Below are 72089 nucleotides of genomic sequence, written 5' to 3' on the forward strand. Positions count from 1 at the left end.
CAGTTGATATGCTACTATAAGAGGGATAAGATGTCACCTGAGTTTGGCCCTTGACCTGGCCAGTTTGGTAACTCGCGTTCTGGGTGTCCATCTTCACTTTCTGCTTGGAACTTGAACACGTAGAAAGAGTAATTCAGGCTCTAAAATTCAACTTGGGTGGATGATGCAACAAACAAATGTGAGGCTAAATTTATAGTACTTTCAAACCGATCGACTACTTGACACGCTTTAGTTTTCTCATAATATGTTCGTAACATGTGTCATTATATGATTGAAGTTTGGCATTTTAAATTGGCCTTAGGACCAGGTGCTTCTTTTTATGACACTTGGTTCAATTCCAAGTTGGTTACGATTTTAGAGGGATATGGACTTTGTCTTTCACAGTTTATTTTGGATCAGAGGAAAACACATATCATTGTGTATGTGTATGGCATTGAATCAATCTAATATTTTTTTAAATAAAAAACAATAGAGGCATGAAAATTTAATTCAGTCTTCCTTCTATAATGCCACGTCCTATTCGTCCTCCCCCATTTCTTTTGGAAAATGTCCAGTGCACATTGCTATTATTATTATTATTTGAATAAAACTATATTGTATATTAATTTATTAGACTATTTTTTTTATGGGAATATTTATTAGACTATTGAATCAAAGTATTCCAGGTACATTATTAACCAGTAAAGCCATTACATTACACCATTGAAGTTTTCGGCTTCAGTTGCTAGCCTCTGGGCTGGTCGGTTTGTTCGAGTATAGCCATGAGTCAATGCTATGTGTCTTATTGAAGATCCCAAAAGTCTAAATTCAGGATGGATGAATTATTATTATTGTTATTATTTTTAATTTTAGTATGGATGAATATGTGCAAAGGATTCCTTTAACTTGTTTGTTGCCATTTGGGCGAGTTGGCCTGGGGAGGGCAAGGGTTTGATTTATAGAGGTAGCATATTTAGTATGCAAGTATTTTTAACTATCTTAAAAAAGAAAAAAGCAAAAAGCAAAAAAGCAAAAAAAAAAAAAAAAAAAAAAAAAAAAAAAAAAAAAAAAAAAAAAAAAAAAAAAATCCTTGATTGGATCACCATTTAGTGCTCTTTTTTTGGGTATATCTTTTGATGCAATTTAAAGAGATATAAAAATAAATAAATAAGTAAAAGAGAAAAGAATAATCAAGAAGTATTTCAACCTTAAGTAGTCATTCTGCAATATCAAAAAAGAAAAAAAGTAGTCATTCGGTAGAAGCTGATTGCTCTGCATATAAAATCACTTCTAATAATCATTAACCGTGTAGAAATAAAGAGACAAAGAAAATGGAGAAGGAAACTATTCTGAATGAATTACTGTACATTTTTCAGTATTTTCAGTACATAGGATGCCATACAATACATGGGTGTACATATATAAAGTGATTATGGTTAATCTAGAAGGACCCCTTGACTAGACTAAAATTAAGGACAATTAATACTGCGTCATGGTAGTCACAATCAAGGCTAATCAGGATACTAGCAAGTACACTAATAAAATTATTATGATACATGAGATATATTAACATCGCCTCTCAAACTCAAGGTAATGTAGAGAAGCTATTTTGAGTTTGAAGAACAGCTCACAAAAACTTAAGGGGACAAAATGAAGTTGTAGTCGATCTTAATGTAATTTATACGCTCATGGAAGACATTTGGGCAATTTGATAAAAACAAATCACAGTTGTAAGAATTTCAATTAGCTTACAAAAAATAAATTCATTCTTCAAACCATCAACTTGTCTAGGATGCTACAACATCTTATGTTCCTTTGAAATGATGGAACCAACAATTCATTCATGAATGCTTTGTTGTTGGAAAGAAACAAGTAAAATACGTTATTAGAGCTGAAAGCTACAATCGGAAAACAACTCTTCCTTGAAGCCAACAAAGAAGGTTATACCAACCTAAATATGGACTTGTTAATTTGCTCTATTAATTACATGAATGAAACACGGATGAAAATCAACTAGTTTTTAATCAATCGAATGGAAAACAAGTGCTTTAAAAACTACTATCAAGTCCTGTAACATACAAGTTTTGGAACCAAAAAGGAAAAAAAAAAAAAAAATTGCAAACAAACAAAGATGCAAAGAAAATGGAGTTGTTCACTGGGAATGCCATTACCCTTATGGAAATGGAGAATTAAATGAAACATGCAATATGTGTTCTATCGACTTAGAGTCACTCACAGTGGAAGGGTAGGGCCATGGCCCCCTTGGGGTTTTAAAAATTTCCCTCTCCCTTTTATGTTCTTATATTTAAAATAAAAATTCTTAATTTCTCATACAAAATTTTACTAACTGCCCCTTAGATTTTTAAGAAAAATATAAATAATAATGAATCATTTTATTATTATTCTTGGGATAAAGTTTGGCTACGATTTCCTTTTAAAAAGTTAATATTGCTACATATTTTAAAAATCTAACCGTTGAATGATATGTTTTTTAGGTTTTAACACACATGTCAAATTTTGTGTCAATCGGATTTTATTTACTATATGATCCATAAACTTATTTTTAATGCATAATTTTAGACTACAAAAACTTGCAATTAAAAAAATTGATTGATGACATAACTATTGATATTTAATTTTCTAAAAAATTTTCAAGCATAAAAGAGATAAGATGAAAATGTAATTCAATTAATGGTGGATTTATCAAAATTCACATCCAATAAAAAAATATTGAGTAAAGTTGTAGCCTTAAACTACAATCAAGTTTATAACCAAACTTTGTCCTCTTTCTTGTACTATTAGCTCCTTAAATTAAAGTGTCTCAAGTTATATTTTTCTATAAATATATAAGTTTATATAAAAAACATAATCTGCCAATTTTCGCTTAATACTTTTATTCTATGTATAGCTCATTTAGGATACATATTGTAGGGACATTGGGCCCAGGGGTCCATTATCTATTTGTATATTGGGCTTGTGGCCCAAGCCGAGGACTAAGAGTCGTCCGATGAGGAAAAATCTTTGACAGAAAAGACTGTTTTAGTAAATGAAGAAGTTGGTTTTGGTCATAATGGCCCAAGAGGATTGTCTGCGGATGAATGCCTTCTCGGCTAATAGAGGCCGAGGTCAAGACGAGTGATCCATGGTTCAAGGGAACGTTCCAAGAAGTTCGGTTAGTATAGATAGGCACGGTAGAGACATAGGAGAGGGTTAAATCCTAAAATATTTAAGGAGAAAGCTGCTGCCATCGCATTAAATGCACTGCAACTAACTTTCTGGCAGCATTAATGTGGAGGTGATACCTGAACAGTGATTATCAGCCTTGTAGCTACTACATGAAGACTTTTGGGAAGGGCCGATGAGACAAGTATCAACACCAACCATCGGGCATGCACATAGAAGGTGGAGATGAGATGGGGAGACAGTATAAAGGAAGAAGGAGGTAATGAGACAAGGGGGTCGGAGAAATAAGAAAAAAAACATTGTAGCAATCTAGAACTAGACTTGTAACCATATTTAAGAACATTATATAAGAATCAGTCTCCTCTAATATTGCTGAAGATGTTCTTCCTTTAGTTTAAACTTGCACTTTTTCAATCCTTTGTCATCAAGTCTACCTAACTTGTTGTTTGGTTAACTAAAACCCAGTTTTTCTAACTCATTCTTTACAAATTCATTATTTTGGACTTAAGTCCATTCATACTTTGGGCTAGGATTTCAAAGTTGGTCCTTATACATATATATATATATATATATATATATATATATATCCCTAGAATAGATAAGTAAATCTCATTAATAAAAACCTTCTTTAATTTCCAAAAACTAATCTTTTATTTTGAAAGACTTATAATTATTATTATTAAAAATTGTAGTTAGAATTTTTTTTTTTTTTTTTTTTTTTTTTTTTTGGGGAGAAACTAGTTAGAAATTAGAGATATGGATACTAGCTAGTATGTTTTAGATTTTGTATTTGTATAAGAAATGACAATTACGAATTTCCTGGTTAGGAGTTAAACATCCTTATTACGTACATTAGTCATCTACGAAAAATAAAGGTTTTTCTTTAGTTTTTATTAGGCACGTAAAGGGACGTTCTATTATTTAAATATCATAATCGTTAAAACTATTCTATACTCTAACTATGCAAATTTTAAATTCTTTAACAAAATTATTCATCTAAAATAAAATGTTCAAAGAATTTTAATTCTGATAAGTATAATTTCAAAGATATTTCACAATTTATAAATTAATTAGATAAAAAAAATTGAGTTATATAAAAACTAACTTAATGAAAATATTTTTGTTTTATATGAGAAAATAATGTATCTAAATAATGTTATAAAATACAAACAATAATTAACCGGTTATTCTTTAGTTTTTTTTTTTTTTTTTTGGTGGATATATTTAGCTTGGCTTCTTGAAAGGGATTGTCCATAATGGACAATGATTGAAGGAACATGAAAATTCCTGGAGCCAAATTTTTTGTAGAAGCTGAAGAAAATCCAGAAAATAGAAGGCTTAATTTTTATTTATTTATTTTAAAAAAGAAGGCTTTGTTCTGTCACATACAAATAGAAAACTCAAATGACCATAGCTCATTATATGAACGATGTTTCAAAAAAAAAAAAAAAAAAAAAAAAAAAAAACCTTTTTCCGGTGAGGACCTTTTGGTTATTGTGGCTTTAAAGCATGGGCTTTCTCAGCATCCATCACTTTTGCCCATGATATGGTCTCTCCATTTGACTCCTGGACAAAAATATGAGCACAAAAACCAAGCAAGTTCACATTATTTTCTATCTTTTAGGCTGGTAGCCACATCAAGCCTTTGGCATTGTCGCAACTAAACACTAGCCTCCAGATAGGGCGTTAGAGTTAAAGCCTTTGGACCAACTTGTGTGGATGCCCACCAACAAACTCCTGTTAATAACAAAACTCGAATATAAATAAATTAAACAAAGTGTCTAAACCTTACCAACTGAGCCAAACTCTTTTTAACCACCTAAATGGCTAAATCAATATCATCTTTCTTTTTCTTTTTCCTTTTTTGGGTATTGGAGGGTTGGGTAATTATTTGTAGGCTGGGTAATAATTTTCCTTGGGGGGTGGGGTTGGGAAATTCGGTGAGCTGCATTAATAAATCATTGATATATCTTCAGACTTGTGGTCCTTTTCTGTCAAGCAATAAATAGAGTACAGAGGTCAGAGGATTCTAAGAAGGGAAAGCTTTACTAGAGAAATTAAACTTTGGTCACAATATCAATGACTCGAAAATTGGGTGAGTTAGGCAAAGAGCTTTGATCCCATCAAAAAAAAACAAAGAAAAAGAAAAAGAAAAAAGAAGAAGAAGAAGAAGAAGGCAAAGAGCTTTGATGTTCAACTTACTAAAAACTCATGATACTTTCAAATGAGAGATATAAGATTCAAATTATCATTTTTTTAATTAATAAATTATTAAAAATAAATAAATTGTGTGAGGCAAACACCGTAGGCTACAAATAGCGCGTGACTTCACTCATCTGGCCATGGTGTATATGTAACCACCGAAAATTGTGATTCACATTAGTGAGAATATCATCCAATCAGAGACTATTTCAAATCGAGACTATTTGTGATATAATTATTCAATTAGTGGACCAACCATGTTATACCAATGAGAGGATTAGTTTAAAGTAATCGGGAAATATTTGAAAACTTAATTAAGCTAAAATATGAAAATTTACTATTTGTAAATAATAATTATATATTGTTGAAAAATTCTCAAATCATTGATTCAAATTAATTAAGAATGATAATTTTTGAAGAGTAATCTTACATACACAAAAAATTTGATAATACTTTTCACACTGATTGAGTTGACAAGCTCTTACTAGTTATTATTTAAACCCATTATTAACATCACTTTTTTACCTATCACTAACAATTATTTACAAGTGTTAATTTTTTTCCCCCTCTAGAGGCTTTCTCTTTTATGAAATGAATATGATTTCTATACCAGTCTCATATGCACTAAGAGTTTTGTAACTTAGTGACAAAACTTGCTCTTATTTACTAGAAGAAAAATAATTCAAATCATCCCTTCTATTATCATAAAAATCAAATTATGATACACACGCTACTCTCATGCATGTGCCTAAATACTTTCTTATTTTAAATTCCATTAGGTAATACACTTTTTATTAATTTGATTATTTTACCATTTATCTTTTAATTTTATACTAATTTTCCTTTAATAATGTATTACTACTTTTATTTCATTAATTCTTATTCTTAAGACCATCAATTTGAATGAATAAGGTAGTTTTAGAAATAGCAAAAAGTACATACAAATCTATTCCAATTATATAAACAAAAATATATCAAGAAAATCAAAACTACTTATATAGTAACATTTTCTTTCATGTAAAAAACTACCATTAAAATTACAACTTATAACTCAGATAATATATATATACACACACACCTCAAAACTACTTTGGTAAACTCAAAAGAGAATATGAATATTAAGCTGCTAGACCGATATAATTTTTTTAACAAATTATGTGGCGATATAAGATTGTTTATAAGTATTATTTAATTAAGTTACATGACTCATTAAATTGTCATTTGACTAAATCTACATATAGATGGTTCTTCAATTGCCACATGGAGGACTAGAGGCGAATAATTTTAAACATGTTTAGAGCCAATTTTTTTGTCCCCTTTCATTTAGCGCACCACAAAACAAGGGAAAGAGAAAGCATGGGAAAAAATGGTTAAAAGCAAAGAACACTTCTTACTATTTTCAATGGAGACATTCAATGTTCAAGATTCTTACTCTCAACTATTGAATTATTTAAAAAAAAAAAAAAAATCCTAAATCATAGCATTATCTTTAAAGATAAACTTTTTTTTTTAAAGAGAAGTGCTACATTTACAATAAATTTTAAGTGTTAAATTGTTACTAATTCTAATTTAGATAAATCATTAAAATTATTTTTTTATCTATTAATAACAGATTCACACCCAGGGACGGAGCCAGGACTTGGAGTTAGGGAGGGCAATTTTATTGTTAGCTATATGCAATGACTTCGGCTTTTGGCTCTATTGCTTAGTCAGCAAAGGTTTTCTTTTATTATTATTATTTTTATTTTTATGTGTGTGTAGAGTGTGTCTTTTGTTGGTAATGACAAAATTATTTTGTTTAAAGTTTTTTAAAGAACTAAGTTGTTTGTTTTTGGTAAAATCGGTTGATTAGTCTCAATTTTTTTTTTTTTTTTAAGCTTTGCTATTGCCTATTGGTAATTTTTGTTGTTGGGCTAATATTTTGGGCTTGTATATTTTTTTTTAGATTTTAGATCTATAAATTTTTTCATGGACTTTAAAAGGAGGAAAATTCTAGATTTACAAATTTTTTTTACAAATTTTTGTTGTGATTAGTGATTATTAGTAAGTAAAAAAGTGATGTAAGTGGTAGATCTAGATGCAAACTAGTAAAAATTTGCAACCTCAATAGTCTGTAAAAATATTGTAAAAATTTTTGCAATTGCAGCATTTCTCTTTTAATGATCAATAAGGGAGACAAAATATAATTTTATTAAACAAAGTTGCTAAAATTAGTACCTAAATATATAATTATATAATTATATTATTTTAAAAAAAATTAGGGGGCTACTGCCCCTAGTCAACGAATGGCTCCGTCCATGTTCACACCTAAGATTCCTCTTCCTTAAAAAGGTGAAAAGACACGGATGCAGAAGGTGAAGGATTAGATTAGCATGAAGATTCAAGATTCCGTGGAGCCACGTAATGTCACGCTGGATCCACCTTTCAGCCTAGGACCAGGTCGGTTCTAACAAACGTGTCACAAATTTCAACCTTTTGATACTTTATTTTTTATATATATATATATATACACACACACACTTTACAGTTCATACACATAAAGATTCCTTCCTCCACCGAAGCTTTAGAGATTAGTTCTATAATTTTTTTATTTTTTTAATTTCAGAAAAAGGTTCTCCAATTTTTTGGTCAGAAAAAAGAGGAGAGAGAGAGAGAGAAGTGTGAGATTCTTCCACCAAACCAGTAGTGTTGTTTGATAACGATGGCAGCCCGTGTTGTCTCTCCGAGTAAGAAGCTCCTCAAAAGCCTCTGCAATGGCAAGTTCTTCTCTACTAGGCCTCTCAACACTTCGTCCCCTTCTTCTTCGATATCCATCAACCTCACCACAGAAAAACAACCACCCATTGATCTCCACCGACCCACAAACACGGCATCCCTCGATCTCCACGACGTTGAGAAGCTATTCTCATCCGTAACAACCACCAAGCTCCTACGAGCCTCAGCCAACCTCCAAATGGCAGCCATGGGGCCCATGGTGGATTTTGGGATGTGGGTCATGAATTCTAAACTCATGGACATTGAGGGTTTCAAAGAAATCGTGTTGGGTTTTGTGAAGCACACATTTTACGAGCATTTTTGTGCTGGAGAGGATGCTTTGGCCACCGGAGACACGGTGCGGCGGCTACATAATGGTGGTGCTGGGCTTAGAGCCATGCTTGATTACGCTGTGGAATATGCCGGTGACAATCAATCCTGTGATCGGAACTTGGAGGCCTTCCTTCGAACCGTCGAGATAGCCAAGTCTCTTCCACCATCTTCTGTAAGCTAATTACCATTACTTTACTTTTCACGAACAAGTGTACTACCGCACTCTTTTTTACAACTTTGTCACCATTTGTCCAGCGTGGTTGGTGGAATTGTGGACGTACGTTAACTCACTATTTTTTTTCCACTGTTTACAAATCACCACGTTGGCAAGTTGGGACCAAAGTAATAGAAATGGTTGTGACAGTAGACTTACTCTTTCTCTCTTTAATTTTTTTTTTTTTGGTTTACGTTGCATTACAAATTAAACTTCTTTTAATTTATTTTGCTTTATTTTAGTACAAATTATTAGTTTACCATGTAAGATTTATATTATAGAAAAACGCTTAATTTGTTTTGATATTAACTTTTTCTGGCTAAAATATTAGCTCATCTACCTTAAAATGAGTTTGAAAAATTATTTCTTGACTTCCTTTATTTAGTTTTGTGTAAAATAAAATTGTATTCCTGAAAATTTTAGTGAAAAGCACCTCTAAAACAAATGTGTACAACATTATAAATATTTGCAATGAGTGTACATTTAAACTAATAATTTTCCATTCTAATATATACCTTATTTTGTGCCATGAGATTTTCTTCCCCCTATTCTCGTTGTCTTTCTTAAGTATGAAGCCTAGATTGGCTAAGATTGGATTGGTTGACTGTTCATTTGTAGGATTAGAATGCGAGAGAAACAAAAGATGATGGGAATGCATTGTATATATTTTTGTTATAAAATTAATCTTTTGAAAAAGAAAAAGAAACCTGAAGAAAAGATTGTTGAGATTGAAATATCAAAGTGCTTACATTTTTTTTTTTTTTCTCGTTCTTCCTAATTTGTTTGAAATTCATAATTTGGGTAGGTTAATTAAGACAATTTAGTTCGTAAACCTAATATGTTAGAGATGAAATCTAGACATAACACATGGAACGCATCACTATATAGATCCAAATAGCTTGGCATTACCCTTTCTATGTTTCAGTTTATAATAGGAGATATGGGATTTTGACATATATGTCAGGCGTTTATGTGGGACCTCACTTTAGTAATGTCTTATTTTGTTTCATATCAATATTCAATCTTTTTCTTTTAATCACATATATAACTTATTAATTTTAATTAGAAGCTTTTGAATATATATATATATATATATGTGTGTGTGTGTGTGTGTGTGTGTGTTATTTACTTACTAATATATTTAGCTTGGTTCCCTGAAACAAAATCTCTAGCTTTGACTCTTTTTTTTTTTAAAGGAAGATAGTGACGCCACTTACTTCTATGTCTAAGAAAAACTTATCTTTGTTCTGGTTTATCAGTGAGTGCCACCTGTTTTGTATACAACTATAAAGTGTCCTATAATTATGGGGGAGGATGAATTTTTGTGATAAATGACTTAGAATAAATGTAATTGGATGCTATAGAAAGGCTGGTTAGATTTGTGCACTTTCATTACTTTGCATTTTAACTTTCATAATAACATGAATAATTGATAGTCATTTTTTCCTTTCAATAGGTGAATTTTGTCATTGTAAAGCTATCTGCTATTTGTTTCATTACTTTCTTTGTTGCTTTCTGGTGAAACATGCTTTTTACTTTAATAATGACATGAATAATTGATAGTTATTTTTTCCTTTCAATAGGTGAGTTTTGTCATTGTAAAGATATCAGCTATTTGTCCCTTGAAACTTCTTGAAAGGGTTAGTGACTTGTTGAGATGGCAACACAAAAATCCCTCTTTCAATCTGGCATGGAAGATGGATACCCTCCCGATTTTGTCTGATATAAGCCCTACATATCACACCCTCAAAGAGCCAGAACCTTTAACATTAGAAGAAGAACATGACCTACAACTAGGGCACCAAAGACTACTAAAAATATGCCAAAATTGTCTAGTATCCAATGTCCCTTTAACGATTGATGCAGAGCATACATCAGTTCAACCCGCCATTGATTACTTGACATACTCTTCTGCAATTATGTACAACAAAGATGATAACATACTGGTGTATGGGACAATTCAAGCTTACCTGAAAGATGCAAAAGAAAGATTGTTGCGAGCATACCAGGCTGCAGATGAAATGGGAGTCCCAGTGGGGATTAAATTGGTGAGAGGAGCTTATATGTCAAGTGAAAGAAAATTAGCATCTTCCTTAGGCTTTGAATCTCCTATTCACAATAGCATACAAGAAACGCACACATGCTACAACAATTGTGCCTCTTTCATGCTTAATAAGATTGCCAATGGTCCTGGTGCACTTGTTCTTGCAACTCATAATACTGAATCAGGTAAAGAATATGAAACTTTTAATTTTCATGAATGTATGCTATAATGTATTATGGATTTTGAACATTGTATCTAACTCAAGATGTTGATGACAAATAGGGAGAATAGCAGTGGGACAAGCGCATGATTTAGGAATTGGAAAGGTTAACCAAAAGCTAGAATTCGCACAATTATATGGAATGTCAGATGCACTTTCTTTTGGTTTGAGAAATGCAGGATTCCAAGTTAGTAAATATATGCCATTTGGCCCTGTGGAGATAGTAATGTCATACCTTTTAAGGAGGGCTGAAGAGAATAGAGGGCTTTTATCTACTTCAACCCTTGACAGGCAACTCATGAGGTAGATTTTAGTTTTGAAAGTAATTTAAAAATTTCATAACACAAAAGTTGGATATGATTGTGGGTGTTAATGTGGGGTTGATTTTTCTTTGCCTGCAGGAATGAATTGAAAAGGAGACTAAAAGGGGCTATTTTTTAAGGCGTACAAGGTAGCTTTGAACAACACCATGCTCAACTAGGCATCGATAATGTAGAAATGCTAAAAAAAAAAAAAAAATTATCGTTGAGATTTACATATTTTTTACATTAATGAAGTTCGCACTGTAGGAAATCCCTGTTCTATCTGAATGGCAATCCACAAATGCAAATATATAAACCTTATATACTTGTGTCTTGTGATAAAGCAAAGCATCTTAAGCAAACAAGAACACATATTAAAAAAAGGTTGATAGCAAACAAGAATCCTTTTGTTTTCTATCAGCAATGACAAATATTTTTATATGTTTGACCAAAGCAAAATGAATCTGTTACTTTCAGAAATAAGTTTTTTTTTTTTTTTTGGGACTTTCAGAAACAAGTTAATTCTATTTTTTTTTTTTTTTTTTTTTTTTTTTTTTTTGAGAAAGAGTTAATTCTATTTAATTGTAGGTTTTTTCTCTCAAAAGTTTATTTCAATTTTTTCCTAAACTATAGTAGAAATAAATCAGCAAATGCAAATTGTGTTGCCATCAATTACCTTTCCATAAAAGTAAAGTCTCCTGTTGGATGATTAAAGAAACTCTGTATTTCTATGGATTTTAATTTTATAACTCACTCTCCATCCATTATCGCGGGAGTGGTAGTGTTATTAATTTTAATCGCCCTCCCCCTTATTAACCGTTGCAGCCTTTTTTTTTTTTTCTTTTTTTTCCTCACCCTTTTCACGTCTGTTACGTTTATTACTAACTTTTTTTATTTTATTTTTTATTTTTTAATTTTTTAATTTCTAAACTTCATACGATCTACATTTTCTATTCTCTTATTTTTCTTCTAAACCAAATAAGAGAGTTTTTTGTTCCTTTAATTTTCCACCCCAACCAAACACCATAACAGAAAATTAAAATCTCTTTACGATACAATATAGTCATATACAAATCAACAATATAAAACAAAGTTATGAAGAAAATTTTGAAGAAGTTAAAAAAATCAAGTGTCGCGACAAGTTGACAAAAATCTTGAAATAAAAATTATTGTGGAAGATCCAATTGAAGTCAAATATAATAGTCAGTTTATAATCCACAACTTTCACGATCCATTTAATTTGTTGAAGACCACTCCAATACAAACAATTGATTTTCTATGAGTATAAATTTTTTATTTTGTTTTCAATCCTTTGTTAATTGATAGTCAATGAGGGGAAAAAACTATGTTATACTATCTCAAGAATAAAAGTTTTAAAATTAGATCAAGTTATTGAAGTATATGTTAAAGGTATTTTTTTTATTTTTTATTTTTTATTTGGAGAAGAAGCTTTCAATTTTAGACGAAAATTCAAGGTTCATTCAAGTGGGAGGGTTTGGTATAGGATAAAAAGGGATTCTTTTATCATTTAAATTTTTATTTAATTTTCAGAATTTTGGGATTTGATAATTTATTTTCTTGATTTTAGGTGTTTTTAAGTCTTTTCTAATCAAATTAGAGGCCTACTATGGTATTGTATCAATGAGGATTAATTTAGGACCTTCTCAAAAAAAAGTATTCGTTTTGGAATATTTTTTAGTTGTAAAATAAAGTTTTTTGGAAACTTAAAATAGGTTTGCAACTTGTAAAATGAAAATAACAATTTACTATCAATAAAATTGAGGTTTTCTTTAAATCTAGTGAATTCCAAAGTTATTTCTCGTACGTGGATTTGAGGAAAACCTTACAGATTAAAGGGTTTGCATCTAGCTAGAATGGGATCTAGCATTACTACATTTACATTCTGCATCGAACCGAACCAAACCTATTCCCTACCCCTCTTGTTTTTCCTTCCTAATCTAAATGCTCATAATATTTCATCCATCAAACCTACCAACAAAAATTATCTTTACTAGAAAACTAACTCATCCCATACCTTATAGATCAAGACCTTCTCAACTTTGTTGATGGATCTAACCTGTGCCCTCCAATCTCCATCTACGTTTTGTGTGCATAACACTTCGCCCCAAATCCTGCCTTCCTCTCTTGGGCTTGTTAGGATCAACTCCTTTTAAGTATCTTAATCTCTTCCCTATCTGAAGAGATTCTACCTCTTGTTGGTCTCAATTCCTTTTAAAAAATCTTTACTTAAAATACTCAATTTTTCTAATTTCACTTGCAACTCCAAAGTCTTAAAGAGGGAGATCTCTCTGTCACCTAATTTCCACACAAGGCCAAAACACTTTCTGATAAACTCATTGTGGCTGGAAGGCTCCTCTTAAGTCTCAATTCAAGACTTTAACATCTGTGTTTTCAAATGCCTCAAATCTGGATTTTGTGATTTAGTTACCACCTTAGCTACTCGTCTCAACCCAACCCTATTTCCTTTCTTGAGTTACATAGCCTTCTTCTCATCCACAAGTTCCTGCACTTTGATGCATGTTCATAGAACTCACCTTGGGCAAATGTTGCTCAATGTGGAAGTGGAACTTCTTCAAATAGGGGTCAAGTCCCAGTGCTAGTTCAATGCAAGAGGCAAGTAGGCAACCGTGTAAGGCCCCAATGAGAGTACTAATTAAGCCCCAGACATTCACCAATAACTAAAAAGTAATTTTTTATCAAAGAAAAACCATAAAAAGAAAAATCTTTTCATTGGATATGGCAATGACTGTTTATTTTTCTCAGTTTTAAAGTATAAAACTCATTAATCTCATTAGTAAATAAATTTATACTCAAATTTTATTTAGAGATATTAAATATATAATTTTATTAAAATTTTTCATAATTTTTTATTGTTTGGTTGCTTCACTCAATAGATATTCATTGAGTAATATGATGGATTCGTTTTAATTTGTAATTTTGCATCTAAAAAAATAGATTTTAAATGGAAAAAAAAATACTTAAATAAATATTATATTAATATTCCAAATATAAAAATATGCCTATTTAAATTAGTCACCTTAGGCTGTGTTTGTTTTGGCTGAAAATCACTTCTGGAAATGCTTTTCCATATTTAAGGGTGTTTGGTTGCGCATGGAAAATGCATTTTCCAGAAATGGTTTTCAGTTGACCTGTGTTGGGGGTGTAAATTAATTTTCGTTTTTATTTTACCTTCAAATACCATTTTCCGAAAAACAGAGAGAGAGCTGAGTGAGAGGGAGATCGAGGAAGAAGAGAGAGGGATAGAGCATACCCCTTCGGCCAGCCAAGCTCTGGCTAGAGAGATCACACCCAGAGAGAGATCGAACCCAGAGCCCACTTCGCCGGCGAACTCAGAGAGAGATCGAACCTAGAGCCCACTTCGCCGTTCGACTTCGCCGGCGAACCCAGAGAAGGATCGAACCCAGAGCCCAGATCGCAACCCAGAGCCCACTTCGCCGTTCGACTTCACCGGCGAACCCAGAGCCCTTCGACTTCGCACCCTTCGACTTCGCCATTCGACTTCGACTTCGAATCGCACCCAGATCGAAACCTTCGACTTCGCCGGCGAACCCAGAGCCCTTAGACTTTGCCGTTTGACTTCAACTTCGAATCGCAATTGAGAAATCGTTGGGTTTTGATGAATTTGACCGGATTTGATGAATTTTTTTTGGTTGGGTTTTGTTTCGGTGTTTATCAATTGAGAAATGGGATTATATATTTGTTTGGCAACCGAGAAAATGTGAACAACAAGTAGAAAATGTGTTTTCTATGGTATTTTCAAGAACACAACCAAACACCAGAAAATATTTTTCGAAATTTTTTTTGAAATGCAACCAAACACATGAAAACATTTTCCTTTCCGGAAAATAGCATTTCCGGAAAATGGAATATTTTCCTGAAATGCTTTTACACGAACCAAACACAGCCTTAGAACCACAATGCCTTGAGCCGGCTCTGGGTCAAGGTCGCACCTCTAGCAATTGTGGTTGTGGCCACAATGGTGTTGCACCTCTAGCAATTGTGGTTGTGGCCACAATGGCGATTTTTGTTACGGTGGCCTTCTAATACATGGGCCTCACAGGCTCACACAATGACTCTTGTCCTCGCTACTAATCAAATTTGCAATGGTTTTAATCATATGGAAACAAATTGCTATATCATCAGATTCATCACTATACAAAATCAAAATGTTGTCGCTGCTCATCTTGCCTTCCATGCCGCTCCTTGTCAATTCTTTAACTGGTTCTTTGATATTGGTGCCACTCATTCTATCACTCTTGATCTTGCCAATTTAGCCATTCTTGACAAATATTGTGATCCTAATCATTTTTGTATTGGCAATGGTAAAGCCCTCCTCATTTCTCACATTAGTTCCACATCAAAACCCCTTCTTTTTATTTTTATCTTTTCAATGTATGGACTCCATGTTCCATACATTACAAAATCCTTCCTATCTATTCATCAATTTTGTAAAGATAAAGGTTTTTTTTTTTAATAATAATTATTATTAAAATTTCACGCCTTTTTTTATTAGCCTAACCTTATCTATTGTATTTAACCTTTTAGTAATACCCTTTGAACTTGGGTCCAATTAACAGGTGCTCTTAGGACATTTTTTAATAGACAATTTTAAGAAAGTTTTAATACAACTTTCACGAAAAATATAAAAAATTGTCAAAAAAATTATTTACTTTTTCTTTTCTCATAAAAAGTTTATACAAATAGTTCCTAAACCAGTATCCTTAAGGCATTTGTTAACTTTTTTTTTCTTTAAACTTTTGTACTCTATTAGTTCCAAATCTTATCTTGTACTCTCCGTATATAAATATTATACATACAACACTCTATATGTTAAGAGTGGCAATTCATTTCCTATATTATGTTTCAGTTTTCCCCAATAGAAGTTGTTTTGTTGTAGGATTAAGGCTCATAAAGAATCGGGGGTGGGGGCCATTATTCGGGATGCTAATGGTCTGGTTGTGGCAGCTTTGAGCAAGAAAATTAGAGCTCCTTTGAGTCCTTTGGAGGTGGAGGAAAAAGTTTTTGAGATTGGTCTATAGTTTGCCAAGGATGTGGGGTTACAAGAGTTTACATTGGAAGGTGACTCTCTTAATGTCTTTTGTGCCCTTGCTGGTCCTTCTCCACCTCCATCTTCGGTAATGTCTATTATTTATGGGATTCAAGCTTCATGTCATGTTGTTAGAAATGTGTTGTTTTTGCATGTACGTAGGTAGGGGAACAAACCAGTGTTAGTATTGTTGATTTTTCTGTTTGAATAGAAGAGAATCCTTGTTTCGTGATACAAGCTCTTCATCATGATGTAATGTTGTTTTCTATTTATAGAAAGTTTAAAGTTTCCTATCAATATATATATGTGTGTGTGTGTGTGTGTGTGTGTACACACAAAGCTAGCTATGCCACTTGACATAATGTGAATCAATTGATACAATTCAAAATTGAACAGTCTTTGAACTTTTGTTTTTATATATTACTAACTAGTAAGTTACCCGTGCAATGCACGGATAATGTTGTAATGTTTTATGTCAGATTGTTTTGGAGAATGTTGTATATGTATTATAACATAATTGTTATAGAACTTTATTAGTAATAAATTCATCATAAAAAGTAATAATTATAAATTGTACACATATATTTATTATAATTATTCAATTGAAGGAATGAGGAATTTTTTTTTTTTTTGGAGGAATATTATAGAATTAAATTTGATATAAAATGTGTTTTTTTCTCCCCCATATAAAATGCAAGGCCTCCTTCCTTGGTTATAGCCAACTCATATGGGTTAGGATTAGATGAAATAACAATGTTAGAGTTAGGTAGGTGTCGTCGAAAGATTGAAGGTAAATGACATCGTTTTTTGTCTGTATGTATCTGACATGGGATGACATAAAAGGCTATGGGTAAGTATATATAAAGGGGTAGAAGAGCAAGAGGTAAAAATGGTGAATTAAAATGTAAAGACTTTTGTGTGTATTTGTGAGGGATGAAAAATCTTGAATCATTGAACTAAATGAAACAAAAAGTTAATATTTAATTTGTCTTATCTCTGATGTGGCACTTGAGAATATTTTAATTCTCATTGCACAAAAATGTGCCACTTGACAGAACCTCCTGCTTTCTCATATGAGGTCTCTGTTTTTATATAATATTGATGATTGGATATCAGATTAGATGCAGCTTGTAATTAAATGCTATCATCTCGGCCTTAAAAACTTACTACCAATAATTGGGCAGATTTTATTTTTTATTTTTTTTAATTCCATGAACTTCTTTTGTAGCCTGATTTCATTGTTCTTTTATGCATGAAGATAGCAAATAATGATCAAAAGCAAGTTTGCACTTCTTCTGGCACTATTTCATCAAAAGTAAATTTTCCTAGAAGTGATAGTTCTCAACAAAAAGATTCTGGAAAACCAAATTGGAGATGATGGAGCTACCAAACATAAGGCCATACTTTTATTCATAAGAGCAGTGCAGATAGATTTAAAAAGAATAGGCGATAGATAATATCATAAGAAAGGTGGCTCAAGTTCTAACGCTATAATTTAAAATGCTTGATGAATTTCAATATGTTTTCCTCTTCTTTGGGTTTGTGGGAATCTACGTTAACGGAAAATTATGTACAAAGTAGGAGGTTTATCTGAAGAAGGCTTGGGTTTGTGTTGTTGCAGTCTTATTGAGTTGTTTAAATAATGCATAGGGTTCCTATTGAACTCGTCCTGTTATTATGTTGATATATAGGCTGTAGATATATCTAATGTGGTGAACCATCTTAGTAAAGTTGGCTGCTGAAGGCCAGAATTCTAGAAGCATTATAACTCACTTTCGTAGAGATATAATGTTTTGGTCTCTTCTTCACAAATTTTATTAAGAAAAAGCTAAAATATGTGTAGAGTGTGGATTGTATTTTTTAACATTCAAAAGAATGGTGGGAAGCTCCAAAAATGTAGTTAAGCACTCGGATTCACGAGTCTCTGATTACATGCCAAGTTTAATGGAAGAATTGTAATGTTGAACCAAAATTATAAAAAATGTTGAAGCATTGAAATTATTTTACTTTTTTTTTTTTATTTATATATAGTCAAAATTAATTGTACTTTAGAATCTGCCTAACAATAATTGGACACGAAATGCCTACGGCTACATAAAACCAGTAGACTTTTTGCTCATCTGTATTGAATGATCTGCTTTAATTGGATTGCATTGTTTAACAAGTCTATTTTCGATTGCAATAGAGAAGTATTATATTTTGAATTGTAAATATAGATATAATGAAACCTTGTGCATGATCTAATACGAATGCATGGATAAAAACTCAATAAAGGAGTTCCCTTGTTAATTCAAATGACAAATTCAACCAACTCAATGAGAGCAAGATCAAAATAGAGTACAAAGTAGAAGAAATCAAAATTCATAAATTAAAATTTAATAAGCACAAAATTTATTTGGGAGGGCTTGCTAGATGGATGAGGTCCAATATGATTTTCATTTGTTTGCTCCAACTTTATCCTTAACAGCATCACAAGCCCCTTGTGCCTTATCCTTCATCTGCTGGCCAGCCTGCAATATATAGAACTCCACATGTAAGCAATTAACAATGATGTAGGGCAGTATTGCTTGAGATCGAAGTATTTTGTTATGTTTATATGTAATTTTCTAACTTAGTAAAAACTTTGTTGAACCTCTTGGCATGATTCCTTGGCAGATTGAGTAGCATTGCTTGCCTTGTCCTCCAAGTTGCCCGCCTTTTCCTAAACCAAAAAAGAACAACACATTATTGTCAACATTTAAAATGTTAACAAGCATAGTGTTCATGCATGAAACATCCATCCATGGACTCAACTAAACGTTTGAACTTACCCATTTTCCTAAGAAGTTTTGAGGAAAAATTAACAAGTTTTGAAACGAAAACTAAGAGGGTTCAAGGAAACTTACAGGTTTGAAAAGAAAGTCCTCGGACAAATTTTCAATATTTGTAGACGCATAGGGAAGTGAGAGAGAATGACAGGTTCAGTATATGAGCTCTAGGACTGTGTGATTGTTGAAAGTAGGGAAAGGAATTGATTTGAAAAGCTATTTATAGTGGCACAAAAGTTACAAGTGGGAAAATTCCTGCTCGTAAACCTAGGAAAATCCTCTATCTTGAATTTACATCCTGCTGTTGAACGTGGGGGACAAAGGAGCCGCCAAAATTTAATGATAGCACGCTTTGGATGCCGAAGTGTCAGGAGCGTGCCTTGAGCAGGTAAAAAGTCATTTGAGAGCTCAGGAGGGCATAACCATAAACGAGATGGGTTGGGGACATCAAAATCCTCCTTTCCTTCCGAGGAGCCGAAAAACAAGATTTTGAGGGGCTATCGTGGGGGCTATCATGGGGGCCAACTGTTTAGAAGGTAATATTAAAACTGTATGAATTGGGCCTATGGCCCAATCCGAGGATATCAACCAATCCGAGGATGGTTAAATAAGGTTATAATGGGAACGGTATAAGAAGAAGAAATATAGATTGTATGTGATAGTCAAAAATATGTCCGAGGAGATAATTCATCTCGAAAACGGGGATTCGAGATCGGTAAGAATGTCTTATCATCCTAGGCATCCTTTAAGGTTGCATCACAACTAAGAGTTGGGCATTGGATAAGGGATGAGCAAAGGGTGGCAACAAATATCTTCAAAAGCTGCTACCTCCACATTAAATGCCTCTCAACCAACTCTCTGGTTGCATTAATGTGGAGGTGATACCTGAATAGTGATCAAGCAGTCTTATAGCTACTAGTTGATGATTCTGGGAGCTGTTGGATGGGACAAGAAGGAGTTCCTAGAATCCAACTTATACGTGTATGGTAGGGATGATACCAAGATTATAGTATATAGCATGGGAAGGTAGCCTAAAGAGAGGGATCAGAAAAAAATCAAGAAATCCTGATAAAAAATATTGCGAACCCTTGTAACTGTGTTCTTTAAAAAGATATTATAACATAAGCTCCTCAGGCCGTGTCGATGACAGATTTTCTTATTTTACTTGTGTTTAACAATCTTAATTCAGCAACTTTTATTGTCTATCTTTTGGAGTAGAACTAGTTCTTTCACCCATGCTTTATAAATTCATTGTTTGGGCTGATTGGGCTTAAACCCAATCCTACAGTAGGTCCAATCCAAATTCTGCCCTTACGATTAACAATCGCCTATTCTTTTTAAATTTATCTACAGTGCTCTTATGAATAAAAGTATGGCCACATATTTGGTAGCACCATCATCTCCAATGTGGTTTTCCAGAATCTTTTCGTTGAGAACTATCACTTCTACTTCTAGGAAAAGTTACTTTTGATGAAATAGTGCCAGAAGAATTGCAAGCTTGCTTTTGATCATTATTTGCTATCTTCATGCATAAAAGAACAGTGAATTTAGGCTACAAAAGATGTTCATGGACTTAAAAAAATAAAATAAAATCTGCCCAATTATTGGTAGTAAGTTTGAAGGCCAAGATGATAACATTAACTATAAGCTGCATCTAATCTGATATCCAATTATCAATATTATGTAAAAGCAGAGACCTAATGTGAGAAAGCACGAGGTTCTATCAAGTGGCGCATTTTTGTACAAAGAAAATTGAAATATTCTCAAGTGTCACATCAGAGATAAGACAAATAAAATGTTGTAAAGTTGTGGTTTACAACTATGTTTTATGTTGGCTTTATTCAGTGACAAAGAGTGTTGTAATTGAATTAAATTATTTCCTTGTATTTTGTGGGATTCTATTGTATTGGGTTTAGTATTAAGTTGGTGAAGAATCAAGCATGAAATCAAGATCAGTGCAGTTTCGCGACTAGCTCGCAAGAAGTTCCTGAGTAAAGGTTCTCGCGGAAAGGCCACGTGAGAAGTACATGCTAGAAGTTGAAGTGTCAATTGTCGGGCTACATTTTGTGAGCACTTCGCGAGATATGCCATCTCGCGAAGTACTCGCGAAACTCTTTGCTTGAAGGATTTTAAGTGTGACTTTCTTACCCTTTATATATACTATATATACCTTCATTACCCACAAAAGAAAAGAATGCTATATTCAGAGAGAGAAAACCCTAAATAGGTTTCTACAACATAATACACCCACCTTTTAGAGAGAGAGCTACTCATCCTTTAGAGAGAAATTATTGTAGCCTCTTCTCCTTCTCTATTCTATTATCATACCTTGAGAGGAGATTTGTATCCAAACACAACCCACACCTATTCAGAGTGTAGAGAGTGTTTTGGAGCTTGGAAAGTTTTGGGGATTCGCCAAGAGAAGCTGGTGAGGCTTGGTAGATGCAATCGGGCGTAATGCAAGATTCGAAAAATTAGTGAAGACAAAACTCCGAGAAATCCATTGGAAGCAAGAACTTGGAGGGCTCAAGTACATTGGGTAGACTAGGCTTGGAGTGTCTTTTGTTATTCATGTACTCCAACTTATTCACTAGTGGGTCAATTTCAACTTGGAGGGTCACGGAGAGGTTTTTTGCCGAGTTCTTCAGTTTCTTCTTTGATAACACGTCTTGGTGTCATCTTGTGTTTCATCCCTCTTCCCTTACTCTTGTGCTTTATATTTATTGCTTATTGTTCATATTTGTGCACAAGAGTAGTTTCGGTGATTGCGCTTCTTTTACTCTTGTTCTGCACTTAGATAAGTTAGGGTAAAAGCAATTTAGCCGTAATTTTAAAATTGGGGTCTTAACAAGGTCGTGTGTTTTAGCACAAATTTGAGCTTTCAAATATTGACCTTTTGTTTTATTTAGTTCAACGTTTCAAGACTTTTCATCCCTCACACATACACACAAAACTCTTTGCATTTTAATTCACCATTTTTATCTCTTGCACTTCTACCCCTTTATATATACTTACCCATAGCCCTTTATGCCATCCCATGTCAGATACACACAAACCAAAAACAATGTCATTTACCTTCAATCTTACGACGACACCTACCTAGTTCTAACATTGTTGTTTCATCTAATCCTAACTCGTACGAGTTGGCTATAACCAAGGAAGGAGACTTTGCATTTTATATTGGGTGTCAACGGCAATTACGATTTTCATATTAAAGTCAGACTTTGTAGATTTGTGGGTTTTGTAAGTGATGTGATTAACTGTGGGTGTTTGGGATATGTATTTTGTTTTAGAATTAAGGAGAAAGAAAAAGACACATTCTATATCAAATTTAATTCTATAATATTCCTCCAAAATTTTCTTTTCTCATTCCTTCAATTGAATAATTATAATGAATATATGTGTAAAATTTATTATTGTTGCTTTTTATGATGAATTTATTACTAATAAAGTTCTATAACAATTATGCTATAATATATATATATATATATATATATATATATATATAACATTCTTCAAAACAATCTTACATAAAACATTACAACATTATCCGTGCGTTGCACAGATAACTTACTAGTAATATATAGAAGCAAAAATTCAAAGACTATTCAATTTTGAATTGAATCAATTGATTCACATTATGTCAAATGGCATAGCTAGCTTTGTACACACACACACACACACACACAATATATATATATTTGATAAGAAACTTGAAACTCTCATCAATGTTCTGTTTGTTTTAGCATTAACGTTTTTTAGAAAATTTTATATTTTCTAAAGTCCATTTTCTGGAAAAATATCTCATTTTCTAATGTTTGGTAATAGTCTTGAAAATGGACTTGAGAACATTTTATGGTGTTTGGTATTCACAATTTTTATAACACTACTTGTATAATTTAAAACATGTATAATATGTGTATTGTGTAAACCCACCTAATGTAATCAATATAAATAAATAATAAAAAAGCCAAGAATGAATTGGTTTTCAAACTAAAATTTTGGCAACGGATACAATCAAAATTAGCTATCAAATTTTCATGATTTCAAATACTTATCTTGTTCATGTATAGTGATAGGGCAAAAACGTATTGACCCTTGTGCGGAATTAGTTGATTAATTAGCCAAATTTATTAATTAATCAAATTAACATGCAAAGCGCGTGGTAGCACAAACAAATCACCAATAACTAAAGTATGTAGCGGAAATTAAATTGACACGGTGATTTGTTTACGAATGGGGAAAACCACTGAGGCAAAACTCCACCGGGTGAATTTAAGGTCATCACTCCCGAGAATCCACTATTATCAAAACAAGCGGTTACAAGTAAAGGAATCCCAGTACCTTATACCAACCTACAGTTGAACCCTTACCCCAATACCCAATTGGACTTGTTTTGTAGTGACAATCTCTCATTTTAATGCACGACTTCCAGTACGTGACTAACCAATTGTACAGATCCTAGTATGCGACTTCAATCACCAACTAGAGAAGGTTATTGACTGAAAAGTTCTTCAATTCATCACTCGATGAAGATCGAGAAGTTCCTTGGTTACAAAACCCTATGATGCATAAACACAGCAGCTTCTTCATAAGAAAGATAAACTAGGGCAAATTCTATCTCTGGTCACAATTTGCTTGAACAAAATTTTGCTCAACACTCGTGCAACTTATGTCACCTTTGATGACCCTTAAAATAATTCTTTTATATGTCTAGGGTTGTGAGAAAAGAAAGCCCAAACATACAATCACAGATTGGATGAAAAACAGACCAGAAATTCTAAGTTTCATAAACCTCGACAAATACCCTATCTGTCAAGCTGCTTTTGAGCCATGGGCTGGAACAGCTCTTCAAGGCTTAATAGATGCTAGTTGTTGAGCTAGCTATCGAGCTTTAATGAACAACATTTTTCACATTTGAATCTTGGATAGACTTGCATGGCTTTAACACTTAAACTTGAAACCTTATTTCTTGAAGTATTAAACACATCCTAGATCTACCGAAATACAAGTAAAGTGTGTTTTGTCAAAGGATTAGCCAATTACATAAAATAGTGACATATGTTCCTAAATTGTGTAACACATATGTCCTAACATATAGGAATAGTAACGTACATAATATATATATATATATATATATTAACAATACTTCTCATAATTCAAAATAATCATTATACTCGTAAGTTTCATTTTTAATAGTTCAAAATGCCACATAGGCTAGATAGTTTTATTGACAACCTAATCCAGTACAAATAGTTTGATAATTACTAAAAATTGTTATAGAACTATTGACTGATCTGTGAGGAGATAATAATAATAATAAAAAAAACCTTGTTAAAGAATGGTGTTATAGAGGGGAGAAGAAATAGGGAGAAAAAAGAGAAGAGAGGCAGATAGAGAGAGAAATCTGTGGGAAGAGAAGAGGCCAGAGGGAGTGATAGTGAGGGTGTGAGAAGAGAGAAAAAAACAAAGAGAAGAGAGGAAGTGAGAGAGTTTATTGTGAGAAAGGCTGGATGTGCGAAAGAAAATATTATTTCCTGAATCGGAAGAATATAATGTGTATATGAGTTAAATGGTGGCCTAATTAATGAATATCAATGTTTTTCTAATATGTTTCTTGGATGTAATTGTAATTTAAAAGCATTCCTGAACAGTACTACATGTTCTCCAATGAAGTAACTATACAATGGATCCTACTATGATTGATGATTCTAATAGATCTATGAGGTTCTGAGTAATATCCAATTGTTTGATTTCACCATTCTAATTCAATAATACCGTTTCTTGTTTTTTTTTTTTTTTTACTGAATTTGTGGTACATGGATGTGTGGACATCACCTGTATATTTGAGTGGCCCTGTTATCTTCCCATCCTTTGTAAAACTTGCAAGTATAAAATTTTCCCTTAAAAATGTCATGGTTTGTTAAATTGCTGAAAGTTTACAAATAATATGAACTGTTTGCTAGAGAACAACATGTTTTACTACAGAATGTGAAAATAATTTGATGTTATTTGTGAAGACCCCTGGTTTAGAAAAATTTAGCTTCTTTCATATAATAATTATTAAAAATATTATTACATAACCATCTGCTGTCATTGATTATGTATAAGTTTTGTATAACTTCAAGCAATTCACTTACACTATAGAAATCATAAATAAGCAATTTGAATCTTTCTCACTCAGAAATCATGGACAATGAATTTTACATAAGGATTTAAAAAGAAACAAAGGTTCTTACTTAAGTTCATGTTTAATGATGATGAATCTAATAATGTACTTCAAGGTGATACTCATAACAAGCCCATAAAAAATGATAACTTAGATACAATGTGTAGGTATATGACTATTATAAATTAAAATTCTTTATCTTCACCCCCATCCCACTAAAAATAAATAAATAAGAAATAAACCAACACTATTTTTACTATTGAACAAATTTACTTATTTATAATTTAGGAATAAAATTCATGAATTTGCATTACATAATGAAACACTTAACAAAGAGGGGGTCAATAAAATCATTAACCAACACCTGCAACATAGATACTCATAGAAGTTTCATAGATTAAGTATATACAATTACTTATTCTCTCACCTTCCAGGAACCAAAAGGAATAATAGAAGAATTGTTGGGTTGTGTTCCTAGCAACCTTGCGATGCCAAAAGGAAACTAATAACAAAACAAAATTAAAAACAATTTAGCAATAAAGGGACCAAACATAAATAATAAAAAGCTAGATGGAAAAAAGAAGGAAAAGTTTGAGACCTGCTGAGATTTAGAGGTGAGAGATGGCAGAGACTGCGAACAAAGAGAAAGGTACACGTAGAGGGGAAACTGTGTCCTTTATCACCAACATTGAAGGAAAGAAGTTCTGGAGATAAGTTAAGGATTTTTTTTTTTTTTTGGGGGGGGGGGGGGGGATTGGGTTTGTGGGATTTTCTATGTATGGACCCTGCAAAAAAATAAAACTTCAAATTCAAAACAATAAAATTGTAATGCTTTAGGTTAGCGCTAAGATTCAAACCAGGTATGTGTTTGGAAAAAATATGTGTGTATTACCACCAAATTAATGCCTCTAAGATGTTTTAAAATATATCTTAAAAAAATATAGAAATAAATAAATAATTAATCTTATGCATTAATGTTAATTAGAAAAAGATAAACATCAAGAAAGTAACCTCAACTATGTTATTTTAGAGGGAGGTATGCCTTGAACGTGATGGGAGCTATCAAGGGAAATACGTTGGAAGTTAATTGGTCTATTCAAAGGTTCATGGAAGAAATCAAGATAATTCTAGCTGATTTTTTATTTTATTTTTTGGTGGATTTTGTTTTTAGAAAGCTTTTGGACACAACTTTAAAGTGGTCAACTATGATTAGAGGAGAAAAAATGATGAATTCATATGAAAGTAATTGTACATCACTTATAGTCGACTACTTTATCAAATTATGGTAAAAATTGTGGTCTTAGAAGAACCGTTATGTTTTTGTTTCAAACTCATAACTTATTAGCTAGTAGCCATATATGTAGCTTTATGTGAAGCAAATTCCCTTACTAAAAGAATGAGAAGGTATGGACCTTGCTAGCTTTTGTTTGATTCATATTAATGACGTGATTATTCAAGGGGAAAAAACATTAAAAGAATCAACATTTGACCAACACCATCATTTTGAATCCTTTAAGGATATCACTTTATCATGTATAAGAATCGTTAGAGTTATAAAACAATTTCATCAAGAAATACAAGAGTAATATTATATCTGAATTTCCTCTTCTCAAGTATTCATTCATTACATCAAATTATTTATAATATTTATGATACTGATACATATATCTTTCTCTATACTATCAATGTTTCTCTATTTCTTAGTGTCCATTCCATTAAGAGCTCATACTCACACACACACACACACACACACACACACATATGTATAGAGAGAGGGAGAGAGAAAGAGATCGAAGCAACTAAAAGAAGACAAGGCCATAAATTAGATGGCTTAGTTTCAACTCCTAATAAATAGGTCTTATTTACACTAAGGAATTATGGTGGGTTGCTATCAGCTGCCCATGTGAATGAACAAAGTATAGAGAGATGCAAATTGACCTTTTAACAACTATTTATGTTAAAATTGGATTTTCCAATATGTTCATGGAACAAATACCTTAAGACTTGAGAACAAAGAGTTTGTAGAAACAAGATAAATGGATGAAAAGGAATTTATTGTGGTTTTGTATGTATATAGTAATAGGTCAATTTGCAACTCTCCTTTAAGACTACGGATTTGGTAGATTTATTTACCAACTTGCACACAACACCCAAATTAAACTGATTTGGACTTACCTATATGTACTTGGAAAATAAATAGAATAACAAAAGAATTAGAAATAGAATAACAAGAGGTGAGACTAGATGCAAAGATGTTATGGTGAAATGATAAACTAAGAACAGAGAGAGAGAGAGAGAGAGAGAGAGAGAGAGAGAGAGAGAGAATCGTGTCTTTAAAGGGTCTAAGGATTTTAGTGATTTAATAAATAAACAAAATTGTGTGCAATGGGTCTGGCCTCTAGCAGTGGTACATAACTGCTAAAGGGTTTTTTTATTTGTTTGTGTTTTTTATACGTGCATCTGCTTTCTGGTAAGGACAAAATTATGTTGTTTAAAACTTTTTAAAGGGCCGGGTTGTTTGTTTTTGTTGAAATTGGTTGATTGAGCTTAATTGTTTTTAGTTTTACTATTGGTAATTATTGTTGTTGGGCTAATTTTTTTGGGATGGTATATTTTGTTTTAAATTTTAGATCTATAATTTTTTTTTTTTTTTTTAACTTTTAAAAGGAGAATGCAAGATTTACAATTTTTTTTTTTACAAATTTTGCTATTGTGGTAAGTGGTTATTAGTAAGTAAAAAAGTGATGTAAGTAGTAAGCCCAAATACAAACCAATAAGAATTTACTACATTAGAAGTTTTGTAAAATTGTTGTAGAAAAGTTTGTGGCTATAGGAAATAATTCACATCAATTTATAAGACTTTTAATCAATTTCGGTTTTACCTTCCCTTATCTTATCCTCTTTTACTATATATGTGTGTGTTTCTTAAAAAAAAAAAAAAAAATCGGTTTTACCTGCATTAAATTAATACAACGTATATATTTATTAAAGGGCGCAAATCAATTAAGCCCATGGATTGGGCCTGAGCCCATCTGGCCTAAGACCCTATTTGATGAGATTCTACCTCTTGTTGGTCTCAATTCCTTTTAAAAAATCTTTACTTAAAATACTCAAATTTTCTAAATTCACTTGCAACTCCAAAGTCTTAAAGAGGGAGATCTCTCTGTCACCTAATTTCCACATAAGGCCAAAACACTTTCTGATAAACTCATTGTGGCTGGAAGGCTCTTCTTAAGTCTAAATTCAAGGCTTTAACATCTGTGTTTTCAAATGCCTCAAATCTAGATTTTGTGATTTAGTTACCACCTTAGCTACTCGTCTCAACCCAACCCTATTTCCTTTCTTGAGTTACATGGCCTTCTTCTCATCCACAAGTTCCTGCACTTTGATGCGTGTTCATAGAACTCACCTTGGGAAAATGTTGCTCATTGTGGAACTTCTTCAAATAGGGGTCAAGTCGCAGTGCTAGTTCAATGCAAGAGGCAAGTAGGCAACCGTGTAAGGCCCTAATGAGAGTACTAATTAAGCCCCAAACATTCACCAATAACTAAAAAGTAATTTTTTATCAAAGAAAAACCATAAAAAGAAAAATCTTTTCATTGGATGTGGCAATGACTGTTTATTTTTCTCAGTTTTAAAGTATAAAACTCATTAATCTCTCATTAGTAAATAAATTTATACTCAAATTTTATTTAGAGATATTAAATATATAATTTTATTAAAATTTTCAATCATAATTTTTTATTGTTTGGTTGCTTCACTCAATAGACATTCATTGAATAATATGATGGATTTGTTTTAATTTTTAATTTTGCATCTAAAAAAATAGATTTTAAATGGAAAAAAAAATACTCCTTAAATAAATATTATATTAATATTCAAATATAAAAATATGCCTATTTAAGTTAGTCACCTTAGGCCCACAATGCCTTGAACTGGCCCTGGATCAAGGTCGCACCTCTAGCAATTGTCGTTGTGGCCACAATGGCGATTTTTGTTAGAATGGCCTTCTGATACATGTGCCTCACAGGCTCACACAATGACTCTTGTCCTCGCTACTAATCAAATTTGCAATGGTTTTAATCATATGGAAACAACTTGCTATATCATCAAATTCATCACTATACAAAATCAAAATGTCCTTGCTGCTCATCTTGCCTTCCATGCCGCTCCTCGTCAATTCTTTTAACTGGTTCTTTGATATTGGTGCCACTCATTATATCACTCTTGATCTTGCCAATTTAGCCACTCCTGACAAATATTGTGATCCTGATCATTTTTGTATTGGCAATGGTAAAGCCCTCCTCATTTCTCACATTAGTTCCACATCAAAAGCCCTTCTTCTTTTTATTTTTATTTTTATCTTTTCAATGTATGGACTCCATGTTCCATCCATTACAAAATCCTTCCTATCTATTCATCAATTTTGTAAAGATAAAGGTTTTTTTTTTTTCTTTAATAATAATAATTATTAAAATTTCATGCCTTTTTTATTAGCCTAACCTTATCTATTGTATTTAACCTTTTATTACTACCCTTTGAACTTGGGTCCAATTAATAGGTGCTCTTAGGGCATTTTTTAATAGACAATTTTAAGGAAGTTTTAATACCACTTTCACAAAAAATATAAAAAATTGTCAAAAAAATTAGTTACTTTTTCTTTTCTCTTAAAAAGTTTATACAAATAGTTCCTAAACCAGTGCCCTTAAGGCATTTGTTAACTTTTTTTTCTTTGAACTTTTGTACTTTATTAGTTCCAAATCTTATCTTGTACTTTCCGTATATAAATATTATACATACAACACTCTATATGTTAAGAGTGGCAATTCATTTCCTATATAATGTTTCAGTTTTCCCCAATAGAAGTTGTTTTGTTGTAGGATTAAAGCTCATAAAGAATCGGGGGTGGGGCCATTATTCGGGATGGTAATGGTCTGGTTGTGGCAGCTTTGAGCAAGAAAATTAGAGCTCCTTTGGGTCCTTTGGAGGTGGAGGCAAAAGTTTTTGAGATTGGTCTATAGTTTGCCAAGGATGTGGGGTTACAAGAGTTTACATTGGAAGGTGACTCTCTTAATGTCTTTCGTGCCCTTGCTAGTCCTTCTCCACCTCCATCTTCAGTACTGTCTATTATTTATGGGATTCAAGCTTTATGTCATGTTGTTAGAAATGTGTTGTTTTTGCATGTCCGTAGGTAGGGGAACAAACCAGTGTTAGTATTGTTGATTTTTCTGTTTGGATGGAAGAGAATCCTTGTTTTGTGGTACAAGCTCTTCATCATGATGTAATGTTGTTTTCTATTTATAGAAAGTTTCAAGTTTCCTATCAATATATATATATATATATATGTGTGTGTGTGTGTGTGTGTGTGTGGTGCTCTCGTGTTTCATGCACGTAGTGGCAGTTTGAGTCTTGCAGCCTTTGCAAGAGTTATAGTGACCTTCTGTTGGTAAGGTCGGGGTGGGTGGTTTCTTGTTTAAATAGTGGCTCCGTAACGGGGCGGTCAGCGAAATTAGCTTTCTAATGGCAGAGGAACTGGAAGTGGTCCTTCACAGAGGAGGAGGATGAAGGTGTTGAACTAGGAGATAGCAATACTAAAGCTGCAAAAGAGGTAGGAAAAAACTGTCTTATTATGAAGATCATGACCCCTAGAAATATAAGCTTAGACACACTGAGAAGAAACTTGAGGATGCTATGGAAAACGAAAAAGTGGGTCAACTTTTCTAAGTTAGAGGAAGACTTGTTTCTAGTGGAGTTTGGAGATGGGAAAGATAAGAAGAAAATCCTTGACATGTGCCTTTGGAGTTTTGAGAAACAGTTGGTGCTCTTACAAGAGTTTGAAGGTGAGTTAACTCCTAAGGAGATCGAGATTAAATGGTCGCCCTTTTGTATTCAGATTTTCAATCTACCTCTAAAGAGTAGAACCAAGGAAACGGGATGGGTGATTGGATCATCCTTGGGGACTATTATGGAGGTTGACGTTCCTGACTCTGGAGTTAACTGGGGTAAATGTCTTAGGGTGAGAGTCAGGATCGACATCACAAAAAGACTTATCCAGGGAAAAAGAATCACCATCAAAGGTGGTGAGTCAAGGTGGGTTCAGCTTACGTTTGAGAGGCTCCCTAACTTTTGCTACCGGTGCGGTCTGCTTAGCCACTCCCTTAGAGAATGCACGGTATCACCTATTAAAAACCAATTGGGGGAGGAGTGCTTGCAGTATGGGGCTTGGTTGAGAGGTGAACCAATGAGGAGGTTTCCAAAAGAGCCAAACAATCACGGTGGGAGAGCCAACCGTGATTTCAGTGGGGAGGCGACCAGTGCTTGGCTAGAAAAGCCACCTAACCGGTCTGACTTGTCTGGGGAAAAGTTAGGGGATGGAATAGTTCATGGGTCTCAACAGTCCTCTCAGGGTGGCAGTGGCTCGGCAGGAGAAGTACAGACTTTAGGTGAGCCAATAAAGCAACAATTGATTTTACATGAATCGGGTAAGGCTAATGGGTTGGTTGAAAAGGTGGGAAATGCGACTTTCCCTTTGAGTGCAAGTCTTTCAGGCTTTCCTGACACTCGGCTCGTGCTGGTAGACACGATGCAATGGGAAAAGGAGCAAAAGCAAGACCTAAGGAGGGAACTTCCCAAGGTAAACTCCTTTCCCACGTCCCATCTTACCAACTTACCTGCTGTAACTCAGCTATCAGGGGCAGAGGACGAAATTCCACTAGGTTTTGAGAGCCAGCGTAGAATGGGCAACCTTGTGGCAAAGGAACCAAATGCTTTTGTGGGGCATGTGGGTAATCTTGATAGTAATGGGCTAAGATGTCCCCAACACGCATCCTTGGATGCCTTGTCTCTCGTGATACCTAGTGGGCCTTATCATGAGGTAATATGAGCCAACACCTCAGCTGATTATCCTAAGTCCCTTTCACAACATGAGCACCTCCTGACACAAAATAATCTCGTGACCCATGGACCTAAGCTAGCTGACATCTCCAATCACCAGCCGACAAGGCAAGACTCTTTTGCTTCAGCTCCAAAATGGTCACGTATACTGCGATCTTCTTCAGGCAGTAAGGAAGTTTTGCTTGTACATGCAGGACAAAAAAGAGCTTTTGTGGTGGATTCTGATCAGGTTGAAGTCCCAAACACGAAATACATAGTTTCCCAAGATGAAAAGGAAAATTATGAAATTTTGGTGACGTTTGGTTACCAGCCTTGCCAAGGTTTATGAGTATTCTTTGTTGGAATTGTCGCAGGCTTAAGAACCGGAAGACAGTTCAAGAGCTCAGGGATATTATCCGGGCACAAGATCCTACAGTTGTGTTCTTAGCCAAAACATGGCTGGTTGAAGCTAGGCTTGCAGGCATACGCGATTCTTTACAATTCGGTCACTACTATGGTGTTTCAAAAGTGGACCATAGTGGTGGCTTAGCTCTTTTCTGGAAAAAATATTTTGATTTACAGGTTGTTTCCTCCTCTCTCAATCACATAGATATAGTGATTTTTGGAGGTACTGATAAAGCTTGGAGATTTACGGGATTTTATGGAGCTCCAAAAACTCATCGTTGCTCTGATTCATGGAACTTGTTGAGAAACCTTCATAATCAGCTTTCGCTACCGTGGTTGTGTGGGGGAGATTTCAATGAACTCGTGAAGTCACATGAGAAGAAAGGGGGGCGTCCTCGCCTCTATGGTTAGATGCAAAAGTTTAGAGAGGTGTTAGATGAATGCGGCTTGTTGGATTTGGGATTTAGTGGGAAAAAGTTTACATGGTTCAAGAATTACCCCATAGGTGGCATTTGGGAACGCCTTGATAGAGCTGTTAGTACGACTGAATGGGTTGAACGTTTTCCTGCAACAAAGGTTCAATCCTTGGTTTGTGGGTAGTTCGATTATAGCCCTATTGTAATATTTCACAAACCTTAGTGGAGAAGAAGAAGATGCTGAGTAAAGCTGAGGAAGCGGCAATTCAGGGGGGCAACATGGATGTTTTTCTGCAACTAAAATCCGAAGTTAATGGGCTCTTATACATGGAAGAACAAATGTGGCAACAGAGAAGCCATACCCATTGGTTGGTCTCGGGTGATAGCAACATGAAGTACTTCCATAATAGGGCGTCCCAACGCTTCCGTTGTAACTCCATTTCTGAGCACTGCGATCCAAATGGAGTATTGTTTTCAGAAGGGGAAAATGTTTCTGCCATGATTGTAGATTATTATAGCAAGCTTTTCTCCTCTTCAAATCCGAGTAATATGGAGATGGTGGTTCAACACACAAAAAGGGTGGTGAGTGCTGATATGAATAATGGTTTGGTTGAAGCTTTTACAAAGGAGGAGGTCGAAACAGCCCTAAAACAGATGGCGCCTTTAAAAGCTCCCGGCCCCGATGGTATGCCCCCTCTATTTTTCCAACATTATTGGGACAATATTGGTGACGATATTGTTAAGGCTGTTTTATTTTGCTTAAATTCCAAAGAAGTTTTGCCATGCCTTAACCATACTTATATTACACTCATCCCCAAAGTTAAGAGCCTGGAATTCATTTTTGAATTTCGACCTATTGCGCTTTGTAATGTCCTGTATAAACTTGTCTCCAAAGTATAGGCCAACAGATTAAAAAGAGTGCTGCCCCAGATTATTTCTGAATCTCAAAGCGCTTTCCAACCGGATAAAGCTATCTCGGATAACATTTTGGTGGTGTTTGAGACTCTCCACCATATGAAGATGAAGAAGGTGGGCAAAGTGGGACATGTGGCTTTAAAATTGGACATGAGTCAGGCTTATGATAGGTTGGAGTAGGTTTTTCTGAAGTTGATTATGGAGAAGATGGGTTTCCATCCTACTTGGATTGGGTGGATAATGGAGTGTATCTGATCAGTTACTTACTCCATTTTGGTAAATGGTGAACCCAAAGGCCATATCATTCCATCTAGAGGTATTCAGCAGGGTGATCCCTTGTCTCCATATCTCTTTTTACTATGCTTGGAGGGTTTGAATGGGCTTATTCAACATGCGGTTGATGGTGGACAGATTGAGGGCTTCTCTCTTTGCCGTTTAGGTCCAAAAATTTCTCATTTATTTTTTACAGATGATAGTCTCCTTTTCTGCCGGGCAAAGGTGGAGGATGTGGAAGCCATCCAAGTCCTTTTGAATCTTTATGAGAAGGCTTCGGGGCAAAAGATTAATTCTGTAAAAACCACCCTGTTCTTTAGTAAAAATGTGTTGGATTCAACTAAAGAGACTATTAAAAATTTGTTGGGGGTTGCTGAGATTAAAGAGTATGAGAAATATCTGGGTTTGCCAGCGGTGGTGGGAAGAAACAAGAAAGCTAGTTTGAACTATATCAAAGATAGGGTGTGGGAAAACTCTAAGGGTGGAAGGAGAAATTATTTTCTCAATCGAGCAAAGAAGTCTTGTTGAAAGCAGTAGTTCAAGCCATCCCCACATTTGCTATGAGTTGTTTCCACCTTCCGGTAGGCCTTTGCCAAGATATTGAAATGCTTATTCGGAAATTTTGGTGGTGTCAAAGGGGAGATAGAAGGAAAATTCATTGGAAGAAGTGGGAGGTCTTGTGTAAGCCAAAACTAGAGGGAGGTTTGGGTTTTAAAGATCTTTGTAAGTTTAATGAGGCAATGTTAGCTAGGCATGATTGGAGATTAACACATGACACGGGTTCTCTTTTCTACAAAGTGTTTAAAGCCAAATATTTCCCAAATGGCAGTGTGTTTGAAGCAAAGTCAGCCACGGGTTCATTTGCATGGAAAAGCATTCTTCGCTCCAAAAACTTAATTGAAAGAAATGGCCGTTGGAGAATGGGGGATGGTAAAACCATTCGGATCTTCCAAGATGCTTGGCTTCCTAATTCAAATGCTGGTAGAATCCTATTCCATAGAGGTGGACTTGCTCCAAATTCTACAGCTGTTGAGCTTATTGATCCCAACTCAGGGTGGTGGAACCTAGGCTTAATTGATCAATGCTTCTACCCCCCTGACGCCCAGATCATAATTTCCTTGCCTCTATTCATCACTCCCCAGACCAACTCTTTTGTTTGGCCTACTGAAAAGAATGGCTCATACTCAGTGAAGTCAGGTTAGAAAATTCTTTGTGAAGAACAATAGTTGGGTGGTCCCTTAACAGACGCTACTGAAGTTTAGAGGAATTTATGGAAAGGTGTTTGGAAACTCAAAGTTCCGGGAAAGATAAAACACTTCCTATGGAAGTCCTGTACCAATTCGTTACCCACAAAGGATAATCTGATGAAGAGAACCATCTTACAAGAGAACGTGTGTCACCTTTGCTCCGTTCATCCTGAGGATGTCAAGCATGCTCTATGGGGTTGCTCTAAGGTCCGATAGGTGTGGCAAAGGTGTTTTGGTTGGTTAGTTAACACTTAAGATGAGGAAGGCTCCTTCTCGGACCTGGTTCAACTAGCCCAGACCAAGCCACGCCTGTTTCCACTGTTTGCAGTCACGGCGTGGACGATATGGCATCACCGGAACAAGTCCCGTCTCCAAGCAACCATGCTACCTTTGGACAGTCTTGCTGACTTTGCAGGAAAATATCTACAGATTTATGCAGATAGGAACGTAAAGTAGATGCCACCCGTGAGAAGTGTAGCATCAACAGTCCGTTGGAGCCCATTGTGCTTAAATTAGGTGAAAATAAACTTTGATGGTGCTCTGTTTGGAGAGTCAGACTGCACAAGAATTGATGTGGTGATTCAAAACTCGGAGGGTGTGGTTATGGCTGCCCTATCTGAAAAAATTGTGAAGCCACAAGCAGTGGAATTGGTGGAGATTTTGGCTACTCGACGTGTAGTGCTTGTTTCTAGAGAATCAGGTTTCTACAATCCGGTTTTTGAAGGGGACTTGTCTATTGTTATCAAGTCTCTTCAAGATAGGATTGTGTCTCACGCCCAGGGAGGGCATATTTTAAAAGACATTTTGTCTCACTTAAACTCTTTTCAGAGTTGTTCCTTCTCTCATATTGGCAGGCAAGGAAATGCAGTAGTGCATGCCTTAGCCTAGAGAGCTAGATTATCTTACCCCTTAGAGGTCTGGATGGAGTCTGTTCCTTCAGATATCTCTTCTTTTGTACGGTTCGACCTTCGGGTATAGTTTTAATGATAAATTATCTTCTTTCTCAAAAAAAAAAAAAAATTGTATATATATATATATCTCTGTGTGTGTGTGTGTGTGAATCAAAGCTAGCTATGCCACTTGACATAATGTGAATCAATTGATACAATTCAAAATTGAACAGTCTTTGAACTTTTGTTTTATATATTACTAGATAGTAAGTTACCTATGCAATGCACAAATAATGTTGTAATGTTTTATTTCAGATTGTTTTGGAGAATTTTGTATATGTATTATAACATAATTGTTATAGAACTTTATTAGTAATAAATTCATCATAAAAAGCAACAATTATAAATTGTACACGTATATTCATTATAATTATTCAATTGAAGGAATGAGGAAATTTTTTTTTGGAGGAATATTATAGAATTAAATTTGATATAGAATGTGTTTTTTTCTCCCTCATATAAAATGCAAGGCCTCCTTCCTTGGTTATTGCCAACTCATACGGGTTAGTATTAGATGAAATAACAATGTTAGAGCTAGGTAGGTGTTGTCAAAAGATTGAAGGTAAATGACATCGTTTTTTGTCTGTATGTATTTGACATGGGATGGCATAAAAAGCTGTGGATAAGTATATAAAAAGGGGTAGAAGAGCAAGAGTAAAAATGGTGAATTAAAATGTAAAGAGTTTGTGTGTATGTGTGAGGGATGAAAAATCTTGAATCATTGAACTAAATGAAACAAAAAGTTAATATTTAATTTGTCTTATCTCTGATGTGGCACTTGAGAATATTTTAATTCTCTTTGCACAAAAATGCGTCACTTGACAAAACCTCTTGCTTTCTCACATTAGGTCTCTGCTTTTATATAATATTGATGATTGGATATCAAATTAGACGCAGCTTGTAATTAAATGTTATCATCTCAGCCTTAAAAACTTACTACCAATAATTGGGCAAATTTTATTTTTTAATTCCATGAACTTCTTTTGTAGCCTGATTTCATTGTTCTTTTATGCATGAAGATAGCAAATAATGATCAAAAGCAAGTTTGCACTTCTTCTGGCACTATTTCATCAAAAGTAAATTTTCCTAGAAGAGATAGTTCTCAACAAAAAGATTCTAGAAAACCACATTGGAGATGATGGAGCTACCAAACATAAGGCCATACTTTTATTCATAAGAGCAGTGCAGATTGATTTAAAAATAATAGGCGATAGATAATATCATAAAAAGGTGGCTCAAGTTCTAACGCTATAATTTAAAATGCTTGATGAATTTCAATATGTTTTCCTCTTCTTTGGGTTTGTGGGAATCTACGTTAACGGAAAATTATGTACAAATTAGGAGGTTTATCTGAAGAAGGCTTGGGTTTGTGTTGTTGCAGTCTTATTGAGTTGTTTAAATAATGCATAGGGTTCCTATTGAACTCGTCCTGTTATTATGTTGATATATAGGCTGTAGATATATCTAATGTGGTGAACCATCTTAGTAAAGTTGGCTGCTGAAGGCCAGAATTCTAGAAGCATTATAACTCACTTTCGTAGAGATATAATGTTTTGGTCTCTTCTTCACAAATAGGTGAAGAAAATCTATGGATGATTTCTCATACATATTGGGCATGTCCTTAATTTAAAGGGCATTTAGATACTTTAAATTCTAAAGATCAAGTGTTAGCTTCATGATAGCCACAATTATTGAAACATAAGTTGTCTTCACAAAATTTTATTAAGAAAAAGCTAAAACTTATTGAAACATAAGTTTGCCTAAGAAGCACTGTATCATAGGCGTATCTTGGACATATTGGCAATTAAAATAAAAAATCAGTGTACGCATACAGGAGTATCCTAGAAATATCCGGTACCGGATACAAATATATGAGCTAAACTAGAGTATCTGTGCTTACTAGATGTATGCTACTATGCTAATAGATGTAAATAGGATGGATTATGGATAGAAACTCACCTGAGCTTGGCCCTTGGCCTCGCCAGCTTGGTAACTTGCATTCTGGGATTTGTCCATCTTCAGTTTCTGCTTGGAACACAAACACTAACAATGTAATTCAGGCTCTATAATTCAACTTGGGTGATTGTACAAACAAATGTGAGGCAAAATTTATAGGATTTTCAAACCAATCCACTAATTGACACGTTTATGTTTTCTCAAATATGCTCACAACATGTGTCATCATATGATTGAAGTTTGGCATCCTAATTTGGCCTTAGGACCAGGTGCTTCTTTTGATGATACGCACACTAACCATTCAATTTAAAGTTAGTTACGATTTTAGAGGGATATATATGAACTTGGCCTTGACACTACTTGCAATGAATTTGCTACTCTAGAGTCTAGACTGTCCTAATGATAAAGTTTGCTTGTGGTAATTAAACTTTGTCCATTATTGAGAAATACATATAAACTTCGCTTTTTTTGATGAATAAACTTCGCATTTTTTGAGTCATATGATGTGATAAAAATAAATAATAATAAAAAGGGATCCTAAAAAATTCATAAGCACACCTGCTATGCATATTCTTGCTCTATCAAGTAGTAAGCAAAAAATACTCATTATCAATCACACATTTGTGCAAATATTTCATGTCCAGATTTTATGTACAGATCTTAGTTTGCTCCATAGGTACGTAAAGCACCCCCTCATCAACTGGCATCACATGAAAGATTAATAGTAACCTAAACTTTTAAGTAATTAAATTCAGCCAAAAAAACTTTTAAGTAATTAAATGTTACCTCCACTTTCAGTGTCAGATTGTCCATATAAACTGGGCCAGAATAGAGTCTTCCAAACTACATAGATCCAGTCTTAGGCCAGATCGGCTCAGGCCCAATCTGTGGGCTTTTTTTATTTGCACCCTTTAATAACTACGTTGTATTAATTTAAATTTTAATGGTAAAACCCAAATTGATTAAAAGTCTTATAATAAGATGTGAATTATTTCCTATAGCCACAAACTTTTCTACAACAATTTTACAAAACTTCTAATGTAGTAAATTCTTATTGGTTTGCATTTGTGCTCACCACTTACATCACATTTTTACTTACTAATAGCCACTTAATATAATAGCAATTTGTAAAAAAAAAAAAAAAAAAATTGTAATTCTTGCATTCTCCTCCTTTTAAAAGTTATAAAAAAAATTTATAGATCTAAAATTTAAAACAAAATATACCATCCCAAAAAAATTAGCCCAAAAACAATAATTACCAATAATAAAGCTAAAAACAATTAAGCTCAATTAACCAATTTTACCAAAAACAAACAACTTGGCCCTTTAAAAAATTTTAAACAAAATAATTTTGTCCTTACCAGAAAGGAGATGCACATATAAAAAACACAAACAAATAAAAAACCCTTTAGCAATTAAGTACTAATGCTAGAGGCCAGAGTTGTCGCACACAATTTTGTTTATTTATTAAATCACTAAAATCCTTAAACCCTTCAATTCCCTTTAAAGACCTGGTTCTCTCTCTCTCTCTCTCTCTCTCTCTCTCTCTCTCTCTTAGTTTATCATTTCACCATAACATCTTTGCATCAAGACTCACCGCTTGTTATTCTATTTCTAATTCTTCTGTTATCCTATTTGTTTTCCAAGTACATATAGGTAAGTCCAAATTAGTTTAATTTGGGTGTTGTGTGCAAGTTGGTAAATAAATCTACCAAATCTAGAGTCTCAAGGGAGAGTTGCAAACTGACCTACTACTATATACACACAAAACCACAATAAATACCTTTTCATCCATTTATCTTGTTTCTACAAACTCTTTGTTCCCAAGTCTTAAGGTATTTGTTCCTAGAACATATTGGAAAGTCCAATTTTGACATAAATTGTTGTTAAAGGGTCAATTTGCATCTCTCTCTACTTTGTTCATTCACATGGGCAACTGATAGCAACCCACCATAATTCCATTGTGTAAGCAAGACCTATTTACTAGGAGTAGAAACTAAGCCATCAAATTTATGGCCTTGTCTTCTTTTAGTTGCTTCTCTCTCTCTCTCTCTCTCCATATATGTGCGTGTGTGTGTGTGAGTATAAGCTCTTATCGAAATGGACATTAAGAAATAGAGAAACATCGATAGCAAAGAGAAAGATATATGTATCAGTATCATAAATATCATAAATAATATGATGTGGTGAATGAATACTTGAGAAGAAGTAATTCAGATATAATATTACTCTCGAATTTCTTGGTGAAGCTGTTTTATAAACTCTAAGGATTCTTATACATGATAGAGTGATATCCTTAAAGGACTCAAAATGGTGGTCTTGGTCAAACTTTGATTCTTTTAATGTTTTTTCCCTTGAATAATCACTTCATTAATATGAATCAAACAAAAGCTAGCAAGGTTCATACCTTCTCATTCTTCTAGTAAGGGAATTTGTTTCACACAAAGCTACATATATGGCTACTAGCTAATAAGTTATAAGTTTGAAACAAAAACATAACAGTTCTTCTAAGACCACAACTTTTATCATAATTTAATGAAGTAGTCGACTATAAGTGATGTACAATTACTTTCATATGAATTCATCATTTTTTCTCTACTAATCATAGTTGACCACTTTAAAGTTGTGTCCAAATGCTTTCTAAAAAAAAATTCCACAAAAAAAAAAAAAAAAAATCAGCTAGAATTATCTTGGTTTTTTCCATAAACCTTTGAATAGACCAATTAACTTCCAACGTATTTCCCTTGATAGCTCCCATCACGTTCAAGACATACCTCCCTCTAAAATAACATAGTTAAGGTTACTTTCTTGACGTTTATCTTTTTCTAATTAACATTGATGCATAAGATTAATTAATTATTTATTTCTATATTTTTTAAAGATATATTTTAGAACATCTTAGCGGCATTAACTTGGCGGTAATACACACATGTTTTTGCCAAACACATACCTAGTTTGAATCTTTGCGCTAACCTGAACCATTACAATTTTATTGTTTTGAATTTGAAGTTTTATTTTTTTGCAAGGTCCATACGTAGAAAAGCCCACAAACCCAATCCAAAAAAAAAAAAAAAAAAAAAAATCCTTAACTTATCTCTAGAACTTCTTTCCTTCGATGTTGGTGATAAAGGACATAGTTTCCCCTCTCCGTGTGCCTTTCTCTTTGTTCACAGTCTCTGCCATCTCTCGCCTCTAAATCTCAGTAGGTCTCATCCTTTTCCTTCTTTTTTCCATCTGGCTTATTATTATTTCTGTTTGGTCCCTTTATTGCTAAATTGTTTTTAATTTTGTTTTGTTATTGGTTTCCTTTTGGCATCGCAGGGTTGCTAGGAACACAACCTAGGAATTCTTGTATTATCCCTTTTGGTTCCTAGTAGGTGAGAGAATAAGTAATTGTATATACTTAAACTATGAAACTTCTATGATTATCTATGTTGCGGTGTTGGTTAATGATTTTATTGATCCCCTCTTTGTGAAGTGTTCCATTATGTAATGCAAATTCATGAATTTTATTCCTAAATTATAAATAAGTAAATTTGTTCAGTAGTAAAAATAGTGTTGGTTTATTGCTTATTTATTTATTTTTAGTGGGACAGGGGTGAAGATAATAAATTTTAATTTATAATAGTCATATACCTACACATTGTATCTAAGTTATCATTTTTTTATGGGCTTGTTATGGGTATCACCTTGAAGTACATTATTAGATTCATCATCATTAAACATTAATTTAAGTAAGAAGCTTTGTTTCTTTTTAAATCCTTATGTAAAATTCATTGCCCATGTATTGATACCCTATTTTGCAACCTGCATTTAACCTCACATGGAGGGTAAAAGGGTAATTTCACTTTGAAAATATGTATCTTGATTTTGGTCATTAGATCCTTAATCTCATTTCACCAAAATGATTTTGATGTTATAACGATTAAATCGACTGGTCATAAGCCCGAATCGGACCACCAGATTGAAAGTTATCATCAAATCAAGTTTTAATGGCTGAGATGCACCATCACAAATTGAGTCCGACTATATGTGATTATGAAAAATTGATTTCAATTGGTTATAAGTATAATCAATTTGAGATCAATGATGTGTCATAATTTGATTGGTTAGGACTACATTATATGATAGGGTTGCACACACCTAATTAACTAGATAGTTAAACATTAATTATTCAATGAGTAATTTATGCAATCATCTTTTAATTAGAGTAAATTTGGAACCAGTTAAGTCTAAAATGGGAGTGATTAGAGTCATTTAATGTTAATTGAGAGCTAATTTGGGACCTATTAATATTAATTGTGCTGAAATCATTTTCTAACAAATGATCTCTGCTCACTATTTCATCAATATCTCTCAGAATATTTTGAATCTGTGAATGAGGTTAATTAACCCAGAAACTAGACATCCAGGGCTTCAATTTAAGCACAAGAATGAGACAATTCCGATCAAAATTGAGTCAGATATGATTTTTCGAAGTTAGCTCTACAGATTGTTACAGCAGCTATAGGAAAATTGAACTTTGCTTGCTCCTCACTCTCGTCAATCTCCACATTTAATGCACCAAATTTCCTCAAATGCTAAAATGAGGTCTAGGTTAATTATTCTTTTTCAACCTCATTAAATGGCCTTCCATTCATATTTCCTCCACCACTACTATATAAACCCCTCATTTCCTTCATTTCAAAGGACAAAAAAAAAAAAAAAAAACAAAAAAACCCCTCTCTTCCCCTCTCTTGAGTTCTAGTGAAGTTGAGTAGTCTTGTCATATCTTGGTCTTCCTGAAACTCAAGGTATTGAGTGAGACTCACTCTTCCTCTCCTAACTCTTCTTTTCGTCCACCCTTAGGACCTCTACCAAGAGTCTCCTCCTCCACCATATGGATCTTGTATGAAGGTATAATCCCTTTCTCTAACTTTTTTTTTGTGTTGCCATGATGAGAATTTAGAATTAAAGCATGATAGTAACTATTTAAATTCTCTTGAATACGTTTGAATGTTCTTGAATGTTCTTCTGTGTTCTTTATATATTCTTGGTTGTTCATCACATGTTCATGCATAACACTAGCTTCGATCTTAAATCCACATCAAAAAACATGAAAAAGATGTTTGTTAAATAATTCTTTTAAATTCTTGAATCTAGGATATCACCATCCACACACATTCACTAGAGTTTATTTTTCAATCCAAATGCAATGCTTAATAAATTGAATTAAGGTTTATCACATGCACACACATTAAATTCAACATGCAAATTGATTGATAACATATTGGATAATGTGATATGAATGTTGGCCACCATAGTCTAGAAGACCGGTTTTACTGGGCAAGGTGGGTGCCTAACACCTTCTCATCTTGTAACATAGCCTCCAAGCTTAAATCAAGGGTTAGTAGATCAAATGCTTATCCATGTACTTTTCGATTTTTAGATTGTAATTAGGAAAAAAGCAATATACTTTATCTTAGATTGTATCTAGGACCAAAGCTATGTAATTTCCTATGATCAATGTAAATTCAATTTCAAATAAATAAAATGAGAAAATTTTCAATTTTAGTTTTCTTATTTATTCCAATAATTAAATAAGTGACGACTTCATTGTAAAACCCTTAATCTAAAGGGGAAAATATAACTAGTCGAACCTCCATTTTGAGAGACAATAACACGACTCCACCCATTCACGTGGGTTTGGCCCAACATCATAAAAAAAGGGCCTAGGGCGCGGTCTCTTACACCATGATTTTTGAGTGAGAAAGATTCAAATTGCTGATTTATGATTTCTATAGTGTAAGTGAATTGCTTGAAGTTATACAAAACTTATACATTATCAATGAAAGTGGATGGTTATGTATTAATATTTTTAATGCTTGATAATAATTATTGGCATTTCTTGCTGCCATGGTTTGAGTTACCCTTTATTTATTTATTTATTTTTAATGGAGAAGTTTATATCTTTTTTTTAGAAATAATATATTGGTCCACATGTATCATAATACAAAGAACAAAGGGAAAACTATGTTCGTTGATTTGAATGATGATGCTGGCAAGGATGGTAATAATATAATAGATAATGAATGTGATATGGTACAAAAAGGCAGTGGTGATGCTACTCAAAATTTGGAAAAACACTAGTGCACTTTTCTCGACAAAGGAATAGATCAATTGACTAATGCCCAAGCAATTGGTTTGAAATTCAGTTCCCTAGATGATGGTGGAGAATTTTATAACACATATGTGAAGTTGGTTGGCTTTAGTATATGCAAAGATGAGATAAAGCATAATAAAAATAACATCGTGACCTCTAGAAGATGGGTTTGTGCAAAAAAAAAAAAAAAGATTGCGAACGAGAAAAAATTATGTAAAGTTAAATTTCATGCGAGAGGCAAGACCAATAACAAGAAGTGGTTGCAAGGCCGCTTTTTGTATTAGGTTTGATCGTAAGACAAATAAATGGGTTGTAGGAGAGTTTAAAAGGAAGCATAATCACAACTTAGTTACTCAATTCAAAACTCAATTTCTTTGTTCACACAGGACTATTAAGGATTTCGATAAGGCTTAGATTATATCACTGCATAATATTGGGGTCAAACCAAAGGAGAAAATGGGCAAATGTCCTTTTCTCCCAAACTAAGCAGCGTTTTGCCCTATTTTCCAAGCTAATTAGGGAAATGCCCCTTTTTTGTAACTCGATCTGAGATAAATCGAGTTAAAAAAAAAAAAAAATTCTGGAGCCCTATAGTAGCGTTTTTAAGGACCTATAGTGACGTTTTAAGGACTTATAGTGGCGTTTTGTAACTCGACCTCCATGAAATCGAGTTATAGGCTTTTTTTTTTTTTTTTTTTTTTTTTTTTACCTATAACTCGATTTCATATAGGTCGAGTTACAAAACGCCTCTATAGGTCCTAAAAACGTCACTATAGGCTCCTTAAAAATGCCGCTATAGGGCCTAACTTGATTTATCACAATCGAGTTTCAAAAGATGGGCATTTCCCTAATTAGTTTGGGAAAGGAGGTAAAAAGCTGCTATTTTTGCCCGTAAAGGGCATTTGGCAATTTTTTCCTCAAATCAAATCATGTACCATTTGATCGAACAAGTCGAACAAGTTGGAAGATACGAGAACCATATAGTGGCAGATCAAAATTCCAATAAAAAAGTAACACAAAAGTTGGATATGATTGTGGGTGTTAATGTGGGGTTGATTTTTCTTTGCCTGCAGGAATGAATTGAAAAGGAGACTAAAAGCGGCTATTTTTTAAGGCGTACAAGGTAGCTTTGAACAACACCATGCTCAACTAGGCATCAATAATGTAGAAATGCTAAAAAAAAAAAAAAAAAAAATTTATCGTTGAGATTTACATATTTTTTACATTAATGAAGTTCGCACCGTAGGAAATCCTTGTTCTATCTGAATAGCAATCCACAAATGCAAATATATAAACCTTATATACTTGTGTCTTGTGATAAAGCAAAGCATCTAAAGCAAACAAGAACACATACTAAAAAAAGGTTGATAACAAACAAGAATCCTATTGTTTTTTGTCAGCAATGGCAAATATTTTTATATGTTTAACCAAAGCAAAATGAATCTGTTACTTTCAGAAATAGGTTTTTTTTTTTTTTTTTTTTTTTTTTTTTTTTTTTTTGGACTTTCAGAAACACGTTAATTCTATTTAATTGTAGGTTTTTTCTCTCAAAAGTTTATTTCAATTTTTCCCTAAACTGTTGTAGAAATAAATCAGCAAATGCAACCTTTCCATAAAAGTAAAGGCTCCTGTTGGATGATTAAGAAACTCTGTATTTCTATGGATTTTAATTTTATAACTCACTCTCCATCCATTATCACGGGAGTGGAAGTGTTATTAATTTTAATCTGCCCTCCCGGACAAAATTGCCTTATGCCCTTTTCACCCAAATTATATAGCCTTTTGCCCCTCTTCCCAAACTAATTAGGGAAATGCGCCTCTTTTGAAACTCGATTTTTTCAAAATCGAGTTGAGCCCTATAGTGACCTTTTTAAGGACCTATAGTGACGTTTTTAAGGACCTATAGTGGCGTTTTGTAAATTGATATCCATGAAATCGAGTGATAGGCAATTTATCAAGTTATAAAACGTCACTATAGGTCCTTAAAACGTCACTATAGGTCTTTAGAAAGGTCACTATAGGGCTCCAGAATTTTTTTTTTTTAACTCGATTTTGAGAAAATCGAATTACAAAAGAGGGGCATTTTCCTAATTAGTTTGGGAAGGGGGGCATAAGGCTATATGATTTGGATGAAAAGGGCATAAGGCCATTTTGTCCCTGCCCTCCCCCTTATTAACCGTTGCACCCTTTTTTTCTTTTTTTTCCTCACCCTTTTCATGTTTGTTACGATTATTACTAACTTAAAAAAAAAAAAAAAAAAAAAAATCTAAACTTTATACAATCTACATTTTCTATTCTCTTATTTTTCTTCTAAACCAAATAAAAGAGTTTTTTGTCCCTTCAATTTTCCACCCCAACTAGACACCATAAGAGAATATTAAAATCTCATTACGATACAATATTGTCATATACAAATCAACAATATAAAACAAGTTTTGAAGAAAATTTTGAAGAAGTTAAAAAAGATCAAGTGTCAGGACAAGTTGACAAAAATCTTGAAATAAAAATTGGGCGTAAATGCACTTTTAGTCCCTACATTTTGACTTTTTTCCATTTTAGTCCATATATTTTATTTTTACCACTTTTAGTCCCTAAACCAATTAACATGGGACATTTAAGTCCTTAGCACCATTTTGTCAGCCAACTAACGGATGAATAAAATAATAATAAAATTTCTAACCTTCTTATTTTTTAAAAAAGAAAAGAAAAGAAAAGAATTAAATTAATTTTGTTTCTCTTTTTTTGGGAAGAACATAAAGAATCTAGAACATGTGTTCTTCCCGTTAATCATGTTCTTCATTTTCTTCCCAGCAAACCTTGCCCAAAAATTTAAAAAATCAATTTTTTTTCTTTTTTCTTGTATTTCCTTAGCAACGAAACTCATAAAATCAGTCAAATTTACAAACACAAAGACATGCCCACAGATTCACAAAACACAACGACATTCAACAATTACTCTGTCATTCTTTCACATTCCCAAGACAAACACAAAAACCTGATTCAAAATAGCCCCAGGTTGAGCCTCCATGGTTGAACCTAAGCACTCTTCCCTCTATCTCTAGATCTAAAACCCAAGGCCGAAGACCTCAAGCTCTCTCTCTCTGATCTCCAACTCAAGGCCAAGACTCTTCTCTCTCCATTTCTATTTTTATCTTCTTCTTTATATTTATTTTTTATTTGATCTGAAATCTCCTTTGTTGGTTTGGTTATTTCTGGGTTTGAGGATTTAAAAATGGGATTTTGATGTGATTTCTGGGTTTGAGGATTGAGGATTGAAAAATGGGTTTGATGTGTGATTCGAAATCTCCTCCGTTGATTTCTTGATGTGATTTCTGGGTTTGAGGATTGAAATCTCCTCCATTGGTTGTTTTGATGTGTTTGGTTATAAAGAAAGTACAAGAAAGGAAAAGAAAATGATAAGAAAATAAGGATTAATTTGGTAAGAATATGAATCATATACGGGGAAGAAAGTAAAATTTATGTTTGAAAGAAAATAATTTTTTGTTTGTTTTGTTTTATTTTTTATTTTTTTAATTAAAATTGCGTATTTTTTTATTATTAATTTTGGCATTTAAAAAAATATCAAATAATTTTTTTAATCATATTTTAATACCCACGTCAGTCACGTCAGCTTTTCCTATTTTGGTTGACGGAATAGTGCTTCAAGGACTTAAATGTCCCGCGTTAATTGGTTTAGGGACTAAAAGTGGTAAAAATAAAATGTAGGGACTAAAATGGAAAAAAGTCAAAATGTAGCGACTAAAAGTACATTTACGCCAAATAGTTATTGTCCATTACAACAAAAGTAGACTACGGTGACAACACTTTTTGTCGCCAAAGACATATGGTGAAAAAATAGCATTCGTCACCTAAGAGCATCTCCAATGGCTAGGTCACGAACATTTTTATTGATTCTTAATCTAGTGTGTATCCCATCTTCATTTGCATTTTTATTTGAATTATAAAGTTTTTCCATGACGGCATTTCAACCTTGCAATTTCATCCTTCAATTCTTCAAAGCCTTCTGTTGTTCTTGAGCCAAAGTAACACATTTGACTACAACTAGCAAATCAGCCATATCTTCATTTACATGTTGGTGGGATATGTTTTAAATGTTCAACCTTCATAATAAAAAATAAGTGCTCACAAGGATATCCATATGACTCGAATAGTAAACAAGAGCACTTCATACATTAATCAATTGGATAATATACAACCCTCCATTTTAAGTCAAGACATGCATACTGAGATAAGGTGTATGTACAATAATCTTCACTATCTATGGAGTTATGCACAATGAATTTTTGTTCATTCATTATTTCTTCTTGAACCATACTGAATATCTCCCTTGTCAATATAGTAGCAGCATGCTTCTTGATTTTAGCTAACCCAGTAATTATAATAGGTTCAATATAATTTGAAGTAGAATCTACCCCATTCTCATTATGTCTAATACGTGAAAGTGCTTTATCAACTTGTTGGAACAACTCACAAAGCCTAGTCTTCCTGTCTAGAAATCTATTCAAGAATGCATTCATGACTTCACAACATTGTGTACTCTTGTACCCAGAAGAAGGAAAAAAAAAAAAAAGCCCTCTCATGCATAGTTATTAAACCTGGCCCGACTCGGCCGATCGGACTGATGACCTGGTGACCCAGCACATTGACCGGGCCAAGTGATCAATTGGATCGGAAATGTAAGTGGATTGGTCAAAACCGGTGCAACCTGGTGGGTTTTAAGCAACCCATGTGACATGGTAGGGTTTTATTAACCCGGTCAAGTTTGTGAATTGTGTAAAATTACATTAATAGATCCACTTTATTAACTCTTTTATTATTTAAATGTGTGATAATATGGTAATTTAAACAAGAGAAGACCTAGATAATCCAAAAAAAAGCATTGTTCCCTACGCCCTACCATACCATCATATCACTTTTTAGTTTTCACAATTCTCAAAAGCAGAAATGCTACTGCTACGAGCTGCTGTGCATAATTTTTTTAATGCTTTGAAGTTTGAAGTCTGAATAGCGTGTACATATGACCATAATACCATATAAATCTATGCCACTGCCACCATCTTCTTTTGATTAGGTTTTTTTATTTTATTTTATTTTTTTATACTTTATTTCTTGATTGCTTTTTAGTTTAAGCATCTTTTGTTTAATTTTTTTTTTTCGTGTACAGTGAGTTTGTGACGTTGTTTCTTCGTGTACAGTGTAATTGTTAGCTGTTACTTACTGCTTTCTATGTATGTTTGTTGTTTATTGCTATAAGTTATTTGATAGTATGAAATATGGAATATTTGTAGTGTCTACAACAGTTTAAATGTCAAACCCTATGACACAATCAACAATTGATGTTACACCAAATTCATCTCCTCCAAAAAAACGTTGCTAGAGGAAAGACCGATCCAGCTTGGGCTCATTGCAAGCATTTAGAGTTAGACAAAAATGGAAGAGGGCAATTTATGTGTTTATACTGTAATAAAGTTTTTAATAACCGATTTAAAAAACATCTAGCTGGGATAAAGGAGAAACTGAAAGCTGTAAAAAAGTAGCTGCCGATGTTTGCTTTCAAATGTTACAAAATATGGAAGGTCATGTTGCAAAGAAAAGGAAGTCACAACAAGAGTATGAGGAGCACAACCAATATGGACCAATTCTCGAGGATCAAGGAGAGCAAATTTATGTAGATGATGATGATATTCAAGAAATTCCCCACTCTTCTATGCTCCCACCTAGCTCTATAGGAAAGGGAAAATGTATTTCAAGTAGGGGAAGTCTAGGCCAAGGGAAACACACTTTAGCTGAGAAGAAAGGGAAAGCACCAAGTGGTATTGGAGGTTATTTTCTGCCAAGAACAACTCCTGGAGCTCAGCCTACTCCTAAATGTGTGTTGTAAAGTAAGGAAGCGGTAGAAAGATGTGATCTTGCTATATCAAAGTGGATGATCGATGCTTGTATTGCATTCAATACAGTTAATTCCAAGTATTATCAACAGATGATTGATGCTATTGCTAGTATGGGTCCTGGTAATTATAAGGGCCCTGGATTTTATGCTCTTTGTGGTTATTTATTGGCCAAGAATGTTGAGGAGATCAAAAATTTTGTGGATAGTTATTGTGTAACATGGAAGGAGACTGGTTGCACTATTATGGCTGATGGCTGGACAAATCGATGTAGGAGAACTCTTATTAATTTTCTAGTATATTGTCCAAGGGGTATCGTTTTCTTAAAATCTGTTGATGCATCTGATGCTATAAAGACTGCAGATATGTTGTATAAGCTGCTAAGAGAGGTGGTGCTACTTATTGGTCCTGAAAATGTGGTTCAAATTGTGACTGATAATTCTGCAAATTACGTTGCTGCTAGGAAGTTGTTGGAGCAAGAATTCTGTACACTTCATTGGTCTCCTTGTACAGCCCACTGCTTAAGTTTGATGTTACAAGATATAGGGAAGTTAGATGAAGTATATGATGTTGTACTTCATGCTGCAAAAATTACAAAGTATATATATATAACCATTGTTATGCATTGCATTTGATTAGAAAAACACAGGTGGAAGGGAGATACTTCGACTTGCTCCAAATTGCTTTGCCACAAATTTTATTGCATTACAGAGTATTTTGGCTCAAAATGATGCACTAGGAGCTATGGTAACATTTAGAGAGTGGACAATTTCAGCATATGCTAAAGAAAGCAAGGGGAAAATTTTTGTGGATAATGTTTTGAATTCTACATTTTGGAAGGAATGTGCAGTCACTGTACAAGTCACTGAGCCACTTGTTCGTGTCTTGCGCATAGTTGATAGTGATGATAGACCTGCTATGGGATATTTGTATGCAGCTATGCATAAAGCTTGGGAGGAGATGATCAGGAGGTTTCCGAGGAAAAAGAAAAGAATTGAACCTTACTTGAGAATTGTAGAGTCTCGTTGGGATAAACAACTATACAAAAATCTTCATGCTGCTGGTTATTGGTTAAATCCAAGTAACCCATCCAATGTCACTAAAATGGCAAAACATAAGCAAAGCATATCTAGGCTCTTAGATGTCATTGAGAGGTATTCCTATGGAAATCCTACATTACAAAGTAAGTTGACAAGTGAGATGAAATTGTTTAGAAATGCAGAAGGTGACTTTGGATGAAAGTCTACAGTTTATGACCGTGAAGTCATGTTACCTGGTAAGGATACTACTTTAATTTTTTGGTTAGTTGTATTTTCTTAATTGCTTTTATCTTTTCATTTAGTCTATATTGCATAAATACTGATTGTCTTTATTTAACAATTTGTGTATAATAACTGTATATAGATGAGTGTTGGATATCCTATGGATCTAGTGTACCAAACCTACAAAAACTAGCAATTCGTGTTTTAAGCCAAACATGCAGCTCTTCTAGTTGTGAGCGCAATTGGAGTATTTTCTAACACATTCACTTAAAAAAAAAAAAAGAATAAATTGGAATATCAACACCTTAATGATCTAGTCTATGTCCATTACAAATTAAGATTACGGCAAAGGTAATAATCATTGTTATTTACATGCAACTCTTTAATTGTGTAATTGCTCCTTTCCAATCTCCACTACTTTCAAATTCTAACTTTTAACACAAGTATAATAAATTTGTGTAGAAATTACTTCAAGCGTCGAAACTATGATCCTATTAACTTTGAAGTTTTTCATGAGAATGCGAATTGGGTATTAGAGGATGAGCCAGCAAATTTGATAGAGGACGAATTGGAGATCTCCCAAAATGAATTAGCAGCTTGTACAATCCAGGACAACGAAAATGATATTGGTTAGTTTGTTACATTAATTACAAAAGGCATAAATACACTTTTAGTCCTTATATTTTGACCCGATTTTTATTTTAGTCCCTACATTTTATTTTTATCACTTTTAGTCCCTAAACCAATTAACGTGTGATATTACCAATTAACGTGTGATATTTAAATCCTTACTGTCACCCAACTAACAGAAAATGCTGACGTGGCTGACGGCACAGTAAAATAATAATTAAAAAATCTATTTTAACATTAAAAAATTGTCATGTCAGAATCTAAATTAAAAAAAATTAATTTATTAATTTTAACTAAATGAAAAAAAAATTAAAAAAAAAAAAATCAAACCCACAGATCAAAACACCACAATCCTAGATCACATCTCTCTGGAGAGTGGATTGTGGTGATCGGCGTGGTGGAGGTCTGAGTTTGTGGAAGAAGAAGATTGTCAAAAACGCAGATCAAAAACCACAGATCAAGCCCAACTGATACAGATCAAAAACCACAATCCAAGCTTCATTTGCATCACAGCAATGCAATCAAACCAAACCATCTTCGAATCCAAACACACCGGACAAAGAAACCCCACACCCACAAGAACACCCACTCGAAGTAATCGCTCGGATCCGAGACTACCCAGATTGGAAAGAAAAACCCAAGACGGATTTGTAGACGGAGACGAGTGGACTGAGGATCGACTCGGAATCGGTGAGGGAGTACTCAATTGGCCTGCCGTCGTGGAGCGGACCCGGGCCAGATGAATCGGACTCAGATTCGGGTTCAGCTCCAATTGGTTCCTCTTGCTCCTTTGGAGGTAGATTAAGCTTTTCGATAACGAATTTGCACTCGTGAGTTAGCTTAGAGTGTTTACGCTACGAAGTGTTTTTGACAATCTTCTTCTTCGTACATTCTTCTGAATTCATTTGTTTATATTATGTTTGGCAGTCTACGACTCATTTTTTGGGTTTATTTTGTGTTTGTTTCCTAAGAAAATATAGGTTTATGGGTTTGTTGGAGATTGGTTTGTTTACTTGGTTTATGGGTTTGATTTGTGAAAAATCATGTGGATTAGTGATTTGCTGGAGAATTCGGTCTTGAATGGTTGTTGTTGTTGTTGTTGTTGTTTTTTTTTTTTTTTTTTAATATATATATTTTTTTATTTCTGTGTTTGTGTTCTTAGATCTGGTTTGTGTTCTTGTTGTTCTTTTTCAAAGACACTCTTAAATCTCAATTAATGTGATTTTTTGTTTTTTATTTTTTTTATTTTTTTCATTTAATTAAAATTAATAATTTTTTTTTTTTTTTAATTTAGATTCTGAAATGGTAATTTTTTAATGTTAAATTAGATTTTTTAATTATTATTTTACTGTGCCGTCAGCCACGTTAGTATTTTCTATTAGTTGGGTGACGATAAGGACTTAAATATTACGCGTTAATTGGTTTAGGGATTAAAAGTGGTAAAAATAAAATGTAGGGACTAAAATAGAAATCGGGTCAAAATATAGGGACTAAAAGTGCATTTACGCCATTACAAAATTCACTTATTCTAGTGCATGTATTTTCTTTTTATTTCATTTGTGACCTTATACAAGAGTTTAAATGTGTAAACTTGTGATTTACAAATTTGTATTTTGTTGGCTTTTATTCCGTGCCAAATTTGATTGTAATTATATTCAATCTTGTGTACCCTGTATTTATTGTGAGATGTAATTGTAAGGGTTGTGAGTTAGAGAGAGAGAGAGTGTGAAGACTTGTGAGAGTGCCTTTTTTGTGACACTCAGGCCCAAGGATTCCGGGCCTGAATAAGAGGTTTGGTGAACCGGGCCTTGACTCACCGCAGCTAACAAGTTGTTTAAGAATCAAGTGATGCACAGGGGATGCTTCCTACAATACAAATAAAATGACAAGCAAAGATATTCGTATGGAGAGGCATGCCAAAAAAACAAGATAAATTCAATAGGATCAATAAAGAGGTACAAAATAATGTTAAGGGGATCCTGGGATTAATGAGACATATTTCATTAATGTGTTCTTTGTTAAGTTACAGAAAGCTCACTAGGATGTGATACAAGGTTCAATCAAGCGCAAAAATTACAGTCTTGAATAGCTATTTCAGCCTTCAAAACTTGCAAAGTTTGATTCTCTTTGAATCCGAGTATGTGCAATAGTGGCTTTTACAGGATACCAGGAAGCAATATTCATTTTTCCCTTAGTGTTTTCTTTCTCTTTACCACAACCTTACTGATAGTTCTTTTCTTTAGAAAATCTCTTCTTTTTCTCTCTTTTTCGTTGCCCTTTCCTTCGCAACCCACCCCTTTCTTTTATAATGGAGTTCTGGTCTTCCCGGGGAACCGTTGGTTCCCCTGTTTTGCCTTCTTGTGAACAGAGCTTGTTCCCTGCCTATCACTTGGTAAGTCCCATTTCCCGTTTTTCTCATTCTTTCCCTCTTTCAGCTCTGATTCTTTTGAAAGTCCTTGGTTGGCCACCTTCTTTGGGATGTGCCGAGGTATACCCTTCTCGGCATCACCGTTTGGCAATTCCACTTTTTCTCTTTTTTTCCCATCTGGGCGGAATCCTATTCTGCCAACTTGAAAGCCGCTTGTTACCATTCTCTTTTTGTGTTTCTCTGTTCTGGTTCCCCGAGACTCTGTCTGCTTGTGCCATGAGAGGTCGCTAGGTTTTCTTGGCGCTTGTGTTCTTTTGCTTCGTTTCTTATTTTCTTTTTTTTTCTATCCTTTTCTTTCGAGCTGTCCTAGTCTTTCTTTTGACTGTGTGCCTGGAAGGATCCGCGTCTCTTGATGGTTGTTGGGGATCCTGACTACTTATCCTCTTGCCGTGGATTTCCTTTTTCTTCTTGATGCTTCTTCATCTGGGCTTCAAGCCTCCTGGGCCTTTTTATTCCTTTGTGGTCCGCTTACAACTGCTTCTTTGGACTTAGCTTGTTCTTTTCCTTTTGGGCCTGGCTCCCTCTTTTTGGGCCTCCCTTACTATGATCATTTTTAGACCTCAACATTTAGCCCCCCGAGCTCGTGGGTTGCCTGAAGCCCATGCGTGAGTAATTCAGGTTTTCTAAGATTTTCGTAGGATCCCCCTTTTTTTTTTAACTTCTCCTGGGTTCCCTTCTTTCTTACTTAGGATCCCGGCCTTTTTCTGCTGCTTTTGGTCACCTTAGTTCTTTTTTTGTGTTGCGTTCCCTTATCTTGCAGTTTCCTTTTTGCACGGGACGTGATAGTTGAGTATTTGAGGTAAAATTCCTTTACCCACTTTTCTCGTTTCCCGTTACTTTTCATTAATAACCGCTGATTAATCCCTTCTTCAAAATTAAATTTTTTGCAACTGGCGCATCTTTCCATACATTGTCTTCTCCAACTGCTCTTTGCGCCTTTATTGTAGCCGTTTCACCTTATCACTTTGCTTCTCTGAGTCTTTCATTCTTGGGTCTCTCTTTCTTTTTCTTTTCTTCTCTGTTATTCTGGTCTTCCCCTTTTTCACACTTTCAATTTCTTCTCTCCTCATTACTCGTGTTGTTCCAATGGCTTCTTCTTCTTCTCGAAAAAGAAGAGAGCGTACCCCCAATCCTTCTGAGGGTGAAGGTTCTTCTGGTTCCGCTCCGAGTGATTCTCGCGAGGTTACTGAACGTCCGTCCTTCCCTTTACGGGATCCCTGGTATTCTCCAAGTCCGTTTTTTCCTCATGTATCTCATGGCGGGGCTCCTCCGTCTCCTCATGCCTGGATGTTTTCTAGTCAAGCAGGTTTTTCCGGTTCTGCCCAGGTTCTAGACCCTAGAGAGATTTTTGACCTTCAGATTAGACAAGGAATTCGAGAGGCGGTGCCTATCTTCTTTGATTTTGTCCCGGGAAAAATCCAAGGCTGGCCCATCTGGGTAGACAAGGAGTTGTCTGATGCGGAGTTTGTGGGTCGCCTGGAGCGCGCCGGTATCCTAAAGGCGGTAGCTATTTCTAGAAATCTTGAGGGTTTCAGAGACACCAAAGGGTTCAGGCATCTGGTACGTCGTTGGTGCCCTTCCCTTCATACTTTTTTCTTTTCTATTGGTGAATTGACGATTACCCTGGAGGACGTGGTTAACAACTTCCTTCTCCTAGTGTTTGGTGATGAGAGTCCCTTTGATATCAACTTTTCTGAAGAGGATCTCATGGTGGAAGATAAACTGTTTGGCCATTTTGGTGGTCGTGCTGCTTCTCCTGGTGGTAAGCCGGCTAGGATGGGGAGATGGGTGATAACCCTTTCTCGTGAGAAGAATAAGAAAGTAAGGTGGGCTGGTTTTCTAGCATTTTGGCTTAGCAAGTTCTTGTTCAGCAAGTTTCCTGGGTACAGGGTTAAATCTTCCTTTTTTCCACTAGTGATCAAGTTGGCTCGAGGTACCCAATATCCTTTAGCCCCTCTATTTTTGGGTCATGTGTATTCTCAATTGGACCAGCTTCATGGAGATGAGACCGAGGGTGATTCTTGTTATGTGATTACCTCGTCTCTTCATTGTGCTATCCTTCAGATTTTTATGTGGGACCGTTCTGCAGCTACTTTAGCCAAGTGCAAGAATTTGAAATTTGTGAAGGATAAATTCCAAGGATCCCCTGACATAGTGAAGGGTCTTTGTGGCAATTTAACTGATGCTTTTCCCATTATTTTTCGTTGGATTAGCTTGAAAGGTGGCGGCCTCAATCTTGTGGAGTTATTTGATCAAGCAGGGAACTTACATTGGAGATCTCCTTGTGAGTTTGGCCCTGGCTTTGCATGTGATTCTGTGTTGTCTTCTTTTTTATCTTCTACAGGTAATACTTTTGACTTGCGTCGTGGTGATGAGGGCAGTCTGGCTTATCTTGCCTACACTAGCCCCTCTTGGCTTCCTGTGCCCTCTTTAAGTGGCCCAAAATATACCTACTATTCAGCACACCGGGTGCTCCGGCAGTTTGGTTTTGACTAAGACATTCCTCCAGTTTTTAAGGACGTGGTGCCGTCCCTTCCTTTGGATCCTTTCTTGAGGCTGCAGGCCTTTTCTTATTGGTCACGGAGGAGCCCCCAATTTGCAGTGCCTAACTCCCAGAGAGGAGTTTTTGCTTCTAGTGGCTATACTAGTTATTGGAGAAGAATACAGAAGTCTTTCATTGACTATGTTGGCTCTGGTTTAGTTCGGGAAACCCCGAATCTTGGTATTGCTTCTGCTCCGACATTCAATTGGCGTTTATCCCTTCCTATAGCTGGAATTGTTTCTACTACCGTAAGCAGCAAGGTTGGGTTCGCAGAGTGGCATGCCTCCAGGGGAGGTTGGGTGACTTATGCGCAAGATTTTCCTGAGACTTGGTTGGGTTGCAGTCTCATTATTGGCACTTCCTCTGAAGTACCTATTAAGAAAGGTGCAGTGGAGACAATAGGTGCTGCTATCGCTTCGGGCAAAGGCAAGGATGTCAAGCCAGGAAAAATGAAAGCAGTTGATGTTGAGGAAAGTACAGAGGGCGTGAAGGTTGGTCCTGAGACGAAAAGAAGAAAAACTGGGAAATCTCAAACACCTTTGGTATCCCAGGAAGGCAAGGATGTCAGGCAACCTTTGGCTTCAAGGACCCGAAAGAAGACCAAGGTAGAGTCTTCTTTTTCCCAGGTTCCTGTGACTACTTTAGTCCATGGTTCTTTAAGCTCCTCTGGTTTTGTATCCCAGCCCCCTTTAGGACCCTCTGGGCGTACTCGTAGTAAACAAAAGACTTCCAGAGAATCTGTAGATAAAGAGAGAAGGGAAAGACTTCTTTCCTTCTTCTCTCTTTTTTCACTTGTTCATTTCATTGCAATTATTTCTTCTTTGTTGACGAGTGGTGGTTTCCTTTGCAATCCAAACACAAGTCTGATTACAAGAAGGGCAAAAGCCAATCTTCTGGTGATGACGTGGTATGTGTTTTCCTTTGTTCATGTTTTCTCCCTTTTGCTCTGGCACTGCGTTGTTATCATTATCCCGTTGTTTTCACTTAGCATTGCTTCTCCCTCTTTTTTTTTTTAGGTAGAGGTGTCTCCTCCCATGACTGCAAAATTCCAGAGGAAGCTGTTACTGCCCTTTCCGTTGCATTTCCTATTGTGAGGGAGGAGCCCCCTAGTGGTGGCCTGGCTGAGGAGACTGAGCAACCGATGTAGGGTTCCCAGGATTCTTAGGATCCCGAAGCCTCTAAGATCCCTTCATCTCAAAGTCCCCATCTTGAGCGCACTCCTAGTCCCATTAGAACTGTGTTTTCTCAAACATTGTCAGATAAAGGGACTTTGGGAGACACTCCTTTATCTAAACAAACAGGTGAGCCATGTTTTCCTTAAAATAGCATTTCATCTCTATTTTTCTTTTCCCTTTTTTTTTTTTTTTTTTTTGAGTTCCTTCTTTTCTTTCTCCTTTTAGGTCAAGCTAGTGTGAGGTCTGCTCCCAGTGTTGCCTCTTCCTTGGAATCAGAAAGTTTCAGAAGGTGAGTGCGAGCTGCTTCCACTGTGTTTCCTTTTTCTTTCTTTCTTTCCCTACCCTTTTTCTTTTCCATCTTCCATGGCGAAGCCCCCTGCATCTCTTCCTTCCTTTAGCCGTTTTGCCACTGGTTCTTCACCCTTTCTTCAACTTGCTTTATGTCCTTTCCAGAATCTTTGGGGAAATCAGGGGATAGGAAGAAGAGGCTCTACCTCAAGAAGCCGGTACTGGTTTGTTCTTCCTTTTTTTTTTTTTTTTTAAGACTAAATCTGTTCTTCCTTTTCCTTTTCTTTTACAAATATTGACGCAGGCTTTAAGATTCTGAGCCTGTTATCCCTGAAGGAATTGTGAAATCCATTCGAATTGCTGATCTTTAGTCAAAGCAAAAGGCTGCAAGCCCTCTAGTCTCTGCAAGCGGTGACACAGCAATGGGGGACGCCTCGGGAGTGGCTGCCTCAGATCTTGATTCGAGGCTTTCTTCCTTCCTAGCTCGCTTTGACCTCTTGGAGTTTAACAGCCTTCCTGCCAGCCACTTCTATTCTTTTGGGCCTTCTTATGGTAGCTTCTTGCGTTTCTCTGTTCCTGCTGAAAGCTTGCCGCTGTTAGAGAGTCTGCTCAAGAGTGACGGGGATTTCACCAGTGGCTTCAGGGGAGGCGTTTTTCTGGGTAATATTTTGATGGAGTTGCTATGTGTTGTGCTGGTTTCTCTGAGGAATTCTTCTGTGGATTCTTTGTCTGAAGAAAAGCTTCTGGAGTGGAGAGGGGTGGTCCAAGACCTTCTGGAGGCCAAGTTCAATTTGTCTTTTTTATTGGATCACTTGCACCTGTTGGCTCATATGTTGTTTCAGAGGCAATCGCCCAAGAGCATAGACGTTGAGATAGCTGCTGCTGAGGAAACTTTGGCTCGTGTTCACAAGGTTTTACAAGACTTGAAGGTCAAGCGGGAAAGGATTCTTTCTACTTCAACTGTGCCTGTCATTCCTCCGGATAGCTCCTTATTGGCCGGCCTTATTCCTTACTTACTTTAGATTCATATAAACAAATTTGGGGTTGTATAAGTTTTTTTTTTTGAGCATTGCTCTCCTTTTTTTTTTTTTTTTTGCTTGTGTTTCAAAACTGCTTCTAATTTCTTACTATGTGAATCTGCCTTTCTCTTTGATATATATTGCCTTCTTTTTTTTTTTGATACATGACTTTTCTCTTTTCTTTCTTGAGTCCTGGACCATGGTTCCTACAGGCTTCACTGTGAGTTCTGGTCCAGGTACCTGGTGGTCTATTGTGCAAGTACTGAACTGGGTACATTGGTATCTTTTCCTATAAATATATATATATTTTTTTTTTGAGATACGGTCCCAGTTCATGAACTTTGACAGGTTCCCCTCTTTTGCCAAGTGCTAGGCTAGGTATCTTGGGTATTTTACTTTTGCCTGTGATCCTAGACCTATGCACTTGGAACTGTCTGTGGGGTATCTGAAATCATCTGTGAGGTGAATCCTGGGCCATATGTAAAAGGGTATTACATACCTTTTTTTTTTTTTTTTTTTTACTTAGGTATCCTTCCTTAAATCTATCCAAACTTAGACTTTGCAGTGTTAAAAGAAAGACTTAAATATTGAAGAAAAAAGGAACTTCATTAAAATATGGTCATCTTTTAAGGAACAAAGAAAATCATTTAGTGTAGTATTGACCACAAAGTGTCAATCTATCATAGGTTCCCGAACAAAATCATTTTAGACCAGAATTCATGACAAAAGCTGAAGGAAAAAAAGATAAAAATAAAAACACTTAGCAGATTGTGAAGCTGGTAAAAGGATCCTGATGTGCCGGGATCCCCTCGTCCTTATGCATAGTATTGTTTCAGCCATTTCTCATTTATGGGTTCTGTCAAGACTGTCCTATCTTCCTTGGTAAGGTAATAATACTCGCTCTCATGAGCTGCACTAATGATGTAGGGTCCTTCCCACTTTGGAGTGAACTTGGAGGGCCTTGGTAGGTTCCTCCTTACGTGTTCCACCATCCTTAGTACCAATTGCCCTTTAGTGAACATTCTTGGGCGTACTGCTTGTGCATATGCTCTAGTCATTCTTTGCTGGTACCTCTGGCTTCTTTTCTTGGCCAGCTCTCTTTCTTCTTCTACCTCTTCCAGATTTGCCAATCTCCTTTCATTGTTTGTGTTCTCACTCTCTTCTTGGCTTTCTTCCAGAACTACCCTTGGTGTAGGAATGACTAACTCTACAGGGCTGATAGCTTCTGTTCCATAGACTAGGGAAAATGGGGAGAATCTTGTGGCTGTCTTTACAGAGCTCCTATATGCCCAGAGTACGTCTGCCAGATGATCACTCCATTTTCCTCCATACTCATACTTCATCTTCTTAAGGATCTTCAACATTACCCTATTGGTAGCTTCAGCTTGGCCGTTTCCTTGTGGGTAGTATGGGGTAGACCTCCTATGCTTGATGTGATATGCTTCAGTTAACCCTTTCATGTCTTTGTTTATGAATGGGGTTCCATTGTCACTGATCAATCTTCTAGGGATCCCGAACCTCGTAATAATGTGGTTTCGAATGAAATTTGCTACGGCTGCTCCAGTGGCTTTTTTCAAAGGGATGACCTCTACCCATTTTGTAAAGTACTCGGTGGCTGCTAGGATCCATATGTAACCGTTGGATGAAGGGTTTATAGGCCCTATAAGATCAAGCCCCCAAGTGTGAAAAGGCCATGGTGTCGTCATATCCTGTAGAACATTTGGGTAAGTGTGAATTGCATCTCCCAGGACATGGCAGGCATGGCATGTTTTGACTAGCTCCTCAGAGTCCCTTTTCATCGTTGACCAGTAATATCCCAACAACAGTAATTGCTTATGTAGCCTTCTTTTCCCCGGGTGACTTCCACAATCTCCAGAATGAACTTCTCTAACTACTTCTCTAGCTTCCTTTGGCCCCAGGCACCTTAAGGGATCCCCACTGTATCCCTTTTTGAATAAGATGTCGTTTTGCAGGAAATACCTGTCCGCTAGCTTCTTGAGCTTGGAGGCTAGTGTTCTGTCAGTTAGCAGGATCCCCTAAGCCAGGTATCCTATGAAAGGAACCCGCCAATCTTCTACAATAAACACAGCGTAACTTTCTTCTTTATCTATTGCCAACCGACACTCCTGACATTTCTCCTGTATAATTGCTGCATCCTTGTCCATATTTGGCCAGTAATACCCCATGCGTTGCATCCTTCTATATAGGCTGACCTTTTCTGCAACTCCACATGCTTGGGTATGTAATTCTTCTAGCTTCAACTTTCCTTCCTTCTCGGTGATACATCTGGACAGTATTCCTCCTGTCAGCCTTCTATACAATTCCCCTTCTATCTGAGTGTAATCCATTAGTTCTTTGATGTTTCTTCTAGGCCCTGCCTCTTTCATCTTTTCTTTGACTTCGCTCCTCCAATCCCACTGTTTGGACTCTCCGTGGTACATCCCTTGGAGGATCCTTACAATAGAATGTTCCTGCCTTCCTATTTTTATCAGCGTATCTCTCCCATTAAATGGTAATTGGGATCCCAGAGTGGCGAGTGCATTAGCAAACCTATTTTCACTTCTTTGAGTGTACTCTATGCTAAAGGTCTGAAATTCCAGTTCCAACCTTTGTGCCTAAGTTTTGTAGGCTGCTAAGCTTTGTTCCCGTAACGCGATGTCACCTTTCACTTGGGAGACTACAAGATTGGAATCTCCCAACACTCTCATATGTTTCACTCCTATGCTGAATGCTATAGTCAACCCGGTTAAGTATGCCTCATATTCAGCTGCATTATTAGAGCACGAGAAACCAAGCTTGAAAGACAAGGGTATGATGTCCCCATTTTCATAACTTAGTACAATTCCTACCCCATTTGAAGTTGCTGTAGCCGACCCGTCAAACCTCATGGTTCATTTCTTCCCTGGGATCTCCATTACTGCTACCTCACCAGGGATTTCTTCGCTCAGCAGGCCTTCCTCCTTTCCTGGGAACTTAGCTAGCAAATCTGCTATGACCTGGCTTTTGACAGTCTTGGGAGTTTTTATACCTATATCATATTGAGAGAGCAAAACTAGCCATTGTGCTATTCTTCCCGTGAGAAGGGGCTGGTGCAGGAGTGCTTTTATGGGGTAGGACTTGGTTACCAAAAGGATTTGGTGAGCTAAGAAGTACCTCTTTAGCCTTTGGGACGCGTAGATGATTACTAGGCAGGCTTTCTCTATTCTGGAGTACCTGGTCTCGGTATCTTTGAGTGTTCTACTTACATAGTATATAGGCTGCTCATTCCCTTGGTCGTCTTCTTGTGCCAGCAAAACTCCTATTGCTTGGGAGTTTGATGCTAAGTATAACTGCAGAGGTTGCCCACGTCTTAGTGCCTGGAGGGTGGGCAAATGATTCATGATGCCCTGAATTCTTTGGAAAGCCTCCTGCTACTCCGTTCCCCAGGTAAATTCAATCCCCTTTTTCAACAGTTTGGACAGACTTGCTGTAGCTGAGGCCAAACCAGGCACAAATCTCCTAATATAGGAGACCCTTCCCAGGAAGCTTTTGAATTCCCTAACAGTAGTTGGTCTTTTCATTGTGGCGATAGCTGTGGCCTTGGCTGGATCCACACTTATGCCTTTGTGATGTACCAGAAACCTAAGGAACTTTCCAGCAGACACTCCAAAGGCGCATTTTATGGGGTTCATACGTAACTTGTACTTCCTGCATCTTTCAAAGACTTGCTCAAGTACTTGGAAATGTCTTGTTCTGGTTTTTGATTTGACCACAATGTCATCTACATAATCTTCCATCTCCTCATGTATCATGTCATGGAAAATGGCTGTCATGGTCCGCTGATACGTAGTCGCCGCATTTTTTAGGCCAAAGGGCATTACAGTGTAGTAAAGGTTCCCAATTGGAGTTCTGAATGACGTCTTCTCTGCATCTTTGGCAGCCATGCGGATTTGGTTGTACCCACTGTACCCATCCATAAATGAGAACATTGAGCTTCCTGCAGCTGAATCTACAAGGAGGTCGATATTGGGCAAGGGGAATTCATCTTTAGGGCATGCCTTATTCAAGTTGCGAAAGTCCACACAGCAACGAATCTGACCATTTTTCTTCTTCACAGGTATAATGTTGGAAAGCCATTTTGGGTGTTGGATGGGTTTGATAAAACCAGCTGTTAGCAACTTTTTGACCTCTTGAACTATTTGAGCTTCTACCTCAGTGTGGAAGACCCTAGCTGGTTGAACTACTGGCCTCATCCCTGGGTCCACATTAAGAGAATGGACTACCAATCCTGGGTCTAAACCAGGCATCTCATCATAGGTCCATGCGAACACATCTCTGTATTTTTGAAGCAAGGTTACCAGTTATTCCCTTTCTTGTGCCACCAGTTGACTGCTAATGAAGACAGGCTTTCGGGATCCCGGTTCGGTTCCCAAATCTATTTCCTTTAATTCTTCCTCAGGCTGAATCTGGGCCTCCTTAACTGGTTCTTCTGGAATTTCTTCTTGGGCCATCATGCAGCTTGGTGGTCCGGGACTTTCCTACATAATGCATTCAGGTCCCGCGCACCTTCACAAACGGTAGATTAGCCTCCCTCCGGGTTCCCGTACCACCATACATTCTCGGGATCCTGAAGAGCTGGGCTCCTTCTTTTGTCTTTTTCTTTCCAGAAGGTTCCTCAGGTCACGGGTGCCCTTCCCTCCTTCTTCTTCTTCTAGGATGGGTGCCCCTGGGGTCCCCGGGGCGGGGCTTTCATCATCTGGCTCCAATTTATCATAGAACATCGTTTCTGCAAAGTTCACTTCTCCCTGACTGAAAGGATTACGGTTGGCAGGGATCCTTATGGGCCTCCCATTCAGTCTCCCTTTAATGCATTGATGGAACGTAGATGGAATAAGGCGATGTTTATGAAGCCACGGGCGTCCCAGCAACACATGGTAAGAAATTTCTGCATTAATCACATGAAACCTTGTCAGGGCTACTATTGGCCCTACCCTTAAGGCTAGCTGCACGTATCCTTCTGTTGATTCCACCGATCCTCTAAATCCTGTTATTTCCATGGGAGCCCCCAGGATCCTTCTGTCAACTAAGCCCACAGCTTTCAGGGTACTCAAGGCTATGAGATTGAGCGATGCCCCCGTGTCCACCAATGCTCTTCTGACTTGAGCGCCGTTTATGGTGGCCATTAGATAAAGGGGTCTACAGTGGTCTGAGTGCTCAATCTCCATGTCTTCATCAGTGAAGGTTATTGCATTGGTTGTCTCCAGGAAAGGTCGACTAGCATGTGACTCTGCTGTAAAGCATTCCATTCCTGAATCTGCTGCTATGCTCATGAGAGACTCTGTGGCCACTCTTCTTGCTTCTGGTCCAAATCCCAATTGATTGAATAGTGACCTGAACTTGGGATTCTTCTGGAGGGTCCTAACTGTGCTCGGATGGAAGGATCCTTCAGATTCTCCTGCTTCTGCTGGGTTCCCATGTATTACTACTGCTACCACCCCTTTCCCTTTGTAGTTAGACAAGGGGTTTCTCTGCACTTCTAGCTCCTTCTAAGTGAGTTCCAGGGTTCCTTCCCTCAACTTTTTGTGGAAGAGTCTGCGAAGGGTCCAGCAATCCTTGGTGGAATGCTTGACATAATTATGGACTCTGCAAAATAAAGGGTTCTTCGTCTCTTCTTCAGTTGGTGGTTTGGACACAGTGAATGGCCTAACAACTCCATCTCCGATCCATTTGTCTAAGACATGGTTTAACTCTTCAGCTGTACATAGGATCATCGGTGGTTCCTCGAACACCTTCCCATCTGGCCTTTTCATTTTTTCTCCTACTGATGCTGTCATAGCTTGGGACACGGGCATCCTTTTTGTCCTCATAGTTTGCGCCGTCCTTTTGGTTCTCTGTAACAGGTCAGCAAACTACGTGATACACAGATTTTCAAGGTTGAGCCTGTAACCAAAAAGCATGTTGGCTACACAAGTTTCCACGAGCTCATTTTCTTCGTGGTCCCCATAGCAATCTAGGGACACATCTTCAAATCTTTTAATGAATTGGATGGGATCCTCTCTAGGTCTCTGTCTTACCATCTAAAGGTTCTGGAAAGTGATATTGTCTTCACCAGGATAATATTTGGCGCAGAATTTTTCCATCATCTCATTCTAGGTTTTGATGGACCCGGGTCTCAGCGTGGTGTACCAAGTGTATGCCCTATCCACTAAGGATTTGGCAAATTCCCTTAAACACAATTCTCTGTCTCCTGCATAGGAGCCCATAGTATGGATAAACCTACTCACATGTTCCACAGCACTTCCATTTCTTCCACCGAAAGGATGGAACTTTGGGGGTTCGTACCCCTTAGGGTATGGTTTGCCAAGAAGTTCTGGAGGGAACAGGGGATCCCGAGAGAATTGCTTGGGGATCCCTGAGAGTTTTTCCCTTTCTTGCTCCAGGAGGGCATTGACATCTGCCAGTGTTAAGTACTGAGGGTTGGCTCTTCCTCCCACTGCTGACCCTCCTTCTGGCTGCGTTCCATCTTGGTGACCAGTAGGGGGAACATTGTCTCTGATTTCCTGTGTCCTGCCTTCTTTGAGAAGACGAACTTCTTGCTCCAGATCCTTCAACATTGCTGTCATCCTGGCCATGAGGCCTGGTTCCCACCTTGTGTGTCTTTGTCCTGACACAACCTCCTGTTCTACCAAGGGTATCCCGCCTCCTTGCCTGGAAGCTACCTCGTTCTCTCCTACGGGCTCAGAGGCCGTAGATGGCATATTAGTTCCTTTGTTGTTCTTTGTCTTGGAGGCATACTCTGTGAAGGGATTGCTTCTTCCCTCTTCTTTGCCTAGTCCCCAGTGGAGTCGCCAAAATGTGAGAGTGCCTTTTTTGTGACACTCAGGTCCAAGGATCCCGGGCCTAAATAAGAGGTTTGGTGAATCGGGCCTAGACTCATCGCAGCTAACAAGCTGTTTAAGAATCAAGTGATGCATAGGGGATGCTTCCTAAAATACAAATAAAATGACAAGCAAGGATATTGGTATGGAGAGGCATGCCAAAACAACAAGATAAATTCAACAGGATCAATAAAGAGGTACAAAATAATGTTAAGGGGATCCTGGGATTAATGAGACATATTTCATTAATGTGTTCTTTGTTAAGTTACAGAAAGCTCACTAGGACATGATACAAGGTTCAATCAAGCTCAAAAATTACAGTCTTGAGTGGCTATTTCAGCCTTCAAAACTTGTAAAGTTTGATTCTCTTTGAATCCGAGTATGTGCAATAGTGGCTTTTACAGGATACCGAGAAGCAATATTCATTTTTCCCTTAGTGTTTTCTGTTTCTTTACCACAACCTTACTGATAGTTCTTTTCTCTAGAAAATCTCTTCTTTTTCTCTATTTTTCGCTGCCCTTTCCTTCACAACCCACCCCTTCCTTTTATAATGGAGTTCTGGTCTTCCCGGAGAACCGTTGGTTCCCCTGTTTTGCCTTCTTGTAAACAGAGCTTGTTCCATGCCTATCACTTGGTAAGTCCCATTTCCCGTTTTTCTCATTTTTTCATTCTTTCAGCTCTGATTCTTTTGAAAGTCCCTGGTTGGCCACCTTCTTTGGGATGTGCTGAGGTATGCCCCTCTCGGCATCACCGTTTGGCAATTCCACTTTTTCTCTTTTTTTCCCATCTGGGCGGAATCCTATTCTGCCAACTTGAAAGCCGCTTGTTACCATTCTCTTTTTGTGTTTCTCTGTTCTGGTTCCCCGAGACTCTGTCTGCTTGTGCCATGAGAGGTCGCTGGGTTTTCTTGGCGCTTGTGTTCTTTTGCTTCGTTTCTTATTTTCTTTTTTTCTGTCCTTTTCTTTCGAGCTGTCCTAGTTTTTCTTTTGACTGTGTGCCTGGAAGGATCCGCGCTTCTTGATGGTTGTTGGGGATCCTGACTACTTATCCTCTTGCCGTGGATTTCCTTTTTCTTCTTGATGCTTCTTCATCTGGGCTTCAAGCCTCCTGGGCCTCTTTATTCCTTTGTGGTCCGCTTACAACTGCTTCTTTGGACTTAGCTTGTTCTTTTCCTTTTGGGACTAGCTCACTCTTTTTGGGCCTCCCTTACTATGATCCTTTTTAGACCTTAACAAGACTCAAGCAAGTGAAGTCAGAAGACTTCTCGCGGGTGTTTCGTGACTAAGCTTCCCGCGAAGTGAAGCATATGCCTTGCACATGACTGGAATGCGAAGAGTCTGTACAGATGGAGACAGCTGTGTCTCGCGAGTATCTTGTGGGTAAGGCCTTCCCGCGAGACACCCGCGAGACATTTTGTTCTGCCAGTCTATACTGTCTAATACATACTTCTGTTTCTTCACTATATATATCCATATTACCTACAATTGTGAAGGAGAGCTTTAGAGAGAAAACCCTAGCTAAAACACTTGAGAGTTATAAATTGTTATGCCAACAATTCTCTACACATTTGTTTGTGGAATTTCCTCATCTCGTACCTCTCCATTTCCATACCATTGAGAGGTCAATAGCCCAAACACTTACCACACCTTTTGAGAGTGTCCAATGAGGTTTTGGTGCTGCTGGGAAACATTGGAAGAAGCCAAGGATGGCATATGCAACATGGAGCTTGTTGCGGGATCCAGAGAGCTAAACAAGACACAGTTCTGAGAAGCCTTGTTGGAGTAGGAGCTCGGAGGGCTTAGGTATAGAGAGTAGATTAGGCACAAAGGGTAGATTAGGCTTGGAGGGTCTCTTGCTTACCCATGTATCCCAACTAATTGTCTAGTGGATCGATTACTGCTTAAAGGGCAGCGGAGAGGTTTTTCGCTGAGGTCTTCAGTTTCCTCTTCGATAACACATCTCGATGTTATCTATGTTTGCATCTCTTTTCCTTACTCTTGTTCATTTCATTTTACTACTGTGTTGCTTTAAATATGGATTAGAGTAGCTCTAATGTTTACTTGCTTGTGTTTACACTATTCCACACTTAGTATTAAGTTAGTGTAAAATCAACCAAGCCGTAATTTGAATTGGGGGTCTAAACAAGCTCTTGTGTTTTCACACAGAGCTTTCAATTGGTATCAGAGCGGGTACACTCACTGTGGTTTAAATACCTGAGTGCGATCCTTGACCCTTTGTGATGGACCGGTCACAATCTCTTAATGCCCCACCATTCTTTGATGGAGGCAACTATGCTTTTTGGAAGGTCCGAATGAGGGCTTTCTTGTGCACTGTTGATGAGTCCGTATGGGATTCCGTAGAGAATGGGTATGTTAAACCCACTACTGCCAAGTCTGAATGGGACAAGGCAGCTCTTGCATTAGCTAATGCGAATAGTAAGGCCATTAATGCTATATTCTGTGGTGTGTCCCCTGATGAGTTTCATAGGATTTCGCACATGAAAAGAGCAAAGGAAGCTTGGACGATCCTTGAAACGACATATGAGGGTACTAAAAAGGTAAAGGACACGAAGCTTCAAATGCTTACCACTAGATTTGAAGAACTTAAGATGGGAGATGATGAGGCTTTCGATTCTTTCTATGGAAAGCTCAATGAGATTGTAATTGCCAAAATCAATCTTGAAGAGAAGATTGAAGACTCTAAAGGTGTTGAGAAAAATTTTGAGGTCTTTACCGGAGAGTTTCCGAGCAAAAGTTACAGTTATAGAAGAGAGTAAAGACTTGGATGAGATCAAAATCCAAGAGCTAATCGGATCTCTTCAAACATATGAGCTAGGATTTCCTTCTCATAAATCGAGCAAATCCCTTGCTCTTAAAACCATCACCGAGAGAATGGACAACCCCTCCGAAGAGGATGATGTGGAGAAGGAAGTAGTTTTTCTTGCAAAGAACTTCCGAAAATTTCTAAAGATGAACAACAATGGGAAGCCTTTCAACAGAGGAAAGTTTTCATCTCCCAAGGGTGATAGGAAGGAATTTAGGAAGAAAGATGGGAAGGACTCTTAATCCACTCAAGGAATCACTTGCTTCGAGTGCAATGGACATGGTCATGTCAAGAGAGAATGTCCTAATTATTTGAGAATGAAGGGCAAGGCATATGCCACAACTCTTAGTGATTCGGAGTCTTCCAACTTAGATTTGGAGGGCAGTTGTGATGAAGAAGGGAACTACTCAGCATTTATGACTATTGTTTATGTCGAATCTTCAGAGGATTTGAACTTGCTTGTACAAGAACTTGGGGAGCATAATGAGGAGGAATCCATAGGAATTGTAGAAGAATCGGATGCTGAGGTAGATGAAGATATAGCCGGTCTTCAAGAAAATTATAACTCTCTCCTTGAGAAGTCGGGAGAATATGCAAAGGTGGCTAAGGCAGCTATGAAAAAGATGAAGAAAGCTGAGGAGGACTATATAAGTCTCCTAGTGAGATAGAAGGAGGCCAAGTGCGAGACAGAGACGCTAAATGGCGAACTAACTGAAGCTTACACCAAGGTGAAATTCCTTGAGCTTGAGGTGGTGAATGCCAAGGTAGAGCGAGTCTCCACAAAGAAGCTTGATGATGTCCTTTCCTCTCAAAAGACCTTCTCCGACAAAACCAGATTAGGATACACCAGAGGAAGTAGTTCAGTTGTGAACATCCCCAAAGAAGTGAAGTTTGTGAAGGCCAAAGAGCCGATTGTAGTTGCCTCTACGGTTGAAAAAGAAAATGTTGAGAAGAAGAAGAATGTAACAGACCAACGGGTGTTGAACAAGTCCCATAATCAATCTGTGGACGGGTTTGAAGTCAGAGCAAAATCTCTTCCGCGATCGCAAAGAGGTCCGAGAATGAACCATGTATGCCATCATTGTGGACTTCAAGGACACACCAGACCAAATTGTCATAAGCTGAGAGCATTGAATAATGCTAGGAATCAAAGGTCAAGAGGACCAAGAGATAACAGGAGGAATTGGACTGTTGGGCAACCAAGAAGTCAAAATGAAGATTTCGGTGTGATGGATGTAATGAAGATGATTAAGTCATTCACCACATGTTTGGCGAACTTCAATAGTAGGTTTGAAGGTCACAATTCACGTACCCAATCTTATAGGGATATCACCCCAAATGCACGTGACGTGTGGGTGAAGAGGGGTACTCATGCATGATTATCTCCTATGTCCATGCATCAATATTTCCAATGCTTAGGATCATAGGTTCATGCATCATATCATGCATTGTTTTCTGTTTATAGCATTTTTTTTACAAGTTTTTTGTTATTGATCTTACAATTCTTGCTCTGTTTTTTAGTGTGTTCAAAATTCAAAAATCCATAAAAATTGAAAAATCTTCAAAAAGTTTGATCGCTTGTCTTTGTGTATATCACATGTGAGTTTGGCCTAGTACCTTCGTACTTATGGCGTAGTGCATTTACGAACCTAGCTTGTTTTGTATGCACATAAATCTTTGTGGGAGAAATCTTGAAATTTATGTGTGATTGTTGTAAATAGATCTTCAAGCTTGTCATGAATGATTGGTCAATAATCTTGATGGTCCTGATACTTGCATAGACTTGTGCCTATATCTCTTCCCACTTTATTTATATGTTTTTGTATAGAGCTCACAAAATGTAAATCTCCAAATGAAAAGAGATATTGAGCTGCAAAAGCCTGTCGCACATACTAGTATTTGACTAGGAAAAAGGGAAAGCGACTTTTACATTAAAATGAAAGGTGCTCAAAAGCCAAAGGCTAACTCTCTTTGTTGAAATATCTAAAATTTCAAGCACCAATCTCAAAACGAGATGAAATATCCAAAAAGGATCAACTGTAATGAATTATGCAGAAGCCAAATGAAAAGCTTCTAAGAATTGTAGTCATTCTCTCGTGGGAGGTGATATATGCTCATTTCTATAATAGAGATAGACCACTTGATTTCGTACCAGTTGTATATGAATGATTTGAATTGATCATTGAAGCTTCACCCTAGACTATGGACTATTCCACATTTGATACTCACACACAACACACGAGACTTTGTTCAAATAATGTCTATCTCATTTGTGTGATTCTACATGTTCAAATGTGATGTGTATGCTCAAAATACTTGCTGATCAAACCCAAAAAGATTTTTGAGTGTTTTATATGTTTTTGAAAGTGATTTTGTACTTTCATGTTTCTAGGTTTTTTGTTCAACATGCATTTTTGTGTTTTTCATCAAAAACTGGTTTAGAGGTTGTTTTGCGAGAAGCTTGCGACTTAGAGCTTCCCGCGAAATGTGCTTGAGGGAAATCAAAAGTCATACAGAAACTCTCGCTACTGCCTCGCGGGTATTTCGCAACTAACCTCTTCTCACGAAATGGTTTTTAGGCAAAAACTGGATTTTTCACAAAATCACATAGAAACTTTCATAACTGTCTCACGCCTAATTCGCAACTAACAGCTTCTCGCTAAAGCACTTGTGCTTCAGTGGT

At 36.0% G+C, this 72089-nt stretch overlaps 3 protein-coding genes across 5 annotated transcripts in view; 1 reads left to right on the forward strand and 2 right to left on the reverse strand.

The window, feature by feature from the left end:
* Nucleotides 1-131, reverse strand: part of LOC115975862 (late embryogenesis abundant protein 2-like) — a 750-nt gene extending 619 nt beyond the window's left edge. The window contains exon 1 of the mRNA XM_031096895.1: nt 38-131. Within this exon, the coding sequence (XP_030952755.1) occupies nt 38-91 (54 nt within the window). The 5' untranslated portion in view covers nt 92-131. The remainder of the gene's footprint in view (nt 1-37) is intronic.
* Nucleotides 132-7894: 7763 nt separating this feature from the next.
* On the forward strand, nt 7895-45660 carry LOC115975860 (proline dehydrogenase 2, mitochondrial-like). Of its 3 annotated transcripts, XM_031096892.1 has the most exons (5): nt 7981-8623; nt 10249-10894; nt 10992-11232; nt 11331-11380; nt 16171-16594. In XM_031096892.1, exons 1-4 carry the CDS (start codon nt 8066-8068, stop codon nt 11368-11370), a joined length of 1485 nt encoding a protein of 494 aa, XP_030952752.1. In that variant the 5' UTR covers nt 7981-8065; the 3' UTR covers nt 11371-11380; nt 16171-16594. The 3 variants fall into 3 exon arrangements, with proteins under 3 accessions (XP_030952751.1, XP_030952752.1, XP_030952753.1); XM_031096891.1 differs by lacking the exon at nt 16171-16594 and having other exon boundaries at nt 7895-8623; nt 11331-11561; XM_031096893.1 differs by lacking the exons at nt 11331-11380; nt 16171-16594 and adding an exon at nt 45547-45660.
* LOC115975861 (stress-induced protein KIN2-like) lies at nt 18490-38440 on the reverse strand. Its single transcript, XM_031096894.1, has 3 exons — nt 38335-38440; nt 18953-19021; nt 18490-18830 (listed from the first exon to the last, which is right to left on the reverse strand). The coding sequence occupies exons 1-3, from the start codon at nt 38389-38391 to the stop codon at nt 18756-18758; spliced, it is 201 nt and encodes a 66-aa protein (XP_030952754.1). The 5' UTR covers nt 38392-38440; the 3' UTR covers nt 18490-18755.
* Nucleotides 45661-72089: the final 26429 nt, after the last annotated feature.

Source organism: Quercus lobata, chromosome 2 (genome assembly GCF_001633185.2).
Source record: "Quercus lobata isolate SW786 chromosome 2, ValleyOak3.0 Primary Assembly, whole genome shotgun sequence".
NCBI classification, from domain to species: domain Eukaryota; kingdom Viridiplantae; phylum Streptophyta; class Magnoliopsida; order Fagales; family Fagaceae; genus Quercus; species Quercus lobata.

Excerpts from the sequence above, each read along its gene's own strand:
- LOC115975860 (XM_031096891.1), top strand. The coding sequence starts at position 8,066 with ATGGCAGCCCGTGTTGTCTCTCCGAGTAAGAAGCTCCTCAAAAGCCTC. Across the intron at positions 8,624-10,248 it reads AGTCTCTTCCACCATCTTCT|GTGAGTTTTGTCATTGTAAA; the intron begins GTAAGCTAATTA and ends TCCTTTCAATAG. Across the intron at positions 10,895-10,991 it reads AACTCATAATACTGAATCAG|GGAGAATAGCAGTGGGACAA; the intron begins GTAAAGAATATG and ends GATGACAAATAG.
- LOC115975861 (XM_031096894.1), bottom strand. The coding sequence starts at position 38,391 with ATGGACAAATCCCAGAATGCAAGTTACCAAGCTGGCGAGGCCAAGGGC. Across the intron at positions 19,022-38,334 it reads AGGCCAAGGGCCAAGCTCAG|GAAAAGGCGGGCAACTTGGA; the intron begins GTGAGTTTCTAT and ends TTTTTGGTTTAG. Across the intron at positions 18,831-18,952 it reads CCAAGGAATCATGCCAAGAG|GCTGGCCAGCAGATGAAGGA; the intron begins GTTCAACAAAGT and ends TATATATTGCAG.